General features: G+C 37.7%; 5 protein-coding genes across 6 annotated transcripts in view; all 5 read right to left on the bottom strand.

Annotated features, from left to right (window-relative positions):
• Window positions 1-17,502, bottom strand: part of anxa5a (annexin A5a) — an 18,009-nt gene extending 507 nt beyond the window's left edge. The window contains exons 1-11 of the mRNA XM_062426208.1: window positions 17,491-17,502; window positions 16,448-16,532; window positions 14,756-14,850; window positions 11,605-11,718; window positions 8,923-9,013; window positions 7,066-7,145; window positions 6,613-6,663; window positions 5,299-5,392; window positions 3,378-3,473; window positions 3,127-3,185; window positions 1,148-1,270 (exon numbers count right to left, since the gene is read on the bottom strand). Of these exons, the coding sequence (XP_062282192.1) occupies window positions 1,148-1,270; window positions 3,127-3,185; window positions 3,378-3,473; window positions 5,299-5,392; window positions 6,613-6,663; window positions 7,066-7,145; window positions 8,923-9,013; window positions 11,605-11,718; window positions 14,756-14,850; window positions 16,448-16,532; window positions 17,491-17,502 (900 nt within the window). The remainder of the gene's footprint in view (window positions 1-1,147; window positions 1,271-3,126; window positions 3,186-3,377; window positions 3,474-5,298; window positions 5,393-6,612; window positions 6,664-7,065; window positions 7,146-8,922; window positions 9,014-11,604; window positions 11,719-14,755; window positions 14,851-16,447; window positions 16,533-17,490) is intronic.
• Window positions 17,503-29,670: 12,168 nt separating this feature from the next.
• Window positions 29,671-33,249, bottom strand: ccna2 (cyclin A2). The gene is made up of 8 exons (XM_062425579.1): window positions 33,005-33,249; window positions 31,978-32,242; window positions 31,719-31,825; window positions 31,369-31,592; window positions 30,848-31,052; window positions 30,615-30,728; window positions 30,378-30,511; window positions 29,671-30,228 (listed from the first exon to the last, which is right to left on the bottom strand). The coding sequence occupies exons 1-8, from the start codon at window positions 33,245-33,247 to the stop codon at window positions 30,177-30,179; spliced, it is 1,344 nt and encodes a 447-aa protein (XP_062281563.1). The 5' UTR covers window positions 33,248-33,249; the 3' UTR covers window positions 29,671-30,176.
• Window positions 33,250-34,952: 1,703 nt separating this feature from the next.
• On the bottom strand, window positions 34,953-40,910 carry LOC133985755 (Bardet-Biedl syndrome 7 protein-like). The gene is made up of 19 exons (XM_062425453.1): window positions 40,875-40,910; window positions 40,362-40,427; window positions 40,169-40,231; window positions 39,893-40,068; window positions 39,573-39,759; window positions 39,393-39,477; window positions 39,012-39,116; window positions 38,733-38,863; window positions 38,403-38,487; window positions 38,038-38,140; window positions 37,757-37,943; window positions 37,556-37,630; window positions 36,821-36,886; window positions 36,465-36,604; window positions 35,986-36,150; window positions 35,651-35,760; window positions 35,451-35,554; window positions 35,190-35,313; window positions 34,953-35,086 (listed from the first exon to the last, which is right to left on the bottom strand). The coding sequence occupies exons 1-19, from the start codon at window positions 40,908-40,910 to the stop codon at window positions 34,953-34,955; spliced, it is 2,142 nt and encodes a 713-aa protein (XP_062281437.1).
• Window positions 40,911-42,001: 1,091 nt separating this feature from the next.
• Window positions 42,002-49,330, bottom strand: LOC133985753 (Bardet-Biedl syndrome 7 protein-like). Of its 2 annotated transcripts, none has more exons than XM_062425451.1 (19): window positions 48,874-49,330; window positions 48,671-48,736; window positions 48,475-48,537; window positions 47,753-47,928; window positions 47,428-47,614; window positions 47,263-47,335; window positions 46,935-47,042; window positions 46,551-46,681; window positions 45,280-45,364; window positions 44,922-45,024; window positions 44,624-44,816; window positions 44,454-44,528; window positions 44,293-44,361; window positions 44,024-44,163; window positions 43,531-43,695; window positions 43,195-43,304; window positions 42,969-43,072; window positions 42,708-42,831; window positions 42,002-42,532 (listed from the first exon to the last, which is right to left on the bottom strand). In XM_062425451.1, exons 1-19 carry the CDS (start codon window positions 48,907-48,909, stop codon window positions 42,399-42,401), a joined length of 2,142 nt encoding a protein of 713 aa, XP_062281435.1. In that variant the 5' UTR covers window positions 48,910-49,330; the 3' UTR covers window positions 42,002-42,398. The 2 variants fall into 2 exon arrangements, with proteins under 2 accessions (XP_062281435.1, XP_062281436.1); XM_062425452.1 differs by having other exon boundaries at window positions 44,293-44,358.
• A 680-nt stretch (window positions 49,331-50,010) lies between these two features.
• tmem33 (transmembrane protein 33) lies at window positions 50,011-56,947 on the bottom strand. Its single transcript, XM_062425572.1, has 8 exons — window positions 56,877-56,947; window positions 55,023-55,095; window positions 54,156-54,250; window positions 53,807-53,994; window positions 53,120-53,187; window positions 52,669-52,802; window positions 52,017-52,100; window positions 50,011-51,112 (listed from the first exon to the last, which is right to left on the bottom strand). Exons 2-8 carry the CDS (start codon window positions 55,068-55,070, stop codon window positions 50,983-50,985), a joined length of 747 nt encoding a protein of 248 aa, XP_062281556.1. The 5' UTR covers window positions 55,071-55,095; window positions 56,877-56,947; the 3' UTR covers window positions 50,011-50,982.
• Window positions 56,948-71,323: the final 14,376 nt, after the last annotated feature.

Genomic DNA, 71,323 nt, shown 5'->3' with positions numbered 1-71,323 from the left:
ACTGTAGTTAAGTACAATTTTATACTTTACTTGAATTTCTCAATCCTTCAATCAATCTTTATTTATATAGCGCCAAATCACAACAAAAGTCATCTCAAGGCACTTTACACATAGAGCAGGTCTAAACCATACTCTTTAGTTTAATTTAAAGAGACCCAACATTTCTACTTTAAACTTCTACTACACTACAATTGAAAGGGGAATATTTTACATTATACTCAAATACATTTATCTAACAGCTTGAGTTACATTTTAGATTAAAGTTTTAGATGACTTGGGAGAAGATTCTGATTTACGTTTCATCATTTATTATTAAACCAGTGGTTCCCAAACTTCACATAAAATCAGTGTGTAGCTGTATCTCTTTGTAATGTTTCAGATGTCTGTGACCTGTCAGCCACTCTAAATGTATTTTTAAAATAAATATAATCCAAAGAGTAAAGCGCCAAGATGTCACAAAAAAATGAGAGAAAAGTTCTGGAAAATTAATCAAAATTCAAAAACAAGTACCGTTACTTTTTAATACTTTACTTTTTTTAAAAGCCATGAGCTACAGTCTGCAGAGCTATCCCTCACTGTTTTGCAATTCAAATTAAGACATGACATTCATACATTAATGCAAAATCATCATAAAAAGAATATAAAAGTGATATGAAATGTGTCACTTGTATATTCAAATCTAATCTAAATCTAATAACTAAAAAACTTCCACTAAAGCTGCAAAAAATATAGTTTCATTTATATGTTTGATTTATTCATTTGAGAGTATTTATTTCTCATTAATCTATTCATCTATCCTTTTTATCTATTCATTATTGACCATTTGGGATTTCTACTGTAAGATTGCAATTTCCCTCCACTGTGGGAACATCTGGCCCCGGGAGAATGGAATAATTCACTTCAGCTTGGGTGAAAAGCAAAGATTTCGGTCTCATCTTGCTGTCTCTATTCCATCACTGCACTGACATCGATGGTGTATGAGCAGCATAACCATAGTAAAGCCAGCTGGTGCTTTACATGCAGCAGAGGACTAGATCATGAAGTGCATCACATCTTATAGCAATGTATTTGCAAAAGATAAAACTTTAATGTCATAAAAAAACAAATATACAGAAACACTGACAAGGTTGTTATATTGAGTATATACCTGGATGGTGGAGTAGAGAGAGACTTCATAGTTCTTTTTGAAGTTGACTCTTATGTCCAGCATGTCCTCTTCGCTCCTCGACACCATTATTCTCATCAGGGTGCCATCATCAGTTCCAGCGCGCTAAACACAAAACCTGGAGTTAATAAAACAAAACTGAAATTGTGTTTGTGCTTCCTTTTATTTATTTCAGGTGCTCCGGTTATATCTTTTTTTCTTCTTCAAATCCAGGGAGATAACCTATGAGATCACAATATTTCATATGGCATAGTGTGTAAGTAGCACAGGTGAAGAATTGAATTCCCTATCATGTAAATCAACCACTGGAAAAAATACTCAAATGATTCTTATACTTAAAGGGAACTTATTCATATTATTAATATTAACATGCTATTAATATGTTATTAACTATGTATCGTATATACTTTTGTGCCGATATATTTCAAGTGCAGGCTGTACAGATTTAGATTCTTGGAGGCATTATACTACCGCTGCAGATATCAGTTTCATTTCATTTCTGTAAAAGATGGAAGTCAGCAGACTCTTGAAGCTACCTCTTGTAAGTGAAAATGAGGTTTGCATCACTTTTTGGGTGGACTTTTCAAATCACTGTTCGCTTAAACAGCATTATAAGCCAACACTAACATGACTTTGTTGAAAGCTATTGCAGAGTTGATGTTCACTGTGATGGATTGCACAACTCTCAAGCGTCTGTTGATTGTCTGTCATCACAGAAATGAATGGAGATTAACGGCTGTGTTGGACAGTAAAGAAATATATAATTTACAAATATAAAACGCATCAGCATTGACTGCAAAATGGTGAGCTATGATGTGAAGTAGATGATTTGTAGTAAATGGGATAAAACATGCAAAACCACTTGTTGTGGTGGCTATAATTATTATATTAAAGTGAAAAGGGTTGCTCGTAGTGATGAACCCAAAGAAACTTATCACCCACTTCTGCAGTTTTCACTCAGCTCTCTGGAGCTTTACATCATCTCATTATTTGGGTTTTCTGTCCCTCAACTTTCAGTCTCTCTCTTCGTAGCATCTTATCATTGCAACTGGCAACTGTTTTTAGAGAAAAAGCTGTAAAAACCCACTTTTGTGCTAAAACCTCCTGTAAGTCCTGTATTGGCAGATACACACTTGTGCTTGCACACACACAGCAACCTTGTGTTGACATGACTCACTGGAACTGATAACACGGATGCCAAAACAGCACAGAAAAGTTTTGTTTTTTAGTTTCGCCTCTAGATATCAGGCCCTGTTTGCTTTGGTATAAGCTCTCCTATATCCAGATGCCTGACAAGCTTGATCATTTGATCAAATTAAGAAATCATTTAATTGTTTTCAGCTGCATCAGAAAGCTATTTTCAGATGTAAAACCCTGCCTAACACTACCTGCAGACACAGTTAACATCTACCTGGAGAACAGCGTGAAGTTATTATCAGCTAAAGAGACAAAGATATTTCCCTAAGGAGTTCTTAGATAACACAAACAGAGCTGAAGTCTGGCTTTCATTTGTCAGGAGGACAGAAACACAACTACAAATAATGCTTATGTTGCTCTGGTCTACTAGATGTTTAAATATTCAATATTTATCATTATATACACTTATATATACAAAGTATGTATAATAATTATACATTTATAATAATTGTATATTCAAAAATATTTATAATAATTATACATTTATAATAATTATATACAACAATTTGCTTTACCAATTCTGCAAGGTGGTAATAGTTTGAGTTTATATTAAAATAAATATATATATATAATAAATAATAAAATTGGTCATTGCAAGTTTAATACCTTCATGAGAGTGCAGGGCATCAGATAAATTGAACAAGTTCATTTCCTTTACTTTTAGATTTAATATCCAAGAGTGGGTGTATTTTTTTCTTCTTCTTTCTTGAAGGCATACATTGAAATATGAAGAACTACAGTCACTGGAGGACACTGATACCTACCCTCATGGATTTATACAGAGATTCAGCAAAAAAAGCTGGGACACTCCTGGCACATTTCACTATGGAGGAAAAAAACAAAACATGTTTGTCATGCTGATCTGACATCAGATTGGAATTGATTTTTGCTGTCAAGTGTAATCTTACGCTGTATTTCACTGTAATATGCATGTCAGGAAACCAACAGGCATCACTGTTCTTTGTCTTCTGCTTATGGTCAGTCAATTATTATCCTGATAGATTACAAGTCTTACCCACGGCGAGCAGTAAGTTCTCCAGATTCCCAGTGGTCTCTCCTTCAATGCTGTCCTCTATGTCCGAGCCTGAGAGCTTCTTGTAGGCATCAAACACTGACGAGAACAAAACACACACACAGCGACACTTTGATGTTCTCTTTGGAGACGAACAAACCCTCTTCAGTATTAAAATGTAAGCCATTAAACATACAGCTTTTTGTGAACCAAAGATTTATCTTTTTGAACTTTTAGTTTCCCCTTCGCTTTTTGCTTTAGTGCGCTGCTTTAACTGTGTTGTTGCAATTCAGTGCTTTGTTTTGTTTGTATTAACTGTATTGTACCCAATCCATTTTATGAGGAATGAAAGTGACATTGTTTTCTGTCCCCTCAGTTATGGAGCTTGCTGCTGAGTATCTCAGAATCAGTTTCATCAGTTTCAGCTGAGCTTTTTATGTGTTTAATTCTATATTTTATTTCTATTTCATGGTTTTGAATTTTGTTTGCTTTACTGTTTTATGATTTGATGTTTTATAATCTTAATTGCCTGCACTTTAATCAGAAATATCAATTTTGCTCTTTCTATATTTTACTTGATTTTATGGAAAGCACTTTTTAACATTGTTATGAAAAGTGCTGTATAAATAAAGTTAGTATTATTATTGATATTATTAATATTATTATGAATATTATTATGAATATTATTATCATTATTATTATTATTATTAAGCATGGATTCAACAAGCTAACACTGCAACCAACCTTCACCACTTCATGATCACACATATTTAGAAAAAAAAAAAGTATTATTTGGGGGTGAATTTTGCAAATAATCCTTCAAGTAGTAGTTTGGTTAATTGCTGTCACAACTTGGATGAGAGTACATGAATGTGTCTCCAACACAAGCCATGTATTATGAATGCATGCTGAGACAATGTGTAAATGTGACGTATTTCAGTGGCTTGACACAACATATCTTTGACAAGCTGTTGGTTTATATTCAGAGTAAGGCCATCAGAGTTTACCCAAATCACTGTCATGCCAGGGAAAGATGATATATATTCATAACTGCAAAGAGAGACTGTGCTCAAGCTTTCATCAAAACATTTTAGAGAAGAGGTGTGTGTGTGCGTGTGTGTAAGGTTGGTTCAACACGACGTCTGATGTTGACGCTGGAGACAACAGCTCATGTTCCTTCCTATACTGACAGTTAACATTAGTTGAATTCAGCTATAGTGATTAATTTCCCCCTAAAGTTAACTGAGTAGTTTTAGTTGCCTGAAAAAACCAACCCATAGCTATAGAAGAAGTAGATTTTGGAATGATGACTATCTAAACCATTAACTCATACGACTGGATTTCTGCTGCTATTACCTGTCCACTTTAATATTTTCAGTGAGTTGTGCACTCACTCGGGATCTGACTGACTTGCCAGCTTCAACAAGTTCTTGACATTTTCTTCTCTGAGTAATTTTTGCCCTCAGGACTGCAGCCGCTGTTTATCAGACCCCTTCTTTTTTGAACTCCACAAACTCTGGTGCTTGCTTTTTTTTCTTTTTTTTGTCCTCATGCTCTGAAGTTGTGAGTCAGTTGGTTTTGTGTTGTTTTAGCCTGTCCTGCGCACAGGTATTTGTGCATTTAGCCTCATGTATTGTGTGAAAATAGATCAATTGAAATTCAAGTGTGTATTCTTCCACCTGAGATGGGTGAACTATCTGTTAGCAACAAAGATACCTCGTTCAAATTTGTTTAAGTCTACCATTTTGCACACATTTAACATTTATTTGAGCAGTAACTGACCCTTTCAAAGTTTTTTGAATGACAGAGAGGTTAAAATAAAGTATAGCATAAAGTGGATGATAGTATATGTATCAGCAGGTTGGTCTTATAACCAATTCAGATCACAACATCCAAATCCTGCCAGGCACAAACTCACTCTCACCTTTTCTGAGATGCTCAGCGCTCCTGTTGCCAAGAATTGTGATGAATTTTTCCTCATCTGTGCCAAACTTTCCCTCTCCGGCAGCATACAAGTTCTTTAATAAGACACACACACACACACACACACACACACACACACACACATACACACATGCACATTGTAACTTTGTGTAGAAATGCCTGTTAGTGCCAAAACAGCAGAGAAAAGTTTATTTTTTTCAGTTTTGTCTTTGGTATTAGAGAGACATTCTGGATATTGGATCCTGCTGTGCTTATATCTGCTGGTTTGATCGCAGGTGTTTTTTTATGTGTTGTTATGAGAAACACTTAAAGTTTACTATTATTGGATCCCAATTCACAGCTCAATATCGATAATAAGGTCAGTTTATGAGAAACAAAATGTTCCCTGTTATTCCCAGAGGTTTAAATCTTATAATTCATTTATTATATTGACTATTCTTCAGCGAGCACTGTGATCCATTTAAAGCTTTCTTGGCCTTTAGCTTTACTGCATTTTGGACATTAACCTCACAAATATCACTCTATATCTTTAACATGTTGACATTTTGAGGAAAATAGTGAAATCAAATTCTCTGTTGCACAATCATTATCTATCTATATGATTTTTTAAAGCTGCTGTGCATTTTATGATAGATATTATAGGAGTCATTGTAAACAATGAAACAAAGCAGTTTTTAAGGATGCACAAGTTGTATTTTTGATTTTTAATCATCGGTTTACCACTTTACAGCTCCTAACAAGAAGGATGCAATATTTTTACAGGTTATAAGTTCAAATATTACCTCATCAGACTATATATAAATGGCTGATAGGCTTTTATTCTTTCAGTATCTCGAAGAATTACATCCACACTGGATGACTCCACACTTTATGATTTACGCCCAGTGCCAGTAGTCGGTGCCAGAAGTAAAGTACTAGATCACAGTTCGTACAAGACTGCTTTTATGTAGCGAGGTAGAAAATACTGGTGTGGAGGTCGGAGTGGAGGAAGTTCGCATAGCACGTTCACATCTCAGACTAGCAACATTTGCCATTTTAGCCATAAATTTCTTATCTAACTGTGTTTCATTGCTTAACCTGAACCATATCTTAACCCTTAGCCCATATCTTAAAAGAGCGGATACTGCAGAGAGAAAGATCTTTTGAAAACATTAGCATTGGGCATAAGAAAATATCCATATTGAATGTAATCCTTTACAGTAAAGAACAAGAAGGGATGAGTGGACAAACAGCAACATCTTCTTTGTGACATAGCAACAAGGATAGTTGATGAAAAAGGGTAAAAGCCTCTTACCTTGGCGTCTTTCTCAATCTTTTCCTCGTCTACTCCCTCCTCCCTGCTCCCCTTCACATCCAGATGAACGTTTAACCAGAAAGAAACACAGAACGGTAGAAAGAAAGGTGGACATGTGGACAAACAGAAAGCAAAAGTAGGTCAGGCTGGATGGAAACACGGTGAGCTCAGACCTGCTCAGGGCCTCTTTCTAACCAAGTACAATATTCCCTGAAGGTGATATTATCCACTGAGTATTTCACAATCATGAAGATTTTTAGTCTGTAAACCAAAACACATTAGAGAAATCAACTCTAGTGCAGAGGTGCTATCATCCCTTCTTCCCTTCCCCTCCCGTACCTGCCCAACCCCACACCTGAACCCCTCATGACTTTGTAATGGCATCACCAGAGGCTCTCATTATTAGGAAAAGAAACGTAAGTCTTTCCAGCAGCCCCCCTCACCCCCACCTACCTGCAGGAGGATCACTAGTAGTTTCTGATAGTGCCCTGAAGTGTCACTGCAGATATCTTTCTCCAGTTTGCTGCTGAACTCTGGAGGAAAGAGGAGAAGAGGGGCAGAAGATAGCTTACACTTCCCACAACAGTCACTAATGGTTGCAATCGACCCAAGTGGGTTGTCCCTTTTGTTTTGCAGGAAGACCTAGATTTGGTTATTGGGCTAACAGACAGTGTAGTCTTCTCTTTTTCCCAGATCAAATAAACTGGCCTCTTTGCCTTTGTCCCTGGGTGCATCTGTTGTCACATGTAATTTTCCATTGTGGTGTGTTGCAATTTAAGGTGCAAGGTTAGAAAAGAAATTGCTGCAGCACATTTTATTGGGCAGGTGTTAAGAGAGTGCTCATTACACCGATGACAAAAATGTTCCATTTTACAGTGGGAAAGGCTCCATATACTGTAAAATAGCACTGTTCACTGGGGAGAGAAGCCTTCTCAATCTTCTATGTACTGGTGAAAATACTATAGATGCTATAAAATGACATTTAGTTTTCAGTATTTACACTCGGTGTATCCTTAACCTATTTTTGTCTGCACTACTACTTATTTGCATTGGTAGAACAGTGGAAGCACATTTTCTCCATTATAATATTGTCCTTCCATTTATTGCACTCTTATTAGATAGTGAATAATGTAGCAGTGACAGGAAATGACAGGAAAGAGCGAAAGAGAGGAAAGCTATAAATCTGACTCATTGGCAGGATGTTGTAAAGTCTACATTTTAGATCCTTTGGACAGCAGGATATCTATTATATGAACTCTTTACGTTACTTGCAGTGTTAAAAGACAATATTTAGTCAAATCATACGATAACAAAGTCAATTTAACCACCACCAGTCTGCTAGTTAACTAGTTTAGATATGTTTAATCTGTGCGGACAGTCACTGGTGTCTTGGATTTGAATCACAGAAAAACTGTAAATTGAATGAAACCATTTAACTGTTTTGTTGGAGGCTTTCCCCTCAAGAAACTCCCCAAAACAGCGTCTGTTTACAGTCAAATGACAAAACCCTCCAGGAGTAATGTGACACTGTTCACGTTTCTACAGACAGTCAATAGTCTACGTCGGTTACTCTAAATGATGACCACCATCATTCCCCTAACTTTAACCAGGTGGTTATTATTGTAACTATAACAATAAAATCTGCTGATCTTAATAACGTACTTCTTTCAACCCAAATCTTGATCTTTTTCTTCTTGTTTTTGTGCCTAAGCCTAACCAAACCAGAACCATAATGGTGCTACATGTTACTGGATACATATATTGCAATATTTTTTATATTTTGTGAAGAAATCATGACGTGGGCTTTTTTGGAGCACACATGGGCTTAAATGGTGTCACAGTACCAATTAAGCCCATGCCAGACTTTTGACTTTTTTTCATAAAATATCAAATTATTTTATATTCATAAGTCTACGTGAACTAATGGATACATTTTCAAATGAGAGATAAATCTTGCTTTATAATAAATGATCTCCCTTATACATCATGTCAGTATCCATGAAATGAGTACACTTAACTTAACAGTTGAAAACATTGGTTAGAAAATTTGAAAAAGTAATCAAATGTAATAACTTACATTACTTTGATTAAATAATTGAAATAGTTACATTACTTCTTACATTTTAAACAGGGTAACTTGTAATCTGTAAACTATTACATTTCAAAAGTAACCCTCCTAACCCTGCTAATATTAAACTTCTTGGTCACATTTCATCTGCTCACAATAAACATCTGACCAACCAATAACAGTCGCAGTAAACATGTTTTTCAGTTTTGGCCTCTCACACATTCACAGCTGAGTTAAGTCACCTTTCTTGTACACTTTGACGATATCTTTAATCTGTTCGCCGGTCCTGGATGCCAGGATCTCAATCAGCACTTCGTCATCAGTCCCTGCACCCTGAGAAGCAAACGCAATATGTGGATCAACTCAATATGAGGCGACATGGCTTTGTGCTCTCATAGCAGTCTTATCTTTTCTCATGTTATTAAATCACATCTTTAGTTGCTAGAGAAAAAATATTAGTGATTAAAAAAGCTTAAAGCCAAAAAAATATATATTAAATGCAAATGGTTGAGGAAAAGAAGAAGTTCAATTTATGAGTACAGACGCAATTTAGGTCTGAATAGGCTTATTAAAAAAAAGTACTGTAGAGAATTACACTTGAGGTTCAGCTGTACCTTAAAGCCAGTTTTCTTTTCTGTGCTGTAATTAACATTTCAGGGAAAGCCCAGAAAAAGCCCTTGACATACCAAACAAATGGAACAGTAGGTGTGATTGAAATGTCGAGGCCAAGTCCTAAATGCTTTACCTTGACTTTGATTGAACATTTCATTCGTGCTGGCAATGCAAATGTAAATGTGGTTAAAGAATAATGAGAACAAAAAATGTTCCATTTCTAACTTATGAAAAGGATCCTGGAGTTTGATAAACTAATTATCCTCAGACTTCAAACTTTACGAACATTGATTGCAAGTATGTGATGCCTTAAAAAATTCAATGTTTAAGATACAAAAGAAATGAGCTGATACTGTCTAGCCTATAACACCAATAAAGTGCCATGATACCTGAGCTCAAGGGCAAATTGTTATAATGTGATGAGCAATCTTATGCATTTAGGCAATATTAGAGATGTAATAGATGAATATGAAAAAAGATCTTACTGGTCCCTTAATTTTATACTAATTTCCTGGAGTATTTTGCAGGTATGTAAATGTTCATTTTACAAAATGTTTGCAAAAGAAGTGGTGCAATTTGGTACAAATCATGAGAAAAATGGGAAAAAAAAGAAAAACATAATATCGAATGTCTATCAACAATTCCAGTAACACTTTATTTTATGTAGTTTCTTACTCATTTCAAGGGAATTTAGTAGCAGATACATAATTAAACATTTCTTTGAATGAGTTATTCAATTTGGCAGTATATGGGAAATTAAGGAGTTCTTTTTTATGTTTTTTGTAAGTTAAATCATTGTTAAGAGTATAATAATGAGAAGGTATGTACTATTTAAACCAGCTTAATGTCTTTTTGTGACCCACCCTTTCTTTAAAATGTCCTAAAAGCTAAGTGCTAAATTCCTACAAATTACTTTGAAAACTTCCAGGAAATTGGCATAAAGTTAAAGGACCTGTAAAATAAACCCCAAAGCTAATGATGAGCAGCTAGGCCTCTGACTTTCAATAAGTCTGAAGCAGATACAAGGAGACAAGTCCAATTTATAAAAATGACACAATGTGATATATGATTGTTATTATGGAGCACATGTATTGTACTGAGTGCTTAGGTTACACAATGTGGTTGCAGCAGGTTATCTCCCGTCTAAAATCTCAAACCTTAACAATCACAGTGGTTTAGATTTGTTTTGTTTAATAAGCATGGAATATGTTTCAGGATATTGTTGAACATGCAATGGGTTGTTTCCGTTTCAATCTTATAGTGCCAAACGTGTTTTCATGGTACCATATGTAGCTTTATTTCTGCTTAGGCAATTTTCTAAATTTGTTTGAGCACATCAAAAAAACTGCCAGGACAACCTTGAACATTCACACACCTGTGACAAAATCATTATTCATCTTTTGCCTTGCCTTTCTTTTAAATATTCAACTTCAACAAAAAGTCTTAGATATTTGTTCAGCAACCTTTTTAAGCAGCTGCTCAAATTCAAAATTACATTAATTGTTTTGACAGCTTGAAGGCAACAGAACTGACAAACCAAAAACGTGAGAAATGATCCACTCATAAAGAAATGTCTAACGTATTAGCGAACAATTACGTATTTACACATCCAGTCATTGAAAATGTTCTTATTCATTTGGTGTCCTGTTTTTGTCCAACTTACAAATATAATACCAGTATTCACTTTCCTGAGGGAAACATTTGGCTCTTTGTAGCACACAGAGAGCTCAGAGCCTGCTGCCAGGAGACTGAAGCCAAAGAAAAGAGCTAAAAAGAGATTCAAAACTTTTGCCAAGTTGCAGATTTGTCATAACTTATTGTTAACATAAAATATGTAGTGGAGCTTTAGATATCTTGTTTATGATTTAGCTTCAAACATGAGCAGAAAATGTTTCCTCTGTCTCATCAATTACAGGTTAAATAATAAATATCTTTATTATAAGTAAAGATCTGTTGCTCTGTTGAATGTTGCATGAGATGTTGCAATATCTGTGCAAAAAATAAATAAATAAACCTCACAAAAATTTAATAAAGAGTGTCTATACTGAGGATTTGTATTCATTTGCACATGTATAAGTGCTATAATGGGTTATTATGCGTATTTGAGGAAGCACACATGCACTTTTGGCATTTTTCTTACATAATTTGTGCCTGTGAGTTGTTATATATGTATATAATAATTCTTAGATTACACATTTATGTGTGTAAATAAATTGTGTATTTACTTTGCAAACTCAATGGCCTCAAATTGCCATTTGAGGAATAATTGAATATTAAAATTGAATTTAACCAAGTTGCATTTCATCGGTTACCTTGAGAGCCTTGTGTAGTTGGGAGGCATCGTATAAGACAGGCGGGGTCATCAAGGCCACAATCAGACTCTCAAACAACCCACCAAGCTCCGATTTCAGTGCACTGACCAAATCCTGTGAGCAAACGATGATTAATGATGAGAAGAACAACAATAGTAATTGTATTTGTATAGAATTTTACTTTGCATCATTAAAAATGTCACTTTAAAGAAACCAAACAAATGAACTATCAATAGTAATCAAGGGAAGACTGATGCCATAACCTTTAAAGTCATGAACCATCATGGATTTCAACAAAGTAACAATATCATAACAGAGTAGTGACAGGAAAAAAGGGTGAGTGTTCTCAGATATGTTAAAACAGATGAAATAAAGTTTGCTAGCTGTGCTTTTTTGGCAGGTTGTGTGAAACTGTAAATTATTACAAAATAAATGAGGCTGTAGTCCAGAGAAATATTACAGCTCGTAATATCACCCAACATGACATGTAGTTACATAAGAGTGACAGATGTCATCTAGTGGCCGTAAGAAATTATGATCAGAGCAGTGGCACAAATTAGATGACATCTATAAAAGTTGAGGAGGAGGGGTGGAAGGAGGAAGTACCCCAACCATGGACTTTGCAACAGGAGACCATTTCTTGTATCCAAATGCAAGTCGAAACAGTTTAAAAAAGAAAAAAATGAACTACGACTTTCCCCTAACCTTAACTTTGTGATCATTATTGTAGCCATGATGATGAAGGTTGCCTTACTTCAAGGAATTAGCAGTTTTAATCCACATCACATGTTTCTCTAACCCTAACAAAAAGGTCCTTTTAACCCAAACCATGATCTACTCCCCTAACCTAATCAGACTTAACCACGCAGCATTGTCACATCATAAAACATCATTATGGCTTAACGATGTCATAACAGTGTAACGGTGATGTCCTGCCATCCTTACCAGATTAGAAAATGCTCTGATGTGTCTCAAACGATGCATTTGGTTGTTTAATTCGGAGGTCTTGATAGAATAAATAATACATATTTTGGTTCCTCAGTTGAAGACATGAGGGCATAGGTAAGATTTCACTGTATTTTGACATTTTCAGAGGAATATTCACATATCACTGGGGATTGTATAATCTACTGTGCTTGGTCAGTACTCTTCAGTTCAAAGACACACTGAATACAAACAATGAGCTCTTAGGCAGCTGAAAACTTATAAAATCCTTTTTCTTGCATTATAATGCAAGTTCTAATTTAAAATTTTAAATATGTGAAATTCTTCAGATCAATGAAATCAAATACATAAAAGGTATTGTAGCGAGGCAGCTGGAGGTGTAAAAAGCACTCAAATCCTTGTAGAAATCCAACTATGTAATCCTACAACATCACAAACAAAAGTGCTCAATTATCCTCAATTATCTTTGGCTTTATTTGTAACTGGGTTAGTACTTTAGAGTAGATTTGACCGTCAGTGGTTTTGCATTACCTGAAGTTAGTTGAGAAGGTGAAACAAGTAAACTAAGAGATATCTCAGAGTGCAGCCGGACTGAGGAACATCCAGGTAATGTTGGTGAGAGTGGATGACACACAGTGAGTGACATGACCTGTAACCATCTGTTAGTGTGACATCTGTGCTGTAACATCAGACGTACATGAAAACAAACAGAGAAACAGGAGCACGCTCTCCTCACTGTTGCTCTGATGGATGAACGTTTTCATCTGAACTTTCAGGCTCCAGCTCTGGTGTTAGATGTTACTGTAAATGAGTACTTTAAGGGGCTGTCTCTTTTTGCAATAATACATTTACATTTTATTAGGTGTAATAAAAGCACACTGAAAAAGTGATAAAAGCAAATGGGCTCATTCTGTGGCACATTTTAATAAAAAATTATATTCAGCAGTGACTTTTCTGATGCTTTTTTTTTCTCTCAAACTGCCTCATATATTTATACTTCAGGCAGCAATTATATCTGCAAAAATGCTTTTAAATAACCTCCAAAGAATGCAAATTAACTTTGTGCTTTCATAGGTGGTCATGAAATAACCTGACAGTAAGTGCAAGGGAGCATAAAATGCCCGGGTCTTATAACCAACTGCTCAGCATATGGTCCATGGAGATTGTAAGAAATTGGTCTATATTCTTTTGCAATTCATTTTTCCCTTCATGACTGTTGGATGCTGGTGCAAAATGTGAACCTGTTCTCTACTACTTAATAATAGAACAACTTGATGTTTTAGATTTTGCTATTAAACCTTATTATGACAACAAGGTAAACCAACAACATCACAAACAAAAGTGCTGAAATCAGTTGAAGCACAGACATGTTATCAGCTAAATGTACCTCTGTTATCAAAATAGTACTCGTTATGCAGAAAAATGCCACCTATGACTGATATTTTATTACATATGACATTATTAGATTGTTAATACTTTAGCAGAAATGTGTTAGTAATCAAGCTGGAGCTGGTTTTAACAATTTTATATATAGTAAGGAAGTTTTGATTCCCAAATAAAGCTCATGCCCCCTCCAAAGCCACATTATTTTGTGGGCTTTTCTCTAATTTATATAACCAGGGTGCTCTAAAACCATTGATTTCTGACAACAAATTGTATTATTAATAAAAAAAGTGAAAAGTAACCACACAACTAAAGCTGTCAGATAAATGTACGTATATAAAAAATGTTTTTTCCCACTAAAAATGTAGTGGATTACCAGTAAAAAGTAGCATGAAATGGAAATACTCATGTAGAAGTACTGCAAAGTTGTGCTTAAGTACAGTACATGAGTAAATGTGATTTTCTACAATCCAACATTTGGGGCAGCAATCTGCCAACATGACATTATTGGCTTTATTTGTAACCGTGTTAGTGCTTTACAGTAGAATTGACAGTTAGTGGTTTTGCATTACCTGAATAAAGAAATAATGAGAGGTTAGCTGAGAAGGTGAAACAAATAAACTTTGATCTAAGTACACTTCAGCAGATGTCTCTCAGATATTTGTGAGTGCAGTCGGACTGAGGAACATCCAGGTAATGTTGGTGAGAGAGGGTAAGGGTTAGGGTTAGGGTCACACAGTGAGTGACATGACCTGTAACCATCTGTTAGTGTGACTGCCGGTTATCATCAGCTCTCTGTTCCATTCCCAGCAGCTCAACTTACCTTTCCATATGCCTTTTTGTACGCTGCTTTAATTTGCTGGCGTTGATCGTTGCTGCGTGCCGTCAGAAGCATCAAGATCACATCTTCATCAGTGCCTAGACCAGAAATCGAATAAGCATTAGATAACATATGGAAACTTAATGTGGGAGATTCAGTACAAACACATGCCATCACATTTTCATCGTGAAATGTGAGTATTAAGAGTAAAATATAGGTAGGTATAAACACATTGCAATACACCCCAAAATGAAGAGTGGACCCATTAACGCAGGAGATTAGGATCCAAAGGGATTGGCAAAGCTGATAATATAATAATCAATAACTCCTGAAAGTTATTAGAGTTATAGTTATAAGAATTATAGCAAGAAACCCCATGAACTCGGGTTATCACTGTTCTCCTCCCTTTTATATTCTCAAGTGCCCTTTTCTTTAATTTTCAAATGAATATCTTCTAATTACTTTTATTGTAAGAGTGTTAAACTTGACAGAAAGTTAGAGTAGGAGACAAAAGGCAAGGCAAATGTATTTAGCAACAAAGCAATTCAAGGTGCAAACAAGTAAAAACAATCATTAAAGAGCTAAGAGACTAGAAAAGAAGCTCAAATTAAATAGAAATGTATACTTATATGATTTAATAAAAGGCAGCGGTAAACAGAAAAATCTTCAGCTGTGATTTGAAATAATTGAGAGTCACAGCAGACTTGCAATTTTCTGAGAGTTTGTTCAATATATGTGGAGCATGCCTCTTCATGTTTAGTTTTGTCTCTAGGGATAGAAAGCAGACCTGTCCGAGATTACCTGATAGGTCTGGATGTAGCTGAAGATCAGAAATGTATTTTTGCCTTAAACCATTCAGTGCTTTATAAACCAAAAGTAGCATTTTAATTTGTCTTTAAAGTTTCTTCACTACGCCCATAATAATCACTAATCTTGATCCAAAAGCGTTTGTAGTCATTACTGAAGCAAAGTCACTTTTTTATACGGTGGGGACCAAAATATTATGATTTGACTATGAAAGTCACTTTTTTATTGCCAATATCAGAATATACCCCTGATAGCTTGTTAGCTTAATTTTCCTGTAGCGTCACCATTGTACCAATAAGCCATACAAAAAAATCACACATTTAAAAACATTTACGATTTTTTCTGAATCCACACTTCTGCTATCATATTATTAACCTGACAATTTTTACAGTTTCTGCTTTGGCTCCATACTAAATAGAAAGTGCTCATTACTGCAGTGTTTTTGCACTGCATTTGTTGAAATTAATTAGAGCTGTGACATGTCTGTGAATTTGTCATTATTTCAAACCTGTTGATACTCAGACTTTCTTCTAATGAGTCCAAACACCCTGGAGTGGCAAAGCTTTCCTGACAGCTGCATCATTACTGTTATGTTGAGGAGGTGTAATAATAGGCATCCAACTGCATGGTAAAAATAATCTTGATGACATTTTTTTAATACATTCTATTGCCAATACTAACTTTATTGACCATTATGACACATAAACACAACTAATGAACCTACTATAGCTTGAACATTGTAAGGGGAATATTTGAGTCTTTGAAAATATGTTCACCTTCACATACATATTAAATATTATATTGTAGATTCCAGTGGAAGAAAATACTGGATGAAAGCATTGACAGTGAACAGCTGTGGAGTCAAGCACTCATTTTAAGGGAACTGACCGATTCCTTTCATGGCTTTATGGAGGATTTCAGCATCATGTTTGGCATTGAAGTTGACGAAAGGTCTGACGCTGCCTCTGTATGCCTGTGGGAAGAGAGCAACACAAATAAACTCTTAATAAATATCCTTTCTTTGACTGGTTGAGGAAACAGCTGTAAATAATAATGAAACAAGTATATAAAGAAACACTCTGTCTCTATATAGTTTAAAACGTTATTTGTATATCACTTTCCGTACAAGTTCAAAGTGCTTTACAGATGACTGACAAGTTTATAATAAGCCAGAACAAATGTAGAACAATTTGAGACTAATGTACATAAGAAATTAAAAAAGAGATATGAAAGAAATATAATACAATACATGCAAGTATGCATGTATTTGCTGGAACAAGCAGAGGTTTCTCACTGACAATAACTATCTGTAACCAACAACAAACCTTCAATTAAATTTAACTTAAATTACTCTGTTACATTAGCCTATGTGAAAATTAATTCTCAGTTTCGATAATAAAAATGAAAGGTGAAATAGGTTGCTGTGCCTTTAAGAGATGCTAAAATATAGTCTAAATGCTGTTTATGGTAGGTCACTAAACACGTTTGATAAGTGTTGCTAAAATAGGAATTAAACAGTCATGCAACACTTTATGCTTTGGTGAAAGGTTTCAGTCGTCTCCATGGTAACCAGATGCTATCCTCCAGCCGTCTTGCTTAGTTACATTAGTGTTATATCAGCCTGACTGGAACTAATTAAACAAGGATGGTACACCTTATCTAAAGTTACAGACGAACAAAACGTTAATAAGGGAGTTCAGTGAAAACTACAGTCTCCATGGTGATGTCAGTATACCCAATCACATTGCTCCATAAAACGTGTCCGCAACATAACAAAATTCTCCAAGTGCAAAACATGAAAGTAAAGTGTCAAGCAACCCTTATTTCAGTTGAAAACTGTCATTCATGTCAAAAGTGTCAAGCGACCCACCATAAATCATTCTCAAATGGCATTTCAAGTGCCTCCAACTGAACACAGTGTCTCAGCTCACCCATAGGAACATTTTAAGATATTGAATATTGCTGCAAATGACTTTTGGGTGATAAAACTTTGTTACAGGCCATCAAACACCCACATAGGTTTTAACTCTGCGACAAGTACTTTAATTATAATCTAAATCAAGTCTGGCTGCTGCTTTGTTTTAAATCACACAGGCAATTCAAAAAATGCCAGTTCTCAGTTGTGAGAAAAGTGTCATTTGTAGAAAAAGCAATAAAACACCTGCCTTGGATCCAGCCTGGTTTCAAATTATGCGCAGGTGGGAGAAGAGAAAGAATATTGTCTCTCCCTTGTCCCAGACAAGGTTTATGTTTATGGTTTCTTCTGCTGGTCATCTGTTTTCACACAGACCGGCTTTCTCTGTGCGATGATGTATTCAAGAGAACAGGCTCTTCCTGCAATATGAGGACTTTTTCTCATATTGTCATATATCATTAATACATCACTGTCACAGACTTGATACTACTGGCATATACCGTGAAGCTGCATATCAATGTGACACCACAGTATCTCTTCAGGAACTAAAATAACTTTTTTTCCTACAATGAAATCAGTCAACTAATTTTAAACTTTAGGTTGTGAATCAGAATATATTTTTTCAGAAAGTTTTTCTCTTTCCTTCTGTTCATCTTCTACAAATACATCAGTGCTAGCTTGCAAATTATTAATACTTTTATTCACGCTATGTTGATCGTTCAACTACTTTGATCCAAACTGAAATATCTTCACAACTACTGGATGGATTGATATGAATTTGGTTACAGACATTCAAGGTATCCAGAGGATGAATCCACATAACTTTGGTGATAACCTGACTTTTCATCCTCCACCACCAGCAGGTCATAGATGACGTGAACAACACACCAACTAGAGAAAAAGCTGACAATTTGGTTCACATGTCTAAAAAAACATTTTGTGCGTACAGATATTGACTTTGGTGATCCTCTGGCGATTTGTCACTTTATCACAGGTGAACATTTTATTCTATCCAAATCTTGGTTTATGACCAAATGCCTTCAAAATGTATGAAATTCGTATCAGCCTCAACTGTCCTGTGTTTGGTGCAAATTAGCAAAAGTTAGCCAACACACTAAATAAGCTAAATATTAGCATGTTAATATTGTGATTGTGAAAATATTAGCATGATATTAGCATGTAGCTCAAGGCAGAGTATTTTTGACAATTGGACATTAAGAAAATAGAAACAACATCAACATGTTCTACATCAAAACAGTCAAATATCTTCATCTAATGTAAAGTCTCATTAATAAGTTCTGTTTCCATGATTCATATATGTAGATTGTTTTTCAAAACACCCCAATCAACAATATCAAAGTTGGCTTCAACTCGATGGCAGCTGGTTTATTTAAACTTCTTCTAAACTCTGATTTATTCTCACTTTTAACAATTAAAACAAGGAAACCTTATTGAGTGTAATGTGAGGTCAAAGACTTTACTGATGGCCTGTTTCCTACATGCAAGACTGTCCCACCACTTCTTTCTATCACAGGTAACTAGGGAAACAATTAACTGTTTTCATTATCAATTAATCTGCTGCTTATTTTCTTGATCAATTGATTCATCTTTTTGTCTATAAACTTTAAGAAAATAGTGCATAATGTTATAATTCCTGTTATATCCCATTATATTTTTCTGCGCATGTTGATGTCTTCAAATGTCTTATATGGTCTGATCAACAGTCCAAAATCCAATAGATATTCAGCTTATTATCATATATAAGACAGAAAAGACTCAAATCCTCACATTTGAGAAGATTGGCACTTTGGAAAATTGAAATTTGAAAATTACAACAACAAAAAAATTCTGTTACCAAAATAGTTCCCAATTAATTTGATGTTGATCAACAGGTGATCATCATCACCTTATTAAACATAATGGATCCAAAAGTAAAACTAGTCATTAAGGAAAAATGTGATTCTCTCAATAAGTAATTCAAGTGCTAAATATTCTAAAAATATCTCTAATAAGGCAGATGGAACAGAGTGAATGCGTCTTTTTAGTTATCAAAGTCAACACTAATCTCACAAACGTATTAACCTTTCAAAACGTGCAGCAGCAGCAGTGGCAGTGTGCTTCCATGTCAGCCAAAGTGCCATCAGGGAACACTGTCTCCCAACTGCCCTTCAATGAAATTGAAACCCCGTGGGGAAACAATAGACACTCATACGTGCAGTTTCCATACACGTGGTAATACAATATGGGACAAATGAGACCACCGTCATCATGACTTCACGCCTGAAATCAACTTATTCTCATCAGATAGTCTGATGTCTTTCAACAAGCTTGGAGAGAATAAAATCAAATCATGGATATCAAATGAAGCTGCTCGTTCTTTGCCAATGTGAGCACTGCACAAGTTGTACTAATGTTAAACTAATGAGTGTCTTCGCTGCTGGGACCTGGGAGTGCAAATTTCATTATTTTTATGTGAAAGCATATTTTTGAATGACAATAAACGAACCTTGAACCACTGAAATGGCTTTATGTGAATTAAAGATCATCAAGAAGTCGAAGTATCTGCACACCTCAGGCCTTTGCAATAAGTGTTAGCAAAAGATGGACACAATTGAGAATTTCACGAAATGAGACTTCAATTAAATGTATGTTTAAGGTTGCATGAAAACCTGAGGCAGGTGCTGACAGTTATTTGTGATATGTATTGTTTAGGAGTTATCATGCAGGCTTGAAGAGGCGCTGACCTTTCAAGAGTCAAGACACACTTCATCACACAAACATTAAAGGAGGATGCATTTGGTTCACAATTTTCAATTCAGGTGCCCAAATGCTTAATCAATCCACTTCATATTGACCATTAGAAATCTCTCCATACTGCACTTGTAAGTGATGAGGGCCAAAACCCACAGTCCTCCCTTTGTGCAAAGATGTAATTAAACATTTATCTGAAGCTAATATGAAGCTTCAGCCATCAAAGTGAGTCAAATCATGGAGATATCTTTCAACAAGGTTGAAAGAGGTGAGGTTGAACCCATGGGAAGACATTCTGGGGGTAAACTGAAAGAGGCTTATTTCGGTTAATCAAGACGTGCTGGTGGTGAGTCTGTCTGTTGGGAAAAGGGAGGCTCTGTTATGCTTATGGCTTCAGAGACAGAGGTGCCGATTATCACTTATTAAGTCTCAAATTACCACCACTGAAGTACTCATTCTGTGTATTTTAATTTCACTATATTTTATTTCATTTTTATTATTATTATTATCAGGTGGATGTTATTTTCCATCGTTTGTACATTTACATGTTTTTATGTTCATTGTATTTCTTTTTTCATGTGAAGAACTTGGTGCACATAATTTTCTTTTGCTGTAAAGCACTTTGAGCTGCTTCTGTATGAAATGCCATACAAATAAAGTTACTATAGATATTATTTTTATTACTATCATTGTTGTTAATATTGTTATTATTATTATTATTATTATTATATTTATTATTAACATTACAGTCTTTTAATGCCAATGTCACTCTTTTTGTTATTTCCACTGCAGCTCAACAGAGAAACACAAAGAGGGAATTTGATGCTAAATGTGGCAGATATTCACTTGATATTAATTCATCAGACTGCAGAAGCCTCATATAAGCTGCTGATAAACCTTTAAAAGCATTTTTGTACAAAATGAAAGTGTGGGCCGCATCACTTATACTGAAGGCATATTTAAAGGGGATCTTTTTATAGACAGTATGAACAGGAGGAATGATAACAGCAAGGAAAGCCTCTTTCAGGGTTAGTATGACTTGGAAAGTTGTGAATTCGAGCTTCCAGAAGTGGTTTCTCAAAGATGTGCCATTAATCATCTTTTAGGATATTTAATTTATTGTAAAGTAAAACAAATCAAAGTAACACTTACCATCTTTTTTTGCTGATAGAAGGGACAACTGTTCTAAACTGAAAGAAAGTGGGAGGAACAGATTAAACAACTGTGATTAGAAAAGACAGGCTTAGATGACTGGTTGAAGACATGTTATAGTCTAAAAAGTTACATCAAAGGTACTCACCGGCTGTGTTAGCTGAAACCAGTTTCTCTTTTTATCACAGGTGTGTTTGTCTTCTTTCTCCTCACAGGTGACCCGTGGCTCCAGAAGAGGATCTTTACTTTCTGTCCTTTAAAAGTGGCTCCTCTGAAGGCTGCAGTGTCACAGGGGAAAGCTGACAAGAGGCACTTCCTCATCCGCATGCAGTGTTATCTTTCACTTGCTGTCAGTCAAGCAGGAGCTCATGACCTCGTGCATTCAGCTGGCTTTAACTGACCTTCCAAAATAGTGACAAAGATTGAACGTTTATCCACATTAAGCGTCTTCGGGTCCGGGTGGTCGTCTATTTTCAAGAAGTTATCATCATTTTAAGCAGTGTTTTTCTTATAGTAAATAATGTTAATGAGAACATTATTTCAACACAGGTTAACAATCAATCGGTAATGTTTTAGATTAGATTTAACATCTTTTGCAAATAAAAACTCTGCATAGTATAGTCAAAGGAAGAACAGGAAGCATTCATTATACAGAAATCATCATTCACACAGCATAACCTTTTATGTTTTTGTAAACATTCAACATTCAATTTGTTTTTTAAATAAACATCCTTTTGCTGAAATGCTTTATTTAATATGCAAAAACAAATAAATGTATATGTATTTGGGCTTCATCAATGGGAGAAGTGTTCATAGAAACAGCAAAAATGCCATAAAAATACTTAGTTATAACTAAAAGCCCAGCATTGAAAATGTTAATCAAGTTGAAGTACGCGAGTATTATAAGCAAAATGTACTTAAAGTAACCAAAATTAAAAGTAGAAGAAAGAAGAAGAAAATTAAGCTATTATACAGTTGGATTCATATTTCAGACTTCTCTTTAATCTTTGATTACAGTTTTATCCTTTTGAGCCTTGAATGATTATTTATTTGAAACCATGGGAGAGGTTTATGCCTAGAGGGGAAATGAGTGAAGGAACCACCACAACACACTGATTTTACATAATGAGTCATGACACAGGGTTTTTTTTTCTTTCTTTTTTTGCATTTGCAAACCTACAAATCATCTGGAAGTCAAAGCAGTACCGCCTAAAAAACAAGACTTGACTGTATAACAGCAATGATAAATCAGTTCTGCTGTACGGCTCAGAAACCTGGTGAGTGGTTGAAGCTGAAATGAAAAAAGATCAATGCACAATGGATGCCTCTGAAAGATACGGTGCATCTTTTGGCCAGAACAGATCTCCAATGAGGACTTAGCTGTCGCAATGTGGTGCTCAAAATTGAATCAGCTCCAGTGACTCAGACATGTCCCCAGAATGGACCAGAACCGCATCCCTGAAGTATCCTTTAGATGGACTCCAGCTGGAAAGTGGAAACAAGGGAGGCCAAAAAAAACCAAGCGGAGAACTGTGACCTTGGAACTGAAAACGGCTAATCTGAGTTGGGGCGATACACAACATGCTGCACAGGATAGGACCAGATGAAAGCAGATACTTAAAGCCTTATGTTCCACAGGGAGCAAAGAGGATTAACTAAGTCTAAAGCCAAAACATGTGGGAACCACTGGTTTAATCTTTAATGATGTAGTGTAATTAATCAGACCATCATATTTTATTGAATGTAGATTTTTTTTATCTGAAAAGTAACGAGTACGTCAAGCTGTTACGCAAATGTAGTGGAGTAAAAAATACACTTATTTCCCTCTGAATTGTAGTAAAGTAGAGGTATTATTATAACATTTAAATACTGAGGAATAGTACAAGTTCTTCACAATTGTATCTATAAGTACAAAATATGAGTAAATGTACTTAGTTACTGTCCATCACTGAGGTTATGAATAAAATTAGTCCATAATTAGTTCAGCGTTGAGTTAGTCTGTAAAAGAGGGTGTCATTTTTTTACATAACAAATTGTTTTAAAATTAGACTTCATTAATTTCATTTTAATTAGGTAATGCTTCTCCTTTGCTCTCTATATGGTTCACTTTGAGATTCATGCGCTGCATTCTGACGAAACCATGTTTTCAAGCTTGTTTAATCTGACGTAATTGTGTGTTATGGTGAACAGGAGACAGACAGGAGATGTTTGATGCCTGATAGGAGCGAAGGAATCGACAGAGCGAAGCGCAAAGGTGCAGCTCCCATATCATCATTACTGTCCTTCTCAGCAAACCTTAATTAAAGTGAGCACTTGTGAGAAGATGAGAGTGTGAATACCATCTTGTGGGTTATCCAGTTACGGATGCTTGTCGGTTCATCTAACAGCCTCACAGACAATTTCCTTTCATCGCAAATAAACAAGCACACTCGCAGCTAATAAACTCATAGGATTAAGTGAAGATTTTTTCTGTCTTGTAGTTGAACAAGCTGAGCAGATTGTGTACTGCCTTGGATATTCAATTGAATGTCACAAATATCTCAAAAAGTGTCTACAAGATTAAGATTTTTATTGTGCTTCTCATTTGAAGTATTAAAATAATATGTGTACATTTGTGCAAAGTATTTGGTAATAAACCAAAATATTGGACAAATAAACATGGTTCTTGAGGAGGACATGAATGTGTACCAAATATCTTGACAATCCATCCAGTAGATTTCACTAAAACCTAAAAATGTCAACCCCATTTATTTATCTTCTGTAAACCACAAATCTATGTACAAAATTGCAATTCTTCCAATAGTTGTCAAGATAATTCAGTCTTGACCAAAGACCACTCAAGATTTGAAGACTTATTGCTTTGTTGTCTAATCTGTGGATGTTGATTAACAGCTGTGATTGACAGTTCGCTCACCTGCTGTTCTCACCGGGTCCAGGACTCATACTGAGTTGGACCTTCAGAGCTGCTTTTTAACAATACAGTAATTTTGCTGCAATGTTTGTCTTTCGGGAGTTGCACTAACAAGACCCATACGGGACGCTGTCATGCAAAATTTCACTAAGTTTAATGTTACTTGATTAGAATATCTGCCCTGTTAGCACAAATGGAAAAGATGGCACTGCTGTAACTCTGGGCTACGTCCATCTTTTATTTACAGTCTGTGGTTTGTACACTGAGTACTTTTGCAGTCCTTACAATTCCACCACAGTTTGGCAAATCCCATCTGCTGAGAAAGGTCATGATGAGAAGATGGGGGTTTAACGATGTGTGCTACTGGTTTTTATTGTGTCTTATTTTGGTCTGTGCTGTTACTCTGTGCTTTGGTAATTTATTGTGGTGCTGCAGTGTGGAGTCCATGACAAATTTCCTCATGGGAACAAACAGTACATCTTGATCTTGATTGAGTGATGTGATAGAAAGCTCAAGAAAAGCCACCGACTAGACCATGTAGTGAGATTGTTTATCACCGTTGCCAAGGTCAAGAATAAACTTTGAACCTCAATTTGGTTTCAATATGAAAAAAGCAGAACTATGATCAAGATTAAAGTTTCATAAGACAAGCCGGTAAGCCTGCAGAACTGCTTACTATTGCTTTCACTTCCCTCTATCATCCCCGAGTTGTCAGTTCCAAAACTAAATCACTGGGAGATTTTAATTCATGAGCCGAGCGCCATAGGACAGCCTGGTATATATAGCTGTGGACAGCTCAATTTGTCAGGAGCTGACTGACAAACAATAAGCTCTATCATCAATCAAAGGTCTCCCCCGCCACCACTGATCACCTCCGTTTGCCATCTTGTTCCGTGGCAGGTGTTATTGAATGCAGATGGCTCCCTTTCAACAAATATTAACTGACCTCATGGACCTTTTGAGAGCATGAAAATCACATCAATATCTGAGGCCATTTTATGAGATTGACTGAGAATATTTGACATTTTCAGTTAATTTTCTTGACATAAAGAACCAAGCATGTAGCTTGAAAATGACGACTTGGGTGTTTTCTAACTGATGTAACAACAAGGAACAATAGTGCAGGCCTATTGTGGCCATTTTGATTGAATGTCACATTCAGGTAGGAAACTCTACCTGCAAGATTAGCATTGCCTACTGTCACATAAAACTTCCCGTTAGCTACTTTAGACAAGGTTAGAGTTAGGATCAAGTATAAAACCTTAACATTTGATGCTTCAGACAATTGGATTAAACCTGTATTTTTTGTTAACATTACATGGTTATTTTCTGTCTTACTTAGAGTTAATATGATTGATACCCCTGTCATATCTGTGATTTATACCTGTATGGAGCTTGGATGTATTAAGAAAACTGGATACAATGCTGCTGCTCAGCCTTGCCCCCAGGTTTTCCTAGTGGTCACTCGTGGTATTGCAATAAAATCCCCTGCAGCCTAAAAAGTATTTCCCCCCTAGAACATGTTATATTCCTTTCATACAAAACCTGACTGTAAAAAAGACAAGTAGTAGACCTAGTTGTTTCGTTTTTAAACTTCTTATACCGCCAACTATTTGACAGACCGAGCAGAAGCAATCTTTTCATCTAACTCTAGTCAAGAAAGTAAGTAAGCATTTCCCAAAATGTTTAACTCCTTTGATATTAGGCTATTGTGGTGCATATTTCCATACAAATCTGAGAATTATCATACACCCACATACACGCAATAAACCGGGCTGCCCGGTCAGTTTGATACAGTGATTCATTCTTGAGCTCAGCTTAATTTATCTGTGGTGAATCGCAGATATGACAAATATTTGTTCCATTCGTGTGCCCCATCTTAATTTGAACACAGAGACTTGACACCAAAATCTACATATTTCACACAATAGGACTATGTTGAAGTTACTATGTCACTCACCATTACCCGCAAACTGAAAGCTAATTAGCAGCATTTTTCAGCTATGTATAGGGTAAAAGTACAGTTTCATATAGAGACACAATTAGCTTTGTTCAGATGACATGAATTATGTAAAATGAACATGTCACAAGGGGGAAAAAATCAACACATCCCAATCACACGTTACTGTGTTAACAGAAAGAAATAAGGAAAAAGTAATATGACAATGTTTTCATCATGAACACTTCCTTGTGTTTTAACAGCTACCATAATAGCTGTAAACCAATGATTTTTTCCCCATTGCTCAGGGGTATAGTTTACCTTGATATATCTTTTATTATCTCCAAGTAGACGTTTTGATCTCCTCGCTAAAAGTCTCAATCTCAAAAATGCAACCGAGGTTCACAATAATGAGTCTGACATTTTTTGTCATTCTCATTCTTCATCCTCATATCTCTCACCACATCTCGTACAGCCTGTCAATCATTTCATGTTTGGGTTCATTTATATTAAGGTTTTCTTTTTGTTATTTTTATTAGACCTGCACCTGTGTCGTATTGAGAGACATTATGGTACCGTCTTTATCTGAAGAAGATGATAGATGCCACCAGTGCCAGAGGAAAGCTTTCAGCTTGACAACAGCTCTCATTAATCTAAAGGTTTGTTGCTGAAGGGAGCAGACAAGCAAGCTGTTAAATTTGAAATAACCTGCTTGCAGACCTGTTGTGGAGAATTCAAAAAGAAAGTATTGATTTGAAACAGGGGAGAGGCAGTGAAGATTTCAGGCAAAAGCACTAAGAATTTGCGAGAGAACATTTTAAAGGGAATACTTTGACATTTTGGAAAATACACGTATTCACTGTCTTTCCAAGAGCTTCATGAGAGGAGTGACAGCACAAGGTGTTTATGAAGCTAGAGCAACCAACTAGTTAGCTTAGCTTAGCACAAGGCTAGCTGTTTCCACTCTTTATGCTAAGCTAAGCTAAACTTGCTCCAGCTTCATATACAAAGTGCAGATGCAGTGTGAGAGTGATGCTATTGATCTCATAAACCCTCAGTAAGAAAAACAAACATTATGCACATTTCCCAGATGTCAAACTATTCTTTTAACAGCAGCTACAAAAACAACAAAACATAAATGCCTACAAATGAATCGATTAAGTAGATTACATAAAAGGGAGGAGAAAAAAAGTCTTGTACACCTATTTTCAGTGTTTTGATTTATCCTAATGGTATTTCCCCCCGGTAGAAACACGCCCGTGTTTACGCCCTCGACTAATGTTAACAATACTGAGGCATCACAAGCACTCTGTTTGAACTAAGGGCATTTGTGTTATTGCCTTGCTGCAATTAACATACTCCCCTCAGGCCTAAGAGGCTATTGATTCCTCTCAGATTATTCAATCAAACACAGCCTGGCCACCTCTCACTAATGATTTAAGAAAGAAATATATGAAACACACAAAATCAAACTGAGTAAAATGCTCTTAAAGGTTCAACACATGCCTTTCCTATGCATGGTAACCACTGAGAAATATCTAACAGTGTGAAGCCCGTGTACTCTTGAGCAGTTGATATTAGCAGTTTGCCTCAAGGGTCTCATTTACTTTGTCCCTGACATGGACACATGAGTTGGGGGAAACAGCGCTCCTTATATATTTTTCATCAGTGGCATATTCTCAATATCCCTCCTGTTTAGTTCACCAATGAGATGAGAGAGGTGCAAATTGCTCTCCTGAATGCACTGCTTTAATCAGCGTGAATCAAGATGCAGATTTAATTTTGGCTTGTGCTTTTACTCAGCAATTAAGAGCTTGGCTGTGTAAATTCATCAGAGAGATGAAAAGAAATTGATGTTGCATAAGAAAAAAAAAAACCTGTTTTAATTACTAAGAACATTGATGACTCCCTCTTTCATGCTTGTCTGAGAAATATGCAGTAGCAAACATATGAAGATGGTAAAAGAATAGACAGTGGTTTCTATAAGAACATGAGCTTTTATTATATAATGAGGGAATGTAAGCACTTAAGTCCATAGCAAATCATTCTTTAAAGTCATTATCTTACATGAATCTGCAAAGGCACATTCACGCACTCCCACAAGCCTCAGTCCTGGCTGTGTATTGTCCCATTTTTCACAACACTCGCTGTAACCTCTTATCAACACATGGCTGTCTGAAGGAGCGGACAGGCTGCAGCGAGGATTTCGCCACCGAGTTGCTGAGCTGCCTCAGGAGCATCCAAAGAAGAAGCATCATCAGCATCAGGAGACCGAAGAACATTCCCAGGTACAAGCTCAGGTTCCAGCCCCAGCCCAGAGCCAGGGGCATCGAGGTGGATGCCACCAAAAATCTTCTGGGGGCAGGCATGGGGTCAGGCAACAACCTATCTTTCCCCACCTCTTCCAAGGTGCCTCTCTTGGATCTTCTCTAGGGTTAGAAAGATGCAAAGCAGGTATCCATCTGGTTTAATTATATTATAGAATTCACATTTACTTCCATGGTTTAATCCTTCAGCTGGTCAGAGGTGAGCGTTGTCAGCATTGAAGCAAACCTGTTGAGTCTGCATGGTGCAGCTCATTCTCTTGAGATGAAATAATGAAAATGTTTCTGCAGCTGAGCTGTGCTTCCCCTCTCCTCACACAAAGCCAGCCTTCCCATTTATCATGAAAAGGGGGCTGAGAGGGAGAGACGCTTTCAACGCCATTGGCTGCCTCTACTTCATTTTCTACAGAGAAAATCAAATCACTGATGAATGAGAAGTAGGAAATGTCAATCCTGTGTTATTTGTAGACAAGAGGGCAGTCTGTTTGCTATGCTGGTTTACATTTATCATCCATTTGAAATTAGATGTAATGAAGCTGTTTTTGGTTAAGTGGCTTTAACCAGTCATATCACCTGAGGCCAACAATGAACTGCCACGGTTTAAGATTCTCCCTCAAATTTAGTTTCTTGTTCAAGTTTCAGTACTTCACTCATGCTCAGTCACATTTTCTTCTGCCTTCTGTAAGGGTTAGCTGTTTCCATCAAAAAACCCCAAACACATTTACTGCTTTAATGTGTTTTACTGCTACCACACCCATGAGTTAAGCCTAAAAGCCTTTTACTCCATCAGTATTGCAATTTAGTGGTGTTATAACCAGAGTAAGAAATGTTATTCACAGACAAGGCACTACATTAAATCTAGATTGTTTTCTTTAATTAGCATAACTGGTCACCCTTGTAACTATTCCTACACAAATCAGGTGTACAGATGTTGACCACTGTCACTATTCTCACTTTTGTTAGGGTTCCTTTTCCTTATGCATCTGAACCATAGTCTATGATCTGAACCAACTTTCATTAGGACCAAAACTAGCCCTCTGCTGCCCCCTTGAGTCCAGTGTAAGCATAAAGACAGAAGTAAGATCTTTAAATGCGTTTATTTACAAGAGCCATATTTTACAGTGCAGAAGATTTCTGGAAAATCTGTTGAATTCCCAGAGATCAACGTAATGAGACAGCTGACTCCATGACAGAGAAAAACTTTAATCTGTATACCACAAGGCCAAATATTTGAAGTTTACACCTTTCAAAAAAAGGCAAACCAGCAAAAACTGCTGGGAGAAAACTCAATCCTTTAGTGTATTAAAAAAACACAAGTTTGAATGAAAGGTTTTCCTGGTTCAAGTACATTCACAGGTCTATGGAGGAGAGACACTGTAGATGAGAGCAGCATGTTTACAGTGTGGTGATAAAGACATCTGTCAGATTAAAAGTCAAACCATTAAAAACTGCCTGATTAACCAACTGCATCATTTAGAATACAAAAATATTTAAAAAAACTCTAAACATCTGCACTACTCCAAGAAGAGCAGGTTATGTTATTTGAAAAATGTGGTACATCATTTAAAAAAAAAATAATGACAGGGGGTACAAGTCTACACAAACAAGGGAAAGGAAGGAAGGAGTCAGTTCAGCTGCAGTTTCGATGGAGCTTCGATGAGGGAAACCTCATGGTACCTGCAAACAAAATAACCATGTTAAAACATTTGCCAGACAGCAGGTTAGTCAGTCATGTTCATCTAAAGCCACAAGGAAAATATAAACCTCTACAATCATGTCTTAAGACACAAGAAATGTGTTTTGGTAAAGTTTAACAGCCTTCTTACTTGGCACCCTTGTACTTCTCCTTGACAGACTGCTGGGCGTGTTGAGCAACGTTAAGGTAGGTTCGGTGTAGATCTTCAATGCATGGCATCAGATCCTCCAGGGAGTAACCAGTCATCTCTATCAAGGCCTTGGGCTGGAAAGAACACAATAGTTCATTTTCATTCAGGGGAATAATTAGTCCTTAAGTCTTGAACACCCTCAGAAAAACACTTCAAGTTTTTTCTGCTCAAACTTACCCATGAGGCACCAGTTACTGTATAGTTGGCCAGTGTGTAGGCTGCAGCAGCTGTGTGTGATGGCAGGTACTTCAAGAATGGATCTGAGTCAACCAGGCTGAGCTCCCCGAAGTACTGAGAACCCACAATTACATTACAATTCAAGAAATAGTGTTAAGTGCGAGCTTAGCTTTTACCACCACACTTTTCATATGCATCTAAATTGCTAAGAGCTTAGATGACTGCATGCTTACCATTGCCAAGCTCTCCACCTTTTTGTTAACAGACAGCTGGAGGAAGTACTGGGTGAGAAACTGGTGGATGGTTGGTGCTGCCAGATCAAAGGAGAGCACTTTAAGCACCAGATGCTCCATTCTTAACACTTGCTTCTTAGTGTAGGTGTCGTCTGTGATGTAGACAAACTCGGCCACCTCAGGGGGGTAGATTTCTTCAAATTTCCTGTATTTGGAAGTTTAAAATAGTGAGTAACTGCAGTAGAATCCTTTTCTAACATTTACTTTGGGTTCAGCAATCCATCATTTCATTATTCATTAGTGGCAAATTCTGTAGACAGAAACAAGTCTACATTGTGTTCATTTTTCAATTCAGTGAATAAGTTGCATAAAAAGTCTTGAACTAACTTGTTGAATATTTATGAAAAAGTCACAAGTTGTATGCTATAAAAGAATCTTAAGCTTTCATCTGGGTCTATTTTCATTTGGGTCAGATTTGGCCCACAGGCTTCCATTAGTCCACCACTGCATTAAATACTTACGAAGCCAACAGCATAGCAGCAGTCCCAACCAGCTGAAGCTTCCCCCTCAGGACAGACATTGAAGAGAGGAAGCGATCGATGTAGTTGACAGCAAGATAAAGTGTCTCATTCTGAAGCTTGTACTCCTCTCCAACCTCGACCAGCCAGTCCACCAAGATGGCCCTCATGCAGTTTGTGATGTCAGGTTGCTTCTTCATGTAGCCTGCTTTAGGTCTGCTTTTCACCTTTGGGAGGGGAACACTGCTATGTTAGTAGAAATCCTTTTACAGGAAGCAGTCACACTTTGGGTAGTTAACAGGTGACATAAGTGCCATTTTCTAGTTACGTCTTTATATCACTTAATGTCTCACCTCCATTTCCCTCAGGTACGTGTGGATTTCAGCAGCATATTCTGGGACTTCATTTACACTGACAAGCTTCTCTTCCCCCTCAATCACAGACATGTCCATGGGAGAGTCTGATCAAAGAAAAAACAAAACCTTTAATAAAGGAAAAATCTGTTTTGCAGTCTTGATGTCAGAAAAAAATTTAAAATCCTGGGGATATTTAACATCAAGTTTTAGAAATGACCATATCTGAACTTAAACACATCAAGTATTCACAACTTACCAAAACTGACATCCATTGCTGATGGGATATCAATAGTGGCCAGCGGCTGTCGAAGCCGTGCCATGGCATTGTCAATGGCCAGAGGAGAATCCTCTGAAATGGACTTCGATTTGACAGCGTTGACCACCGGCTGCCGCTGAGTTTTGGTGGTGGCGCCATCAGGCTCGTCCACATGGATCTGGAAAGCAGGCTGCTTGGAGGTTGGTTTCTCATTGCAGGTTTTGCCAAAGTCTTCATTTTTACAAGACAAAGGCTGTGATGAGTCCTAGAAACACAATGGAAGATCAGATCATCTCAGAGGGAAATTGTGTTTGTGTTAAGCAGAAAAATACAGATAACATTAACTGGTATAATAATGCAATATTGAATAAAAGGAGTTCAACATTCAAAAGGGTGTCAGTAATGTTACATGAACAGAGCAGGTGGCAAAATTGAAGGCAGATCAATTTAGCTCCAATACAAATTAGTGTGTATATTTGCAATTATAGAGATTAGGAGACAAATATACATTATGTTTAACATAAGACTGCAATAAGAGCTAAATGAGCACGCTTGTGGGGAAGAAAGAGGCGATTTATGGTGAATTTAATACATGTGGGATAGACAAATTTTAAAATTGCGCTTATTTTTCAAAACCTGCAACAATAGATAGAGAAATATTGGAAGTAATGTCGGTAGGGAGGGCGGGAGAAGCTCCTTTCAAATAAAAAAGCCTGAAACTCACAGGACAAGCTAGAGGCGTTGGTGTATTTAATAAATAAAGAGAAGGAGCTGATTAACTTATAAGAGTAAGAGCATGAACCATTGAACTGGTGGAGATATTAAAATGGCGGACTACTTGGGTAACAGATGTAGCTCTAGCTGGTGTGTCAAGATTACAAGTAACACCAAAAAAACAACATTAATGAAGGTTGAAACCTGGCTTTATCCCGGATATTAGACTAATGTGATAAATGTAGAGTATGTCCTCCGAAGAGCACAATGACAGAGCTACTTTTAGCTTCTTCCCTCCCTCCTGCACACCGACCTGTTTGCTGCCGCGCTGGGTTTGGGCTTTGCTCCTCTGGTTGTTCTGCAGGGCCCCCAACACGGTCCTGGTAGTGGCTGCAGCGGCTTGTTTCGGTGGCAAGTTTTCTAGGTTATCAGCACCAGTAGCACCACCAGCACCAACAGCTCTGGGTTTAATGGATCCTCTCAGTCTTGATAGCATGTTTTCTTGGTTGTGATAATCACTAGCCGCGCTTCCCTGTCCTCTGTTAGCTCCTGACATGTTTCCCCACTACAAATAACGTAACGATACTACACCTGGGGCTCTTGTAATGATATATTAAAAAAATATCGTATATGTATAAAACCGAGGCTTGTGAGAGCTAAGTTAAAACTAAGCTGTTGAGATGGCAACGACGCTAGAAAAAACTAAGAAAAGCAGACAAAAGTTGCACAACTAGCGCCAGGAAATATAGACAATCAGAAGATATGAATCTGCTTTAAGTCGCCATACTCATAAGCTTTTAGAAATAGCTTCCAACCTGCAAAGAAAGTGTCTAAAACCTCGGTGCATCTACACACACTAGAGACGACCAGCAGATGTGTATTGCTTTTCTCTCAGTTCAAGTAGCCCGCGAGGATTGAAACGAGCCAATCAGAGGGCGCGGAAGGCCGTGACGTGTTAGAAATACGGCAACCGAAAGAAGACAAAGTTCTCATGATTACAAATTCAAAACCGGCTTGACACTTTTTTGAATGTAAAAGTCACATAATGGGAACAAACAGCTGTAACAATGCAAACCTTCATCTGTGTTGTGTACAGTGGCGATTTTATACCATTTTAGGGGTGCTCAATTTGATCTCAGCACCCCTAAAAATAAATAAATTATAAAAATGTATTTTTTTCCTAAAAATTATTTTATACAACTTTAATTATTTTGCGAGCCTGTCTGTTAGAGATGGGACAAACACATATGCTACAGGTTCAAATGGTTTTATTTTAACAGGTCTAATGTAGAGTGTTGTCATGATTGTTAAAACCAAGGAAGATCGGAAGCAAAACTTTCCTTCCTTTCTTTTGGCAGATCAAGTGTTAAATATGGTGAGCAGAGTAAAATATTTGGGTCACATCACATCATCAGGGATGATCTGTGTGATGATGATGGTGTTGTGCAGTGTCCATTTTACAAAATGTATGCACAAGCAAGCAAAGCTCTTTTTAAAGCATAATGTACTCCACTCTCTATATAAAGCCCATCTATGGTGCAATTACAGCAAAGCAAAATGAAAAAGCTTCATGTTGCATACAATGATGCATTTAGATTTCTGCTTAGGCTTCAAATATGGACTAGTGCTAGTCACATGTTGTTTTTAACAATGTCCCCACCTATTATGCAGTGTTAAGGAAGTTAATGTACAGATTCATGGTTCGGTTAAATTACTTAAATTTCAGAGTTGTAGCTGCTTCAGGTGACACTAATTTGAACTACTTTATATATTATTTGATTGTTAAATCTTCAACGTAAACATGCATATTTTTATAAACTGATCATATTTTATAAATGACATTTTAATCCTACAAGTAGCAGCTGTCAAATAAATATAGTAAAGGACAATATGTTTCTGTGTAATGTGAAGTATAAGTATAGATTAATGGCAATAAGTAAAGCATTTAAGTAATTGTAAGATTTCACAAATTAGAAAGAAAACAAGTTTGGCAATTGCTTTATTAACCCAGTTCAGATTTTGTTGGTCTAGTAATCTAATAAATAAAGGCTTGGGCATGTTGTGTGGAAAACTGATTCGTCACATATGTTTCAAGGTATCATACAAGCCTTTTACTTTCTGCAGAATTTACAGATTAAGTAGCATCTAAACTTTCCATTAGCTTCCTCAAATGATGAATGATGATGATGAAATGGTTACAAATGTCATGACCAATACAAAAATATCCCAAATAAAGACAAAACTTTCTGAGCTACATCACATTATGCCTCATTGAAAAAATCTAACAGGGAATTCAAGTCATAATTATCCAAAATCCCCAGTAATGAGGACACCTTGGTTTTCACATTTCGGCCTTTGAACTGGAATTTGTCAATGAAGAGGTCTGTGATCATGCCTAAAGGAAGAAAACAATATGAATTACAACAAGCCAACAAGCTCTACTTCATGGATGAGAGTCAGTGAAAATAAAGATTGTTAAAAGTGACAAAATGCCACACCGTAAAGCCTCTCAAGGTGTGCCGAGTGTTTCTTGTACTCTTCAAGGAGAATAGTGGAATCATCCAAGATGCTGCGATACTCTGGGATGAGAAAGTCTGCGTTCCCCTCCTGAACCTGAAGCTCCTACAAATCACAGAGAAAGATGGAGGTAAGTTAGTGAATAATATAAGAATTTTCAAAATGCTTTCAACCAAAAATGGGTTAACTGAGATGGTAATGATTTAGTTTTTTCCTTTGTGACAATTCTCACCAACACTTACTTTAAGTGCATCAATAAGCTGAACTTTCTTAGCCAGCAACAACTGGTACTCTAGTTTTGGATGGATAATCTTAAGAGTTTGGCTCACAGAGTCATCATTGATATCTGAAAGATTGATACACAAACACAAATGCTAGAGGAGCAAGATTTAATTTACTAAAGATCATTCATGAATGATGGATACTAACACACTTAACCAACCGTGTAAAATGTTCAGGTTGATTCTCCGTTTGGTCGCTTCCTTTGAAAGAACATCACTCAGTATGGAAATGGTAGAGATGTTGTCGGATTTGAAGTGACCCTCCCCTTTGCTAAAATCACAAATCAAAAAAGGATGTTTGATTTCAAGTAGATTTCAACATGAATCCTCACTTTAAAAAAAAGTTAAAATGAACTGTCTAAATATTTAGTGTTAAACTTTTATAGCAGCATCATGCAGAAGATTAAATTTCATAAGCAGTAGTCAGTTGCCTGATAATCTCTTTCGTGGATTTATATGCAAATTTATATCTGTGCTGCTGTGTGCCCACATTTACCAGTAGGTGGCTTCAAGCTGCGTGCTGAGGAAAGTGTTGTGGAAATAGAAAGTGATGTTTGCTCCTGCTGGTGTTTTATCTGGCACCTCTGGCAAGCATAAACCCACCCAAGAGTGAATCTCTGCAAAACTGAACTGTCCCACCAGACTGAGCCTGTTCATGGGCCTGTGTGACAGATGGAGGGACAAAATCAGAGAGAGAAATACTCATTATTCTTCTAAATTCAGCCTGAATCCACCATTCTAGTATAAGTACCTTTTTATTTCACCTCATTCATTGTGAACAAATCTCAGATGATGTCAGCAATACAGATGTATGAAACCACATTACCAATTCAATAATCTGATATTATGCCTCAAAACCTTTACATTTGAGTTTTGTAAAACACAAGAATGACACTTAAAATATCATCAAGGTAGGATTACGATTACACTGTTTCAAACCTCAGTCTAAATCATTATAATTTAATGTATCCTCACCTTTCTTGGTCTATGCTGTGTGTCCGCTGGTGGAGAGACAGAGGTTTAATCTGGTATTGGCGAACCTTGCAGGTCCTGGGTTGCAGTCTGGGGGTAACATAAGCCTGCAGGGTGCCATACTGTCCTTCAATAGTCCTCACCTACAGCATTATGGAGCACACATTATTCTATGTAAAGCTTTGATGTAATGAGTTCAAGACAAAGCTGGCATCAGGACAACAAAGGAGAGCTCACTATAGTATTATGACTTTTTATATTATGACAGTTACTAATACACATTGCATTAAGTTAAAGGAATAACACTTAACCAAGTAAATGAAATGCCACAATATTCAGAGTTTTGATGCAACTGTTACCTTGATCTTAAGTCTGGTAGTGTAGGCCATACATCTGCAGGTCGCCAGGAGGAAGCTCCCATTCGGCTGCTGGAAAAAAGACCCTTGTTTACACCTGGCATTAACATGCATCCTGGGTCATGTGATCACAGGTGGACAGCGCTAAACTCAAGTGTAAACAACCTCCAAGATGCATTGTGATCCGATCACACAAACCACTTGCCGAGGTGGTCTGTGACGCAGCTGACCACGTATCTTTTGTAGTGTAAACGCTAAAGCATTGTGATACATCCTTGGCAAGGACGTAGGAGGAAAATACATCATCAACACAGGATGTGGTGATTGTTTTGGTAAACGGTTGAAAGAAAGAAGATGAGCACTGATCTACATGGTTGGACTAATCTGAGCAGTCAGAATAGCCCAAACATGTGCATTAGTTCTTAAAAAACACTTTGCTCTTAGGTTTTTAGCCCACAGTAAAAACAAATCTGGCACTCGTCTGACTGGCGTAATAACTGCAAGCAGGGCTGTTTGAGTGTCTCACGGAAATGATGTAAGCAGCAATGAAATCTGGACACAAGTGGTCAGCTCAAGATGCATAATAGAGACAAGTGTGAACACCAGTTTTTCTCAGCAGTCCACTTGTGATCAGATCACCTGAGATGTAAACAGGGCCTGCTATGAGTCAGTACAGCGTTGGACAGGTTGTGATTAAGTTAGTATTTATGTTCAGCGTCTACAGTTGACATAGCTCACCTCTGAGTCACATTCACTCAAACTGACAACGACAAAGTCCTTGTCCACGTCCAGCAACTCTATGGGAACGTCGCTCTGCGTAGGAGAAAATAATCTTTAACATTTATATCTGGGATTAAAACATGCTTCATCCAAGTCTTGCAGCACAAGTTGTACTGTCAGCAGAGGATGTAACCACAGGGATTTAGTGCTGAGTATAACCTGGAGCAGCAGGTTGTCGATGCCAGCCTGCACCTCCAGGGTGAGGCTGTAGGAGGCATCATCCTGGCAGAGGGTGAAGGTGTCATTAATGCTGAAGTTGGGCACAATAAAGATAGTGGGCTGAAAGGTCTGATAGTACAGTTGACGGCCCTGCAGGACTTGGGCTTGCAGCTGCTCTAACTCCACCCTGCATGGAAATAATAAGAACAGCTTTCTTTTGAAATCATACTTGAACCATTACTGCACCAGAATATGCTCCATAATGAGAACAAAACTGGTACCTGAGTGCTTCCACTTTGGACTGGGTCTCTTTACTTATCCTGACCTCGTCTCCGGGGCCGAGTTCACCCTTCTGGAGCTCAGTGGTCAAACCAGTCACCCATCCTGGAAGAGGTGATGACAGTAATGCAGAGGATGCTATAATGTCAAAATGTCAAATCTCTTTCTACTACTTCACTTTTTAATTGCAACTGTTGGATTTTAATAAAAGCATACCAGATGCCAGACAGTTAATGCGATAATCTTTGAGAATCAAATCAGATGAATGGAAAGTTTGAAAGGCAGGATAGACACTTTTTCTTCACTGAGGTAAATTACAAACACAGAACTCTGGGTGTATTATTTTGTGATATATAAATAATCTTACCTGTATAAGTGGCAGTCAAGACTTCATCATAGGACTCTTTACCCACGCAGCCACCCTGGATGGAGGTCACGCTCTCTGATAAAACCTTTAGCACAGAAAGGAAGGACACCATGTCTGTTGATGAGTAACTAAGTAAGCAAGTAAGTAAATAAGTAAGTAAAGTTTATTTAGTATAACACCTTTCACAGTGCAAAGTAACAAAGTTCTTCACAAGAGTAATTCTACATAATTCTTTGCATCAGCATTTAAAAACAACACAGTAAAATGCTAAATTAAACTTGGAGTGAGTAAAAAGTTCTGTTTTTGCAGTGCAAAGCAGGAACAACTCACATGCTCAAAGCGCAACGCTGGCTCACTTGAGTTGTCAAATCCATAAACCTCCACCGTCCCATCATCCCTGCCCACCAGGATGTCATTCACTCCGTCTCCAATAATGTCATATGTGTCAATGCAGAGAATTCCTGCATTATATATTTAGACCGGGTGTTGGACACACTAAACTGCTGAGGTGAGGGGAGGTAGCATCTTACAATAACTTTAACATTGTTTAACATTTAACTTTTGTATTAAAACTGATAATTAAACACTCTGGGTCCATAAATAACCTACCTCCTTTCTTTTTGTCATTGTCAATCTCCCATTTAGTTGCAGCTGAGCTCTCACCAATCTCAACCAATCCTATTTGTCCATCTGTAGTTCCATAAAGGATTTCCTCTCCTGTAGAAAAAAAATAGTCATAGTCTCATGTATTGTTCTGCAAGTAAAAATGTAAGTTTTGTTCGTGATTTGTGCTATCTTCTGTTATTTTTCATCAAGTTCAATGATAAATTTGATGTGTGCAAAAATAGTATGTTCCTGTAGATGAAAAAAAAATATTTTAAATGTTCTGACAGATATTTTATTAGGCATATGAGTGAAGAAATAGTTAACTGGTAAATTATGCTAGCTGACAGTAATGTGATGCAGAGAAAGAGCTGACAGCACAAACACTGGCTAACTCACCTCCATCTTTGTTGTACAGCTCCAAGACAGATGGAGGGCCAGGGACTTTAATGTCGTAGGCGAGCTCAGATCTCTACAGAAATTTTTAAAATACAGATAAACAATTGTGAATAACACACTTCATTTGATTTCTCTGGAACATTTAGAGTAAATATTAGCTTGGTCTACCTGCAGGACCCTGAGGACCCGATCTTGGCACGCCAGAACCGGGACGAAGCGAGTCAGATTCTCTGAGGACAAACATGTGATGTCATTGATTTTGTCTCCAGAGAGGTAGTAGTCTTGGTCCTTGCAGTCACAGTAGTGGTTGTAGATGTAACTCGCGCACACAAAAAGGTTGGCGCCTAAGACATGCCTGGAAAAGAGATCACAGAGTTTGACATGAGCCAGCATTGTAGTTCTCTATGGATTCACCTTTATCTGTACTATATGGTCATTAAAATATAAAATGTTCAGTTCTGATCAAAATGGGGAGAAGTGGTTCCTACATGGCATTAATGTCCCTGGCGAGGTTGACTTCAAAGGTGAGGAACTGTTTCCCTTTCTTGGTAAATCCTCGGATCCGAGAACCAGAACAGACAAAGATTTTCTCCTGTGGAGTTCCCGCAGCTCCTCCGAGGTCCAGTCTGGATATTTTCTGCCATGGAAGTGTTTTAAGCACGAGCTGCAACACAGACACAAGTTTCTTGATATTAGAAACATATTCTTGTACCACTGACTGTTCAACAGTGGACCAAACTTCTCAACCCAAACATGATACTCACCACTGCTTCACCCCTCTTCATCACAAAACATGTAACTATACCATCATGATCTGCAATAGCAACCTGAAACAAAGAGATTCCAGTCAAGTGTAATATCAAACAGCTATCTGATGAACTAAAAAACCCAAAAGTCAGTGTGATTCACCTTGATTAGTGTATCAATTCTGGTGTTTTTCTGACAGATTAATAATACCTTCTGTGTTGCCTTTTTTCCAAGTCTTGGGAGCAGCCTCATAGTTTTCTGGGATGTTGCACCAACCTGACAGAAAAGAGCAGAAGGAAAAACAATAATTATAACAAAACCTAACAGGGCTTCACTATTGGTTTATGCAAGGAGACCCCACCTTGGCACCTGAGAAAGCCCAATCAGGGGGTAGCAACCTTGCAGCAACCTCCCCCTATACAACCCAAGCACACTCACTGCTGATCTCCCTTTGCAATTCAACAACAAACAACTGGGGCCATATATGCTTGTGGTTAGAGGGCTACACATAAATTGGAGTTATAGTTACATTAATTATAAGCACCATAGCTATGTTTAAGTGCTCCATGCTCTTATGTGTAATGCCAGCTGGACTGTGGATGCTGCCCCTTGAATTGGGCGGTGAGTGCCAGGATCTTTCTCAGGTGTGGAGGTGGAGCCTGGTAGGATAAACCAATCGATTGCAGAGCACATAGAACCAGAGATTACATTTATAGTATTTACCTGGATGTAGTCAACTTGATTTAGATAGATCTCCATCTTGCAAATCTTCCAGGTAGGTTATCTGTCTATAAAAGTGCACTGTCGTCATTTAGCTACAATTTTTCTGGCTAGATTTTACATGAGTAAACAATGTTTGAAGAAGAGGGGGGAAAAAATACTTTAAAAAAATCTACACAGCGAAATAAAACCACACCAAACAAACTAATGTCAGTGTATATTACAAAAAACCCTCCTTAATTAGGCTCATAAAGTTACTACAACACTGGAGGGATAATATCGTAGTGACCGTTGCCAGTAGCAATGTTCTATCTAGCCCGTAACTAGCCATGACGTCACTGGAGGATAATCAATGGGGATATTAATGGTTGACAAATTTCACATGACTGTAAACCATGCCTGATCTTTTTGTACATGCAAATTTCAATAAAGTTTTGAAAAATTAATGGTTGACTAATTTAAATTTTAATGAAAGAAAAAGTCACGAAAATGCAATTATATCTGTTCTCAGGATTTTTTAAATAATATTTTAATTTTAGGAAAGCAAAGAAGTGCTTACAATCCAATATTTAATTTAAGTTTAGTTAAAAAATATATTTATTTACTGATCAGTATTTATTCTCTGGTTTATATTGGTGTGTTTTAATTATTATGCCGTTTTTTGCATTAAAAAAATAGAGCTATTGAAAATTCAGTGTTGTAGCTGATTCAGATTAAGCTCATTGTATACCACTTTATATACTATTGGATTGTTAATGTATAGTATAAACATGCACATTTTATACAGTATTTTCAAAGCAGACACCCATCCTGAGTTTTTTTCATACAATATGTTTCTGTGTAATGTAAAATACATGTACAGAGTACAAGTATATGAGTAAGTGAAGCATTCAAGTAATTGTAAGACAACACAAATATTAGAAAGAAAACACGTCTGGTAATTGATTTAATTACCCAGTCCAGTTTTTGTGTGTGTAATATTCTAATAAATAAAGGCTTGAGCATGTTGTATGGAAAATTGAGCATTTGTCACATATGTTTCATGGTATCATACAAGCCCTATACTTTCTGCAGAACTTCCCATTCAAGTAGCATCTAAACTTTCCATCAGCCTCCTTAAATGATGAATCTTATAATGGTTACAAATAAGAATAAGATCTCATTTTAATTTAAAAAAAGCTTGTGCACTACATAAACAGGAACTGTTCTATAGTAGTTATAATATAAAAAACATATGTTCAATGTGCTTTTAAACTGTGACATTTCAAACCTCAACAAAAGCTCAGACACTAATAATAACAAGGGATCATCCTGACATCACTGTAGTGGTTTATTAATCACTACACTCGTTTTTAAATGCTATTCACAAACATGATACATATTTAAATATAGTAAACCATGGATAGGATCAACAGTATCTAAATTACATTATGACAGTGACACTGCTAACCACCATAAAATAAAACTATTGTATTTACAATACAAAAATATCCCACATAAAGACAAAACTCTCTGAGCTACATCACATTATGCCTCACTGAAAAAATCTAACAGGGAATTCAAATCATAATTATCCAAAATCTCCAGTAATGAGGACACCTTGGTTTTCACATTCTGGCCTTTGAACTTGAATTTGTCGATGAAGAGGTCTGTGATCATGCCTACAGGGGGAAAAAAAAGAATTAGGTCTTCATAAGCTATCATATTCTGCAAATTTTAGAAATTCTTAAATACATTTTCCACAGTGCTCATTTTCCAAAATACAAGTGGAAGCTTACTGAGTCAGTCAGTTAAGTCAGTGAGAATAATGGCTAAAGGGACTGTTTAATACCACACCGTAAAGCCTCTCAAGGTGCGCTGGCTGCTTCTTGTACTCATCCATGAGATTAGTGGACTCATCCAAGATGCTGCGATACTCTGGGATGAGAAAGTCTGCATTCCCCTCGTGAACCTGAAGCTCCTACAAATCAGAGAAAGGTGGAGGCAAGCATGAGTTCTTTCAAACAAAGATGGGTATAAGGACAGACAGTATATCAAGAGAATGATTGTTTGTATAAGTACGTTTTTTTCTGTGTGACATATCTAACCAACACTTACTTTAAGTGCATCAATAAGCTGAACTTTCTTAGCCAGCAACAACTGGCACTCCAGTTTTGGATGGATCATCTTAAGAGTGTGGCTCACAGAGTCATCATTGATATCTGGAAGATTGATAAACAAACAAAAAGGCCAGTGGAGCAAGATTTAATTTACTGCTTTATTTAATTTACTTTATTTTATTTACAGCAGGCATTAAAATTGAATAAAAACAGATTTAACCTACCGTATGAAATGTTCAGGTTGATTTTCCGTTTGGTAGCTTCCTTTGAAAGAACATCACTTAGTATGGAAATGGTAGATATGTTGTCGGACTTGAAGTGACCCTCCCCTTTGCTAAAATTACAAATCAAAACTGGATGTTTAATTTCAAGTAGATTTCAACATGAATCCTCACTAAAAAAAAAAAATTAAGATAAACTGTGTAAATATTTAGAGTTAAACTTTTCTAGCAGCATCATGCAGAAGATACAATTTCATAAGCAGTAGTCAGCTGCCTGATAATCTCAGTCATGGACTTGTATGCAAAATTATATCTGTGCTGCTGTGTGCCCACATTTACCAGTAGGTGGCTTCAAGCTGCGTGCCAAGGAAAGTGTTGTGGAAATAGAAAGTGATGTTCTCCCCTGCTGGTGTTTTATCTGGCACCTCTGGCAAGCAGAAAACCACCCAAGAGTGAATCTCTGCAAAACTGAACTGTCCCACCAGACTGAGTCTGTTCATGGGCCTGTGTGACAGACAGAGAAACAAAATCAGAGAGACAAATACTCATTATTCCTTTAAATTCAGCCTGAATCCACCATTTCAGTAGTATGATTACCTTTTAATTTCACCTCATTCATTGTGAACAAATCTGAGATGTTGGCAGCAATACTGAAACCATATTACCAATTCAGTAGGATTGACATTAATCAGATTTTATGCCTAAAAACTATAAAAACCTTTACATTTGAGATTTGTAAAACACAAGAATAACACTTAAAATATCATCAAGGTATGATTACATTATCATTTCAAATTTCAGTCTAAATTACTAAAGTTAAATGTATCCTCACCTTTCTTGGTCTATGCTGTGTGACCGCTGGTGAAGAGACAGAGGTTTAATCTGGTACTGGCGGACCTGGCAGGTTTTGGGTTGCAGTCTGGGGGTAACGTAAGCCTGCAGGGTGCCATACTGTCCCTCAATGGACCTCACCTACAAAATGATGGAGGACAAACATTAATCTAGGTAATGCTTTGTTGTAATGAGTTCAAGATAAAGCTGGAATCAGAGAAGCTATAATCTCACAAAGGAAGACCCACTATAGTATTATGCAAGTGTTACCTTTAGTTCAAGTCTGGTAGTGTTGGCCTGACATCTGTATGTGGCCAGGAGGAAATTCCCATTAGGCTGCTTGAAAAATGTCAGTAAGAGTCAGTAGAGCATTAGACAGGTTGTGATTAAGTTACTATTTATGTTCTGCATCTAGAGTTGACACAGCTCACCTCTGAGTCACATTCACTGAAACTGACAACGGCGGAGTTCTTATCCACATCCAGCAGGTCAATGGGGACGTCGCTCTGCATAGGAGAAAATGATCTTTAACATTTATATCTGGGATTAAAAACATACTTCACTCAAGTCTTGCAGCACAAGTTGTACTGTCTGAATATACCTGGAGCAGCAGGTTATCGATGGCGGTCTGCACCTCCAGGGTGAGGCTGTAGCTGGCATCATCCTGGCAGAGGGTGAACTTGTCATTAATGCTGAAGACAGGCACAGCAGAGACAGCTGTACTGGACTGAGAGGTCTGCTGGTACTGTTCACGGCCCTGCAGGACTTTGGCCTGCAGCTGCTCCAACTCTGCCCTGCAAGGAAATAATGTTCAAGCCTGAAGAACAGCTTTCTTTGGAAATCATTCTTGAACAATTTCTGCACCAGAATATGCTCCATAATGAGAACACAACTAGTACCTGAGTGCTTCCACTTTGGACTGGGTCTCTTTGCTCATCCTGAGCTCATCTCCAGGACCTGCTTCAGACTTCTGGGGCTCAGTGGTCAAACCAGTCACCCATCCTGGAAGAGGTGATGACAGTAATGCAGACTATACATGTCAAATCTCCTTCTACTGTTTCACTTTTTAATTGCAACTGTTGTGTTTTAAGAAAAGCATAGCAGATATCAGACAGTTAATGCGATAATCTTTGAGAGTTAAATCAGAAAGATAAATGGGACGTTTGAAAGGCAGGACAGCCACTTTTTCTTCAATGAGGGAAAATTACAGACAAAGAACTCTGGGTGTATTGTTTGATGAAATATGAATAATCTTACCTGTATAAGTGGCAGTCAAGACTTCATCATAAGACTCTTTCCCCACACAGCCACCCTGGATGGAGGTCACGCTCTCTGATAATACCTGTGGCAGAGGAAGAAAGGACACCATGTCTGTCAATGAGTAAGGAAGTAAGTAAACCAGTGAAGTTTAATTAGTACAGCACCTTTCATACAGGTTACAAAGTGCTTCACTGGGGTAATGGCTGACAGTTTCTAAGAAAAGTACAACAAGTAAGCAGGGGTTAAATTGAGATTTGTTATGTGGGGCAGTGGTTTCAGGGTTACCATAGGTGTGCATAGACTACAAAATCTGATTGATATCATTTAACCAACCAAAACAAGGTGAGATAACGCTCTACTCTGAACACTAAAACACTAGTCAGACTCATAATAGATAATGTTGGCAGGGTGAAAAACTAGGTGAAATATTCAAATTAATTTCTATTCCAGCAGTGAGTTCTCACTTTCTGCTCCTACACTACTGCTCTCTCCTCTCCAAGCTCCTCTGCTCCTCTCTCATCACCTGCCCTGTTCTGCTCAACTCAATAGAGATTTCACAACGTGCCAGCTTGCTTGATTTATTAAACCTTCACAGCTGGCTTAATGCAACAGTTAATTAACAAAGATTGGAGGAAACCTGCTGCAAACTATTGTGCATTCAAATTATAGTATCATTTTCTAAAGTCAAAACATTTTTAAGTAGAATATCAGACATTCTGTTATTAACCTTTCAGTTTCTGACCTGTGTTTCTCCCTACCTTGCTATCCACCTGCCATTCTGCCATCTGTGCTGTCTGCACAGTGACTGAAGTTGCTGATCTGCTGGGTAGCTTTTAAGGAAAATCACTGACAGAAACCCAGTAAAAGTTCTGATATTTGCAAGTTCGTACGTGACCTCATTTAGGCCTGTGTTCACTTCAGCTAGAAAGAAAGGGTTGTTTTTATTAAGGCAGAGAAAAGAGTAAAAATATATAAATTGTTGTAGATGTGTGAAGTTTCGCGTCACCTGATGACTTAGAAGAGCATACACCTATGTGCTGGGGCTGAACCCCAGACAGCACCGCCCCAATTTAACCTCTGCAAGTAATGAACACTTGACTTGACGGCAGATTTATTTGTATGGCACAAATGAAGGGATGTTGGTCAGAGTAACACAGACATACGGGTTTGGCTTTCAGCATACAATATAAGCAACATCTAAAACAATTTCAGGATATGATTATGAAAAGTTCCGTTTTGATGAGCAATGCAAAGCAGGAACAACTCACATGCTCAAAGCGTAACGTGGGCTCACTCGAGCTGTCGAATCCATAAACCTCCACCGTCCCATCATCCCTGCCCACCAGGATGTCATTCACTCCGTCTCCAGTAATATCGTACGTGTCAATGCAGAGAATTCCTGATAGGAGACAGAAAAGTGGAACTGTGCTGTTGGTCACAATTATATATTTAGACTGGGTGTTGGACACATTAAACTGATGAGTAGAGGGGATGTAGTGTCTTACAGTAACTTTAACATTACCAAAAAATAAAGACGATTAATTGTCCACTGGTGTATCCACTTCTTGAACTTAATTTTCGATGCTGTGGAAAATGGTTGGTATTGATGTAACAGATTTGTATTAAGCACTTTGGGTCCATAAATAACCTACCTCCTTTCTTTTTGTCATTGTCAATCTCCCATTTAGTCGCAGCTGAGCTCTCACCAATCTCAACCAATCCTATTTTTCCATCTGTGGTTCCATAAAGGATTTCCTCTCCTGTCGAAAAAAAATATCATTAGTCATACTCTCATGTAGTAAATGTATGTTTTGTATGCAAAAATAAAGTGTCTTCCAAAGAATTAACAACATTATATGTTCTAAGAGATATTTTATTTTGCATATGAGTGAAGAAATAGTAAACTGGTAAATGTTACAGTTTAGCTGACCGTAATGTGATGCAGAGGCAGAGAAAACAGCACAAACAGCACAAACTCACCTCCATTTTTGTTGTACAGCTCCAAGACAGATGGAGGGCCAGGGACTTCAATGTCGTAGGCAAGCTCAGATCCCTACAGAATTAGAAAAAGAGATAATTTGGAATAACAAGCTTCATTCGATTTGTCTGGAACCATTCATATGAATAAATATTAGCTCGGTCTACCTGCAGGACCCTGAGGACCCGATCTTGGCACGCCAGGACCGGGACGAGGCGAGTCAGATTCTCTGAGGACAAACATGTGATGTCATTGATTTTGTCTCCAGAGAGGTAGTAGTCTTGGTCCTTGCAGTCACAGTAGTGGTTGTAGATGTAACTTGCGCACACAAAAAGGTCGGCGCCTATGACATGCCTGGAAAAGAGATCACAGAATTTGAAATGAGCCAGCGTTGTAGTTCTCTATGGATTCATCTTTACCTGTACTATATGCTCATTAAAATATAAAATGTTCAGTCCAGTTTTGATCAAAATAAAGAAGAGTGGTTCATACATGGCATTAATGTTCTCGGTGAGGTTGGCTTCAAAGGTGAGGAACTGTTTCCCTTTCTTGGTAAAACCTCGGACCTGAGAACCAGAACAGACAAAGATCTTCTCCTGTGGAGTTCCCGCAACTCCTCCGAGGTCCAGTCTAGATATTTTCTGCCCTGGAAGTGTTTTAAACACGGGCTGCAACACAAAGACAAGTTTCATGATATTAGTAACATATTTGTGAACCATTGGCTGTTCAATAAGGAACCAAACGCACCAGCTCATGATATTTGAACTGATGTATATTCTTACATGTGACGGGGGAGGCTAATTTGGGTTGTGGATGCACTGACATTTAAAATGCTCTGTATGCACTTTGCCAAGTGTTGAGGGAGGATGAGTGTGCAGGGGTCGTCCTATGGATTACGGCAACATGTTTGGAACTGTATTTAATGTTTTAGCTGCTGTTGTATTGATTATCTATTGTCTTGTTGTTGTTACAGTGTTGTTATGCGTCAACTCATCTATGTTTTCTTACCCTTCCTGATGAGTACTGTGCTTGTGTCTATCTACCCACCCTGCCCTACCTGTTTGTATGTACTATGTCTGTCTACCCTTTTTTAATGTTTGTAGTTCCTGTGTCTGACTATCATCTTTTTCTTTGAGATTAATGTCAATTGTACATGGTCCCTGACAAATAAAAAAATAATTGATGAAATATTTCAACCCAGACAAGATTCTCACCACTGCTTCACCCTTCTTCATCCCAAAACATATAACTACACCATCATGATCCGCGATAGCAACCTGAAACAAAGAGATACCAGTCAAGCGTAATGTAAAACTGCTATCTGATGAACAAAACAACCCCTAAAACTAAGTACGTTACACATTTTAATAAATTTAGATTAGTGTGTAAACTCAGGACAGGTTAATATACCTTCTGGGTTGCCTTTTTTCCAAGTGTTGGGAGTAGCTTCATAGTTTTCTGGGATGTTACTCCAACCTGAGAGGAAAGAGCAGAAGGAAAAACAATAATTATAACAAAACCTGACAGAGTTACATAAGAAGAAATACCATGATTGCACATTATATAGTGCCCAAGTAAAGCCCAGTAAATCAGACACTGGATTTAGTATTTACCTGGATGTAGTCAACTCGATTTAGATGAAGCTCCATCTTCTTTCTCCACTGGATGTTTTATCTTAAGAGGAAAAAGTAAGGCAGGTTATCAGTCTATGAAACTGTACCGATAAGAAGTTGTCAGTCCACTGCAGACAGTCGTCATTCACAGCTCGTTGGCAGGATGTACACCAGAATGAGAAAACGATGTCAATGTGAAAGAGAGACTTGGATTATCTAAAGCAAGGAGATTAGCTCGGCGTGCTACCTTTAGCTAGCAAGCTAATTGGCTAACACGATTTATTCGGACGCCAGCTGGAAAAAAAATCTTTTTAAAAAATCTACTGAGCGAAATAAAAACACACCAAGCGCCCGCCTGTTAGTGCGTGTTACCAAAAAACTCCTTGTTAAATACGAACATTAGGCTCAAACACTTAATTCAACACTTGACAGACCCCCGATGTAAACGCTGCGACCGTTGCCAGTAGCAACGTTGCAGCCAGTAACAAGCGGTGTTGCCATTGGAGGAAGACTGAATGACGGGAATTGAAGCTGCGTCCTGATTGGTTGATTTGCCTAACTAAAGACTACACATAATAGCTTTAAAGATGTGTAAAGATTAAAATTAAACCTGTTGTTGTAAAGATTATTAAATTAGTATTTTAATTTTGGAAAAGCAATAAAATGTATTGATGCCTAATTCCGCCAACGTGATGAAAAAAAAGTCATAATGAGGATCTTTTTTTTTCATCACATTGGTAGAAATGGGCTTTGATAAAAATGTATATAATCTAAATAACATTTACAGCTCAATTCATTAAAAGATCAATTTGATTACAGATTAGACCTTATTTATTCTTTAAGGCTTTTCCATTATTATTTTGCTTTTACATACATAGCTTTCTATGATGCTATATGTTCTAATCATGCTATATGTTCTAATTAATCTAATGCTGCAGCCTCACTTTTATATGATGGTTAAACATAAAACTCTTGTAAAAGAAATGGTTCAATAAATAAATAGGAAAAACACATCTTGGCATTAAGTGTTTTAGAGTACTAGTATTTAGAGTATTTTAGAGTGAAGATACTTGGATTTATCAGTTAAGATTTAATGACAGTAAACTTACACAAAAAAATTATTAGCACCAAACCATATTACTCTTCTTTAATATTTTATTGGTTAAACTAAGAGATCATATTATTTTCATCTTAAAAATGTGGTTTGACTGTACGCAAATAAACACATTTAACATGGCAGAAAGAAATCAGAGCATGCAAGAAAACTACAGTAGCAACAAAAGAGTGATTAAAGCTAATTCAAAACCGTTATTAAACTGAGAAACAAGATCAGAATGCATTTGAAAGCAGTGCACTTTTCACTTCCTGCAACATGCATTGTGCAATTATATGGCAGCAAAATGTCTGATACTTTATAATATTCTATAATATACAGCAGAAGTTTTGTTTCTCAATTCAACACCCGTTTTGACATCATACCAACAAAGATTTAGCATGTTTTTTGAGTTGATGGCATTAATAGAATACATTTAAAGTTAGGCATTTTAGACAAATCAGAGCATTGGGTGCTTTGCACATTAAAAAAAGAAACTAGACTAAATATAAACTTCACACAAATCCCGTCCTCCATCCCGACCAAGCACAACATGATCATTAAAAATTAAGAAAAGTTTTAATTCTGTATAAGCATTTTCATTTAAGTTACTAATCTCTGAATGTTAATGTTTCATCATAGAATAAGCAATTTTCATGAATAAATAAGGACATAAAAAGGAAAGAACAATAACAGCTGATACATACAGAAGACAGCTGATGTCTGCTGTGCTCCATTCAGTGAACGTAACAAAGTGAGGGGTGTCCACTGTTTCAATGAGGTCACATTAAGAAGATGGGAAAAAAATCACTGTGAGACTTCAGTGCATTACTGGCTGGTCTTCAGCTGTACTCGAACGTACAGAGAAGCTGGAGCACAGACTATTAACGTTGACATTCAAACAGTTCCTTCTGTTGATGGCATTGTCTGTTCCCCATCAAAGTTTAAGTCACATCCTAAGTGGTGGTAAAAAAATAAAAAAAACATAAAGAAAACAAAACTTTTATGTGGTGTGATCAGACCCCCGTGGGAGCGAGGCGGCTGATGAATGCGATACTGCTGAGGCACATCTTCCTGAAGAAGGCAGGGCAGGCGGGCTTCATGATGAAGTGCTCCAGAAGAATTCGCAGCTCTGTAAACAGGGTGCTGAGGGTAAAGGAAAAAAAGTTTAATTCTCAACTCTGACAGCCCCGTGAAGTCAAATTTCACAGCAACATTTGAAGAGAAATATCTTTTATACTGAGTAAACCTGCATCAGGTTTGTCTCTTTCAACAAACTTTTTTTTTTGAAAGTTTGGTTTAATGAGTTTAACTGCAGTTGATAGAGAAAGCTAAGGAAACTCCTCCTCCTCTGACTTAAAACTGATTTATTTAGACTTCTACAGAGTACTTTGTGTTGGTTTCAGTTTTAGTCAATCTTTGGACAGACTTGTAATGATCTTTCCACTCCGTTGTACTTTCTCTGTCTCCAGTCTTTTGTCATGCACATGTGTACTTTTAAATAGAATAAAAAGCCCGGTTAGATGTATACATGGCAGAGAAATTAATATTCTCCTTGTGAAATCTAGTTCAGTAAACCAGGTTTACTCAAGTAATTAACTTGACTATATTAATTTGAAAGCTAAGAAATCAGTTTACTGGAGAAAGCTGAATGTAACTGATTACTTTAGGGCATATAAATACAGTTGTGGCTCAGGAGGTAGAGCGGTCGTCCAACAATTGGAAGATTGGCGGTTCAATTCCTGGCTCCTCCAGTCCGCATGTCGCTGTGTCCTTGGTCAAGATACTTAACCCCAAATTGCAAGTTGGCACAGCAACGGTGTGTGAATGTGTATGAATGGTTAGTTTCCCTCTGATGAGCAGGTTGGCACCCTGTGTGGTAGCCCCTGTCATCAGTGTATGAATGTGTGTGAATGGGCGAATGAGACAGTGTAAAAGCGCTTTGAGTGGTCAAAAAGACTAGAAAAGCGCTATACAAGTACAGTCCACTTACCATTTTCCATACCTTTCCTATCTAAAATTCATGATGACACTATATTAAACAACTTACCGGCAGTATGGGTTTCTTCTGGATGTGTAGCGGAGAGTGAGGAATCGATAATAAATGAAAGGCAGCAGCAAGCTTCCCTGGCCACTGTTGACAAGATATGAACAACAAGGATAAGTGATTAAAAAGGGACTTCACAACTGTAAACAATGCTTTAAATATTAATCTACACTGGGATACATACATAGATAAACAGAACACATATGCAGTAATGTAATCCATTACAGCACAAGATTTATTTTGTTACTAAATTTATACTTAATAAGTCCTTCTCCCAAGGTGTATCCTATTTAACTGAAATGTCCATTCACAGTGTATTCGCAGCAGAGTCTTACAACTTTAACTGAAGGTGAACACAGAAATACACATTTTGATTGGAGGGGGACTCAGAGATTTAAGCACTTGGATTTTGGTATATCTATTGAACAATTCGACCCCTCTGTCTTCCATTATAATGTCAGACACGGCATGCATTTGATTACAGGTAAAAACAGGTGTGGTTTGTTGCTCATAAGCTGCTCAAATATTTGGCACTGTAGGACAGATAAAACAGCAGCTGCATAAGAAGAAACAAGTCTAAAATGACACAAAGATTAGTGGATAATATAATAATATTCCAGTGGAACATTTTAGTAAATATGAGAAGTATCAGAACCTGAAGAGCATGAAAGCAGTGGCGGGCATCAAGAATATCTCGTTGCAGGCGATGAACTTGAGAATATTCTGCTGGTTAGATGTAAGTTTGTCCAGCAGGTTTCTGATGAACATGAGGCTTTCGGGGCCCACGGACTGCAAAATAGAAAAAGATTTAATATGTTAAAGTTTGCAGTGAGGCTTTACATGAGCTACAGATACATCACTTTGTCACAAAGAGAAGTAAACTTTGAGGAAATCACATAATCAATCAGCAGCTTTTACTAGATTTTAAGGATGTATTGGGGTCTCTGAGCAATGACTGTTTGACTGAGTAGATAATTAAAAGAGCATTTAGCTGGTGGTAATACCCCACATGAGTGATAAACAAAGTTCCTCAAACAGCCTTCTGTTGTACATCATTAATAAACAGCAATACAAGTCACAGCATGAGACTGTCACCACGTACTTACATCAAGGACTTTTTTTGTGTAGGTGGTTGCATGAAGCAATGAGAAGAGAAAGACTGGGAAGATGCTCACTGGAGACAAATGTTAAGGATCACCATAAAAATACACAGTAAGCCTTTAAACATTATGTTAATATAGGCAACTGCTACTGCAGGGCTGCATAATTGTAAATGATGAAACATGATTATATCTGTTAATAAATAAAATAATGTTAATTGGTGACATAAATATTTCTATATGTTGATGTGATACTAATCAGAGTCTTTGAGTATATGCAGAGTGCATCCTAATTTCAGTAAAAGATTAGATTAACATCCTTATTAACATGAGGGGAAAGCAAAAAGCAAAACAAATTTAAGTAACAAATCAGCCTGATTAGTTAGCGAGGAAAAAAGTATGAAATGTAAAAAGTTTGCTCAAAAGTGAATCACTCACAATTGAAGAAGATTTTGCTTTAAAAAATAAACTTAAACAATGTATTTAAACCTAAAACTAAATGACTTTAACCATGAGATACTAGCAGGAAATCTTTACGATGACATTATCAATGGAGTGAAAACCTCAAACAAACTTCCTGTCTCTTGAAAATGATCTCTGAATGATTTCACAATTTTAACCAAAGAGATGGAGTTAGTTTAACAACACAATCCATTCATCTCTTTTTTTGTGCATTTGAAGGTGAAAGGATACTTGTGATGGGATAAGAGTTGACCAGGATGAGTGAGTAAAGCAGGTAATGGCAGCTATCCTCCTGAAGCGCCTGGGCAAGGAAAGCTCTGCTCAGCTGGAAGCGGGGAAGCCTCTGGTGCAAGCGAAGGGCACTGGTGAGAGCGTTTGCTAACAAAGCCCGCTGGTAGAAGTTTGCTGCTGCATAAGGTCTGAAATAAACAAGCAGTGACAAATATGCTGATATCTCTGCAGGGTGGGAGGAAAAAAAAAAACACACACACACACACACGAGAATGACGGCAGTGTGCTGTTGTCACTCTTTAATCTAATCAACATTTACAAAATATACAAATTCACAGCGTGTACTCACCCCAAGACTGGAAGAATAAACATTACGGAGCAGTAGACGGTGAAGAGTCGTGATAGCCACATTGCCGTTTCCAGCTTGTTACTCATTAAAAATTGCTGTGGAAGAATAAATAAAATACAGTCAGGAATTTGAGGCACATAAAAGTTTGAATGATACAGGATGCTAGATAATGAACCTCCTCCATCATTTATGATACTGTATAACAGGGTGAAGGATGTCTAGTCAAGTGCTGGGTCACCTCTATTAGCAGGTATGCTGTGTTTTCGCATTTTTTGGGCATGTGAAATGACAGGACTGGTCTTCAGTTTCCTTATAAATTTGGGAAACAGATTTACTGAAAGGTTCAGACTTTCACTCTGGTTCTCTCGACGGTCAGCACAAATCAAACTGGAAAAACAACCTAATTCAATCTACTTGTTAATTTTGACAACCCGCTCATCAAACGTCAGCTGATAAGATGAAACCGAACCTCATGTTGCTTCAGCTGACATCGTCCTTCATATTTCAAACAGGCTCTACATCACTGACTTGTTCAGATACACAGTTAAAGGGAGGAAGCAAGATATAAAAATGTACCACTGTCTCAGAAATTTAAAAATATTTGTTAAAAACTAAGCTTACACTAGTGCATAGTCCTAAATCTACAACTTTTAAACTCAAATCCATCGTTAGGGATCTTTTTCTTTGACTTAAACAAAGAGGTGAACAGTTTCACTCAGAAGATAATACAAAGCTGTTTTCACAGGCTGATTAGTGGTACATAAGTCAAGTATATTCATGCGTTTTAAATCGGTGGAGTAACCCTTTCAAAAGGTGTGATGAAATAATGACATTATGTAACCCTGTGGGTCAAAACAGCCAACTTACCACAGGCCCTAGTTGTTGAGGAGGGCTTTGTTGGTTGGTGTCTGCCATGTTTGCGTGTGTGTTGGTCGCTCTGCTGGAGAAACAAAACAACAGAAAAACAAAATAAAAGTCACATTATGAAGAAATATTGTCTTGTAATAATGTGCCCTCAGGAGTCAAAGCTGCTGTAACATAACTAACTAATCTGGGTCAGATTCTCACGGGAGTCTCACCTGGTAAGATTTTACCCGTAGTGTAACTGATTGAAGAGCTGCAACAATTAATCTATTTCTAATTAAAAACTAATTAATTTTCAACTATTTTTTTAATTTTTATTTTATTCTAGCAAAGAAAGAGGATAACATTACCTAGTTCTCACCTCTCTGTCCTCAAATTGAGTGTCTTTAGATTTTGGACTGTTTGTCAAAAATAAGCAGTAACATGAAGATGTCACCTTAACCATACTTTTACCGTATTTAACGACATCCCTAACAGATTAGTATTAAATGAGTTACTGACACCAGATATGACAACTACGGTTTTAAAGATTAACTTAAAGTAGGGGTTCGAGTCTGTCTAAAACAACAGTCGGGTGCCAAAATGAATATTGAAACAGGTTTTTCTTGCTGTAATCATTCCTTCGCTTAATACTGGCAATTAGAAGATCCTTTCATAATGCATATACAATGTAAGTGATAAGGGACAACATATACAAGCATCATTCTGTGCAAAGACTGTATTTAAAAGTTTATCTGAAGCTTTAGTCGTCCAAATGAGTCAAATCAGGTAAATATCTTTCAACATTACAGTCTTTTTTAGAGTCAAAATTCATCTTTTTGTTATTTCACTTCATTAGCAGCTCAATAGGGAAACACAAAGAGGGAGTTTGATGCTAAAAAGACTGTAAATGGGGATGATATCCACTGTTAGATATTACTAACTCGGACTGCTGAAGCCTCATAAGCTTCAGAGCAATTTTAAAATATATTTTTGCACAAAATAACTGTATGGACACATTGTGGATTTTGGCCTCCATCACTTCCACTGAATCCACACGTGAAGGGGGGTCTTTAAATAACCAGTGTGACCATGAGAAATTACTACTGCTCGCCCGGACATGTGACTGTTGTCTTGATACATACTTGAAAAATTATGAACCTGTCCTTTTCACTTTCACTCTCTTCATGTTCATCATTTGCTCTTTCAGCAGAGTGGAAGGTGCATCATTTAGCCACATTAGCTTAGCTTAGCACACCAGCGCTAGTAACAGTGAATCATGACTAACGTTATTTCCAATAATATAAGAGGAATAAGACGCAAGTAGGAAAAGCTGGCCTGTTGCTATTAAAAATCAATGTGGAAGAAGTCAAATCCAAAACGTGTGTAACGTCATAGACTTTGCCAGTGTTTCATTAATGCTAACGTGATGCCGGCTAATGTTAGCAGCAGGTGTTACGTTGAAATCTGCTCTCTTGTCATTATGTGTCCCCCCGTTCTCTATAACCTCAACCAGTCTTCTTCCGAGTTGCTTAACTTTAACCCAAGCTTACTTTAAACCCAAACCAGCTAACCATAATCATAACCTAACTCAAAACTGCAAATCTGATGCTTTGAGAAACCCAATTTTAACAGGAGGGGAACATTATTTGAAGGGGGTACGAACTTCGACATAACACCGGTACGCTAGGTCTAGAATGTTCTGTTACCATCGTTACTAGCATGTGAGCAGCGGTTAGCTACGTAGCCTTTCATTCATTACCCTGGTAACGCTCACTAACGTCAGCGGCTCCAGCAGGTAAAACAAGCCCGCAGATAGCAAAGGAGGCTTCATTTCTAATATAAATATATGTTGCAGTAATTAAGGATGTAGCTTACCAGTGTTATAACGCCGTACTGTTCCACGGAGTGCTTCGTTCACGGTGACAGGTCACCACACTGAAGTAAAGTGATCAGCTGACCTTCTTCGGCGAAAATGGGGAAATGTGTTAACTATCGCGATACTTCAGGATCACAGACTGCATCACATGTAACACTGACCTCTAGTGGACAAAGAGATACATGCAACAAGACCAGCTCATTAGCCTGCTTTATAATCCAGTTCTGCCAACAACAAAAAAGAAAGAAAGAAAGACAAATAAACAGAGTTGGACAGCACTTGCTCCATTATTTAATAATAACTGTATTTGTATAGCACCTTTCATACATTAAATGAAGCTCAAAGTGCTTTACAACAACAACAAAATTATGTACACCAAGTGCTTCACATTAAAAGGAAAATAAAAGGAGCATTAGAGCAATGTTTTAAAAAGAACAGAAAAGAAAGAGGAAAGAAATTAAAACATTAATGGAATATAAGATGGAATATAAGGATACAAAAAGAAAGATTCAGACCTTCACTCTGGTTCTCTCAACAGTCAGCACAAAACAAACTAGAAAACAACATAACTCAATCTACTTGTTAATTTTACCAGCCGCTCATCAAAAGTCAGCTGATAAGTGAAATTGAACCTCACGAAAACCACGCTGCTTCAGCTGACATCGTCAATTAAGGCAGCCTTCATATTTGAAACAGGCTCTACATCACTGACATGTTCAGATACACTGTTTGAGAGGAGAAGAAGAAACATCTTAGCATGTACAAGTATCTCAAAAATATAAAAATCAATCAATCACATCACATCAATTTTGAGGTGCCTCTACTTCACTTGAGTATATGCGACTTTATACTTCCACTCCACATCATTTTCATACTCATCAAACCATTCACTGACCCCTCATCTTCATCCTGGAAGAGTCCACTCCCCTCACGATAGAAATGTTTCATCGATATGAAGACAGTGATTGAGTTGCAGTGACTCTTCCCTTTAAGGAGACAAGTGGATCCAAACTATGCCAGCAAAATGCCCTTTAAACAGTAAATCAGAGCCCCCCTCACTGTAGGGGTCAAGCATTCAGGCCTGTACTGTTCTCTTGTTTTATGTCGCACATGGACTTGCCCACTTGTCAAGAATATGGTGACTCATCTGACCATATCACTGTTTTTCCACATCAGTGTAGACCACTTCCCATGGTTTTTGGACCACTGAACTGGCAAATGTGCATTCATCTTGAGGGTCTTATGCACTGCAACCCTACTGTAATGTCCCTTTCTATGTAATTGTTGACAGTCTGAGGAAGAGTTGCTTCTCTGTTTTTCCTTATAGCACTAATGCACGAGCATCACGGTCATCAAATGTGCTTTTCTTTTTCTTTTTTTTTCTTTTTTACAAGTTTCCAGCAATGTTTAGTTCTAAACAAGAAGTCTTTTACATATATCTAAATGTAGATATCAATTTAGTCACTGTGCTTACTGAAACACCAACCAGTTTACCAGTCTTTGTGACAGAAGCTGCTGCCATCTGAGCCCCAACGATTAAGTCACTTAAATCTTTTCCTCTTGTCATTTAATGCAAAATCAGAATCAACTGGGCCTGCTCAGCATTTTATACATGCCTGACTCAGCAGGTAAATCCTGCAAGATCAGCTAATGACCAGCTAAACTGGATTTTACAGCAGGGTCATTATGTTTTTCTACATATTTATTCAGGTTTTTCCTTCAATTTGTGATCCGTGGTACAACTCACAGTAACAGGATGACCTGTAGACATTTTATGTTGTTGTCCATTTATTGTTTATATAACATGTATGTATATTGTTCTGTACTTAATATCCATTATTTATGTTTACTTTTTTTATTCTGATAAAGATGACATTGTAGATATTTGGTCATCTAATTTAGTTTAGTTAATTCTATATTTTAAAAATAGTCTCATTGATATCAATATCTTATTTTTTCAAAAGAGATACATGCAAACAACCATATACAGTATAAAAGATAACCACAGTTCAAATAAAGTTGTTAAAGATTATTTCCATGTTAAAGTTACAAGTGACTTCCAGAGGACCTGAGTCACCTTAGTTACTTCAAAACTCTAATATATAAGATTTACTTAATTATTTCATAACAGTGACGTTCCTGTCTGTGAAAAAATTAAGTAGACTTTACTCAAGTAGTTTAAATAAATATTATTTATGCTTCAATATAATTGAGGAACATTGACTTAATATTTCCACGGATGTTAAATTTAGAATTAAGTACATTATACTTGAAACTGGAGTACACAGTAAAAGTTACTTAGTTAATGTTAGTGCAAATTGTTACGAGGATTTTATTAAGTAAATCCTACAAGTTGTTTTACTGAGTGTAAGCTGTATAAACAAACGCAGAAGTTATTAAACTGAATATATTCTGTGCATAAGGAGAAGTCAGAAGAAAAAAAGGAAGCACAGTGCGCATGCGCCAAGGTCAACGCCCACATTAATAAAGCAGCAACAGACTCTCTGACAACTGTTTTAGTTTACCACTGTTTACAAACTATATTCTTATTTAAGACTATGAGGCTTTCTCTTATTCAAAGAATCGAGTAAAAATAGAAGAATTATCAAATATCTGCATCTTCCTTTTGCTCTATTTAAAGTACGGTATTTGTATACCACAAGAGGGCGCACTCGACCAGACTGTGGGACTGCTGCAGGTTGGCCTATAGCCTGTGTTGGATAATTATTTTAGCTTTAAGTGCACCTTATTTGGTCCCAACATGTTTTAAAATCATACATCTGACTGCTACAGTAGCGCGTACATCCGAAGATTATTGGCAAGAGTGTCGCAGGGTGATGTGTTTGCTGCAGATGCCATTTGAAAATATAGGCAGTGTAAGCACTGTAGAATCTAATTATTTCTTTGCAAAACCTAATTAGGCATTAAAAAAGGTTAACGCCAGCGCCTGAAACGTTTTTGTTTAATAATCCCATTACTGACGGCTCATCATGTATAAAATGGTGCAGGAGGACACTAAGTTTCCACTTGTTAAAGGGAATCTCTGAGAAATAGTCGCAGATTTTTTGACACTATGTGCGATTGGAAAATTGGGGCTTGTAGCCTAATTAAACTGCGGAGACTCAGCACACAGCACACACAGAGTAAGTAAGGCTGCAGCGTCCTGTCGTGCATGCATTTTTATGTTTAACTCATCATTCTGCCTGCATGCTAAAAAAAGAAGAAAAAAGAAAAGAAAAGCCGCAAACATCTGTATTTTCTGCTTTTTGCAATGTCGCATAATTTGTTGGGCATGATAAAACTCACCAAACTGAAGCGTACAGTGAAAACAGACCTTGATGATTTTTTTTTTAAGCGTCAGCTCCTCTCGGACCATTACTAGTCACTAGAGAGCTGAAGGTGAGAATTTAAATGCGACAACAGGTTTTTTTTTTGTGCCTCCGTTTTTAATTTTGCCAAGCTGAGCACGAACTGTGTGGATCCTTTGATATCTTTTCAGAAAGAAATACAAACCGAACTAGATACAGATCGTTTTGCAGAAATATTATAGTATTGTTAGTTAATACTGATGCAAGAAAAAAGGTCTCCTGTATTGCTGATAGATACCAGAGCTGCACAAAACATTAATGCAGGATTATTAAAGGAACATTACTAATAGTTCAATGCTTTTTCTGCCAGTTAAACCTCGTTTTGTCGTCTGAAAATGAACATACAAATGATTTCTTTACTATAAATATTCAAAATGAGTGTCTACTATAAAATGATACATCAGTGTTTATTATTTTATCCAAAAAATTGAACCCTGTGAGAGAAATCCACTCGTTTTTAGAGCAATTTCGACATTTTCTTCTCTTCATCGGCTCCGTTTTCCAGCAGACAGCTCATATAGGAAGACTGTATTTAAATAATGAAGAACACAATCTACATTAACACCTTTAATTATTGTTTTTAAATAATATCTTGAAAAAAATAAGTTAAATCAAAATCAGATATGATATTACATTATATTAAGCTGAAAATATCTGCAAACCTTATAATAATGAGCTATTATTATTATTAGGCTATTATTATACGGTATTATTATTGAAATATTGAGGATTGGCTGCAAAAATACTGCTTCTGCCGTAACAATTAATGGTAATAATGATCTTTTTTCTTTGATTTAAACCATCTTTTCTCCCCACATTCTTACATCCTTTCAACAAAAAACGCTCTCAATCTCTCTTTATTCCGCCTTTAATCTTCTGCTTGAGCAGTTTTCAAGTAAAAAAACAAAACAAAAAACACAATATATAAAGAAAAGAAAGAAAGCGAGTGACAGACCAAAGTGAAAAGGCTTCTCAAAGAAATAAACCTTCGTGTAATCTCAGTCCCGGACTCTGTTCAGCCAAAACAAACATGGTGTAGAAGGGGATGAAAATCGGGACAAGCGGGGAGAAAGAGTCGTTTTTGATGGGGAGGAAAAGAAGGACACGGTGATTTTCCCTCAAACTGGTTAAAGAAACAATAAAGCGAGTTATCAACAGGCGTCTCTTGCCTTTTATCTCTTTGTTGTGTGATGTGAGAAGGCGTTTCACATGTAGAAGAAGTCACCAGGAATAGTTGATGATGGGTTAAGATGTAAGGAAATGCCTGTGAATGAAGTCTGTGCTCATACTTTCACCAGTAATTGCTTTGTGAGTCTTTAAAAAAAACAACAAAAAAAAGCAAAAAGAAAAGATGTGAATGCTTTCAGTTGATGCTCCGCAAAACAAGCTGATATACGAATAGAGTTTATCCTTGCAAAAAGAGTTTAAAGTCATTGAAATATGAAGACATATATTTTATTATATATATTTATATTTTCTGCAGAGTGGAGATGAGGCTCTGATTTTTTTTCCGGAATCTGTTTTTGTGTTGTTTTTAAATTGCAGCTCATTAATCGGGTTGTTTACTGCAGTGCCATGTTAAAAGCAACTGTTTCAAATATTCTGTTGTATGTTCATGCTTTGTTTCAAGAGAGGGAAAAAAGTAGGACTATGCTATTAAGACGAGGAGCAAAACAAACATGCTCCATTTGTTTCTTTTTTCTTTTAGCATGCAACATTTTGTCCTATTATACAGTTCAGTTAAAACCTTCATCATGCTGCTGTCTTTAAGCTCAATTATCAAAATGTGACAAGACTCTGAGTATTTGGACATATTTTAAGAAACTGACTACTGATCTACCTTAATTTCAAGAGACATTTTTATCTTATTTTAGCTTTTGTTTTCTTTCATGATAAGGACAGGATTGGATGCTGTTCTGGGTCAGTTTTCCTTTCTCAAATATGGCTGCTATATGCACATAGAGACCTGACTCCAGCAGGCTGCTGGCCTCTCAGCTTTTACCTTGCATGCAGGTCATACATTTTAGAGAGAAGAGTCTGATCTGCTTCGCGCACCTCTATTTCTTTATCAGGGTCTCCACTGTGTGCCTCGTATTTACATCTTTTTAAATATATTTTTAGTAACTATAAGATCTGAGAACACAAAAAAAATGTTTTAATTTATCTAAAAAAATATTTAAAGTTAATGTCCTTCTGCCTGATTTAGGATGAATTATTTGTATTTTATCCTTGGTGAAAGAAACAGTACAATCTATTTTTTTTATTAATGACTGGAGAGAATCTGATGGCCACAGCGAGCCCTGAGCCAAAAGCTATTGACACAGAAAGCAAAGCGGATCCAGCAGAAAGCTGACTTTTCCCTTTTTTAAGGAGTAAAGCCATGTTTGTTTCTGGGTTGAATGGGGGCTTATAATGGAACTGATGGCATCAGGATTGTCACCACAAATGGTCTGGGCGTTTTGCAAGGCTGTTTGACAGAGCCTATTATGTCATTGGTCACGTCCCTCCACTCCTTGCTTGCTTGGACTTGAATGGGAGTGAATTAATCAAATGGTTTGAGAGACATCAGCCTACTTAATGCATTTTGTGTCAAGGTCTACAGTGATCCAAGACCCCCAGACTCCCTTTACCTGCACTGTTGTTTTATCTGACTATATCTACAGTATATATGGGCTGTGACAATGAAAACATATTTATTATTACATACTTATCAGGACTTTTAATGAGGCTCTCTAAAATAAACTGAATGTGACCTTTTATTCAGTGGATTTAAAGATAATATCTCCTCAATGATCTTTTAACATTCCTACAGGCAAAAGTGACTTTACTCTATATTGATTAGAGATTTCCATACTTGGGTATCACCTGTATGAATAGTTTTATTCTTACATCCTTATATAATTAACATTAACAGGCCCTGTATTGCAGTTTTTCATGGGGTAGGGGTGTTAGGACATCTGGAAACATCAGAGAAAAGTCTGTATCTTTTATATGAGGAGTAGCAGCAAGATGTCACTATAAAAGTTGCTATTTTAAGCCTGCAATTAACTAATATGATTAAATCAAAGAATGGATGAATTTCTAGAACAGGGCAGAAGTTTTCAGACCAATAAGAGCCAATTAAATTAAATTAATGTTTCTATTCTATGGTGTATTTTGAGTCTGAGGATTTAGTATTGGATTGTTAAATGACTATCACTGTGGGAAATAAGCTGACACCTATAATTAGATGTCATTCATAATTTGGATAATTTGAGTGGAAATTCACCATTAAGGACCTCTGGAGATTAGCAGACCCCACTAAGACAACAAGCAGAAACGCTTATAAAAGGGAATCTACAGGCTTAATAAATGAAATATTGATATAATAATAATAAAAAAAATCAAAACAAAGCCACCATCATATCTATTCTTTTTCAAGGGGGGAAATGGTCCAATTGGTCCAAAGTCAAGCGCTGTAACGTTATTGCTTTATCAAACACAATCAAAATGTGAATTAATCAAAGCACTCTGCGTTAAAGCGCGTATGCATGAGCATTGTTTGGCTGTAATGGATGGCTTTAAAATTTGACGTTATTATTTCCCGTCATTTCTGGAAACAAATTGAACATTTATTGCATATATATTAAAAATTATACAGTCGTCGAGAGAGGCTGATGTCTCTTTTATTGAGGCGCACCGAGAGGTGAGGTCTCACCGGATCAATTTCCCTGTCTTGTTACTCCCGCAAGAGGATGTTTGGAAAATGCCTGCAACGCTAAATTGATTCAGAAACGAATTCATAACTTGGGGGGTTTAAGCAATTTCGTGGAGACCAGTTTTTATCCTCTATCTTTTCTTTTTGTTGCGTGTTTTTGATTGCTTTAAGCATCCAACTAAAGTTTGTAGGCATGGAAACCGCTTTATTCTTTCTTCTGCGGCCGTTAGCCCACGTTAGCCTATTTTTCATCCCAAAAAAAAAAATGTATTTAATACACTGGGTTTTGGGTGGCTTCACAAACATAGCCATTAAGCAGTCACAATGCTTTTATTGTGCACTTGATCTCAAAATAGAGCCTGGTCTGACTGCAGGGTCCAGACGAACCTATGGAAAAGGCCTTGTCTTTGTCTGCCTGTAAGGAGATGAATGGCCCGTGTCAACCGGATGATTAGTTTGCACTATTAAATTGTCAAAAAGGAAGGATTTTTCCCTAATAGTGCCTTTTCGCGAAGAATTATGGAATTCAGAGTTGTTTGCGACTGCCGGGGAACTTGCAGGGCTTCGCAGGGGCGAGGGCGAAGGTCAGACAGAGTTCTCAGCAGTGCGTCCAGTGTGGCACAGCAGACATGCGGAGACAAACGTCGGTCTATTTCCTGCAGGATGGGAATATTCATCTCTACATCGTACAATATGATGGATAACCACGCTGTGACACTGTGATCCAACAAGCTGAGGTCAGTTTACCCTCCAGTAGCCTACATCCATGAAGATGGCCTGATGATTCAAACGCGTAAAATCCGTGCGTAAATGCGCAGCGAGACTACAATGCCCCCTTTATTTCATCGATATGGAAAAGTCAGACTAAACACATACAGCAGGGCATCAAATGACCATCAGACAGTTTACTTTTTGTTGACAAACTTTGATAGGATTTCAAAAAAACTTCACTTGCTGCATTGGTGCATACTTGCAAACGCCTTACGAGAGCTCTCTCCAGCTCTCTCTCCACACACATGAGCTGTCTTTCTGCATGTCACGGCTGCCCTGCTCCATTTCAGGAACCCCCTTCCCATTCTGCTCAACCTCTATTCTAGTGCCAACGTTTTGTGTTAAATGTTAACAACTTGGCCCGATCCATTTAATCGCCAACAACAAATTTGTGTTGACTCTAACACTCGCCTCCATTGTGCCCATTATGCGCCTGCCCTCACTTGGAGATTTATGTATTTTTGATATTAAATTCCTTCTGTCATCAAGACTGCTCTCTTGTTGACTTTTCTTGACCTTTCGACCCCGTTCCCCAAACTTTCCCATATTTAACGCGGGACCCGCAGCCCACCCCTTTCTTCTCCTCCCTTTACTTCTTCTGCTCTACCACAGCTGAATGCTCTGTGTCTCCTTTTGTTGGCATGTGCTGTTTGCACTGTTCTTGAACTTCAGTGTGCTGCCCTGTCCCCATCCTGTACTTTGAACCCTGCGGAACCATCCTCCTAGAAAATAATGCTCCATTGTTCTCGATGCGCAAACTCCCTCAAACTTCTCTTATTAATACTGGCGACCAGATGAAGGCACAATTACGGTCTGGACACCATCATTTGGCTGATTTGATTAATTATTTGGTAAACTAACACTGGTTCTCAATGTCCCTGAGATCTGGCTGTCAAATCAACACCACACAATCTTTCCAGGATTTCAGTCAGTCTGAAAACTGCTTTCATCTGCAGAATGACGGATGTCCATATCTTGGCATATATGACGTGCGTGTAGCCTTTACAAGCCTCCCTCTGGCTGCCCAGCTTGCTAATTAGTTAAACAAACGTTCATACTAATGATCCCACTGGCCTGGCGAGCTCTGGGGTTTTTGTTCGCCGACTTTGCCCTCTCTTCTCCTGCTGGAAACTTGGCCCCACTGACCCGAGCTATCATGGCGCTGTGGAGACGGCTGGACCGCCCTGTCCGGAGTCCAACCCCCCAGAGGCCAAAGGGCAGCGTCCAAGGCCCGGGAATGCCACCACCAGCTGCTAGCGGTGACACCATTTACAAAAGGGGCTTGGTGAGCAATCCTTCTCTGGGTTGTCATGTTGTGACAGTGTCGGCCTGACATTTATTTACTCTCTCATAGGACCCCAAAAAACTGACCCTTTGGTTTTCAGCAATAAGCCACCCAGTTCAGGTTGCTTCCAGCGCCTTTTAGCTCCTGTTACTGTAAATCAAACTGGGCTCTATTTCCTAAAATGTTTATAACTAATTGTCTCACTAATACATACTTTGCTAATACTATTGGGTTGCCAAATTGTGAAAACAGACTTTGTGGCTTATTGGAAAGTGAAGAATCTGATCATTTATTAAATAATTGCCAATAAAGCCATTAGTTAAAACTTAAACTCCCTACAGGGGGATCTTTTTGGTACCCAAAACTGTTATAAAGCTCCAGGCAGATATGTGTTTTGTGTTGCCTATAAATGTTGGTAACCCATTAAAATGTTTATGGGGTTCTACCTGTCTAATTATCCATCAATAAGAAATGTTAATAAGTCACTAAAACAGGGTTTAAATCATCAAGTCTTCATTTGTAAACGTTATTCATCTGCAGCCCATAATATTTTCTTAATAATGCTTATAAAGGATCTATAAAAACAATGGGATGTGCTTTATTAACTATGAATAAAACAACATAATCCCAAAGGATAGACAATGTACCTATAACAGTAATAATGAGTCATATCTTCAACAGGCTGATTAATAAAAGTCATGATAATCAGTTATATTGAAATAAAAACCATAATACAATATTATTCTTCCAACAATAAACACAATGATGCAGGTAAACTGTTTGTGGATTTATTTTACACTGTGACCAAGTCCTGTTTCTCCCTAAAATCAAACGTTGTTCTTTCTCCGCAGCGCGCCGTGCGGTTAACACTGGCCCCATTACACGTTGTCATTTGTGGCTCATGGTGTTATTTGGACAATGTTTGGCCATTTACCCGGCCTGTGTCTGCGTGCTCCAAGGAGGTCTCGACAGAAATTGATACTAATTGCGGGGACTGTACACTGCTGGCTGGTGGAGCGCCTGCAGGCAGTTGGAGGACCTGCTTGTCACTGCCTAATTGACAAGGGCTTGTCTGTCCTGGGAGCAGCTGGTCCTAAGCACTGGCGCACAATCGCATCTTGACACGGCCTCCACTCGCCTGAAGGAGTTTTGAGGGAAAACGCCGTTAAAGGGAGATTTATTGAATCTCCCCTTTGGGTGACGCTGTATTAAGTACGCAATATAGGCTTAGGCTTATTTCCGAAGGGTGCAAAAGGGAGCAGCTCTCCTGGTATTAATAACAGAAGGAGCCAATTAGGGCCAGACAGGTGACATTTCTTGTGACATTATGAATCACTGCAAACAAGACAAGGCCGGGTAAATAAAAGCAATGTGCAGCGCTGGCCCTGAAATCAGTTTTAAGGAATAGTTATTTTACTTTTCGCAGCTACATGACACACAATGAGCCTATATGCGCAAATCGGATGAATACAGGGGTGTGTGTGTGTGTGTGTGTGTGTGTGTGTGTGTGTGTGTGTGTGTGTGTGTGTGTGTGTGTGTGTGTGTGTGTGTGTGTGTTGCACCAGCTATTCAGCCGACTCGCAGGCTTGAACACAAATAACATCAACCCTCACAGTAAAATAATCTATTCATTATACTGGCCCGTTTCTATTAGCCCATGCCTTTATAGCTGAATGCATCAAGAGGAAAAAAAGCCAAGCAAGTATTGTTTTCGCCTGCAAGTGGAAAAGGTTTTCCTCCACTTTCCCACTGCCTGTAAAGAAATGCTGCTTTTCTGGCCCTTTTGAACTGAAAATCGTGATTTTTTCCCCTGGTGTTTTCCGGACGCGCTCCTTTCTTTCTGAGGAACAATGACAACACTGGAGCACCCCGCCGGTGCGCCACAGTTGGGGATCCCCCGGATTGTTTTGGACATCTTTGGATTTCATCAATCAAAATGACTGCAGTTTTCCATAAAAATGCTGAATTTGGTTGTGGAACCGAGCGGGCAAGGTAGAAAATACGAAGCTGTCCTTCTTGATGATAAATGGCCATCCTTTGATTGAGCAAATAGAGAAATACGTGCCACAGTACTGAGAAACAGGCGAAGATTGTTAAAGAGAGCACTACTGGTTTTTGCGTCAGATCATGAAATGAATCACCAGGAAACATTATAAATCCAGCTCCTATTTCCCCAAACTAGGACTAAGAGACAGCATAAAAAGAGCATAAAACCTGACTGGGCATGTCTATAATAATGGTTGTTTAATGGCTTTGCTTATATTGTTTTCTGGGACACTTTAGTTCTTGATTTAAACACATATGAACAGTAACAGCAACTAGAGGACAAAACCACTGACATTCACTGGTGCGAGATGTCATTCCAGTAATAGCAGCCTTTCTTACCAGGTTATAGGGTGTAACAAACCAGATTAGGATCCATAAACATATATAGGAGTCTTTTGCCTGCAGCTGATCCAGTATCCCTGCATGTCCTTCCAATAAAAGCCTGTCAACATGGAAATACCGCATCCCATTGACTAACACAGATCTAAACCCAATTATCCAGCAATGGGATCCCGCAGCATGCTTGTTGGACGAGACCTGGAATGAAATGGGGAGAATTGAAAAGAAAAAAACAAAACTTTTAATTTCCTGAAAAAGCAATTATGAATTAATGACTATGCAGACGCCTTTCAAGACGTCCTCTCTAAATGCCCTTAATGCTGCGGCTAATTATCCAATATTGACATTTTGTCCCGCCTCAGGTCAGCGGGTCAACAATTGGAGATTAATGGCACCGGAAGAAGGTTATAGGACAAGGAACCCAGAGGAAAAGCCATTGTTAGATTGCTATAATACATTATACTGTGTCGTATTGTGCTTTAAAAAAATGTATCATACATTTAGTAGTATAAGCCTCATATTGTTCTTGTAATAGCCAGTACTCACTTTTTTTTTAACCTTAATGTACTTTATAGCTTTTAAAATACTATCCAATATCCTATCATTATAGCACTTATACTGTGTAGTATTCAAATACGCATGTAGGCCTATAGGTTTATTGTATTGTAAAATGTTTTTTTAAAGATTTATTATAGGACAGTTTGTTCCCTTCTCCTTTCTCAAACATATAGCAGAGTTGACTGGCTTGTCGGGCTTGAAGAATTGTTTAATTTCAGGGCCCCGGCGTTTCCTGAGGTGAGGTCTGCATTGGCTGCTAATAGAGATCTAATTGATGGGCCGAGTCCCGTTTCCGTGCTCTCTCCCTTTATTGCGCCCCGGCGTCTGCTGTAAAATAGGTCTGTAATCAGATTCCGCCTATTCCTCCTGGAGCAGGATGAGAGCTCAGGACTGCAGAGAGAGGGAGAGAGAGAGAGTGAGTGAGATGGGGCAAAAAAAAGAACGAAAGAAAGAAAGAAAGAAAAGGGGGTGGGGGGGGGGGGGGGGGGGGGGGGGGGGGAATCGTTATTAAAAAAGTTAAGCCTGTTGTGGCTTGATGAAAAAGTGGATAGTGAGCTTTACAATACAAATTCTGCCCTTTAAAATGACTCTACTTCCTATGGAAACTGGTAGTGAGGCTGCAGCACTCATTAGAAAGTTTACAGTCACCACATCAGGTTTTATCTGTCATGCACTATAATATTCCTCTTTTCCTTTGGGGAATTTTGCTGCAATATTTGTATACTGGAACCCAGCTTCTAAAATTCAGACTTATAAGATTAATATAGATCTTTCATACAAGGCTTTGTTATTGCTGCCAAACTGCCTATAATCATTTTTATTATTATTTTAACGTGGTTATGTGTGCTTTCTTGACTCAGACTCTCACTTTTTGATCCAATCAAATGCCACACAGACTGGTTTTGGTTAATATCAGCAGTGTTGTCATGCACCCAGAAGATAGAGGGGGGTGTCAATCAAATCAGACTCAAGACTGGCAGCAACAGAAACAGTGATTCTCTATTTTTCTCCTCTCTGCTTCTCTCTTTCCATCTCCTATAGAGCTTCCTGGAAAGCTGTGATTGGCCGTCTGTTTGGGCAGTGATAGCAGCCCTGGAGCCGAGGATGATTGATGATGGTGAGGGCAAGGCCGAGCGCTGGCAGCATAAAGCCCCATAGACGCCTCAATAAAGAGCCTGGCTAGTGGAGAGCCTGGGCCCCGCTCAATAGGGCCCCTCCGCCTCCGAGGACCCACGGCTGGAGGAGTGCATGGAGAGAGGGAGAGAGACAGAGAGGAGGCGAGGGAGAGGAAGAGAGGGAGAAGGAGAGGTGCTCTGTTGTTGGATAATCCGTTTAGCTATCGAGCCAGCAGCCGTCTGAGGCTGGATAAGTGCAGCGACGGATGTGTGTGGGGTGAAAATAGCAGGGGTTGGCTGGTGGAGTGCTGGAGGGGGCTGGAGGGGGTGCAGGGACGAAGGATATGGAGAGAGAGAGACAGAGAGAGACAGAGAGAGAGAGAGAGAGAGAGAGAGAGAGAGAGAGAGAGACAGACAGAAAGGGGGAGAGATGGATCATCCAGTCTCAGGATACATAATGGGAAAAAAGGGAAGCGGATGAACCAAACTGGAAATGAGATCTGCAGGCTGCTTTTCACACACGCTAGAAATCAGCACAAACCAAAAAAAAGAAAAAGAAAAGAAAAAAAAAGTTGACAGTTGACCACTAGAAAGCCATTAGTGGCTCCTCTTTGCTTGAGCTGAGTTACTCAACCTCACTGGTGCAACTCTGGTGGCCATCAGCCAGCCTACAGATGCATAACTGTGGTGACCTTTGCTTCAGCAGATCAATGAGACCCTGCTAGGTTGGATGCCATCGGTGCTGCGTCCACTGCTGTGGCCCCAGACCGCATGCAGCCCTGTTGTAACCCCCAGCGCACAGCAGCTCTGAAAAGCACAATTAGGCAACAATCTGCTCCTACCAAGCCAGCTTTCAGTGACTCCAGCATGGCTACACGATGTCCTGCAGACCCTCCTGGCTGGAGTTGGCAGGATGGAGGTCGGAGAGAGTGGTGACGGCCTTGATGATCATCTTTACCCTGCAGAGTCCACAGACATCAAAGGAGAAAAACATACCTTCTTAACCACGTTCGATTGGTTTCAGACCCTGCATATGTTGCACTTACATTTGATTTTCTAGGTGTTGAGCTGATTTAAACTGTTTTACAATGAGAGAACATCAGAATAAGATGAAATTAAAGTTCTCAAAAGCAGTAAAAGTCTGAAAAGTTGTGTATTTTGTTGCTTGTTTTGCATTTTCTTTCTCAACAATCCCACGCCTCATTCAGTCGTGTTAGTCTGCATTGTAAAGTTATAAAATGTGTATTTTCTTCTGTAATTTCAACAG

This window comes from Scomber scombrus, chromosome 9, assembly GCF_963691925.1.
Source record: "Scomber scombrus chromosome 9, fScoSco1.1, whole genome shotgun sequence".
In the NCBI taxonomy this organism is placed as follows: Eukaryota; Metazoa; Chordata; class Actinopteri; order Scombriformes; family Scombridae; genus Scomber; species Scomber scombrus.
Note: the sequence above shows the minus strand (reverse complement) of the source record. Positions and strands in the feature narration are given on the sequence as shown.

Bases quoted from the DNA above. Each gene is read 5' to 3' on its own strand.
- ccna2 (XM_062425579.1), bottom strand. From the start codon at position 33,247: ATGTCAGGAGCTAACAGAGGACAGGGAAGCGCGGCTAGTGATTATCAC. The intron at 32,243-33,004 runs GTCGGTGTGCAG...TTGTGTTTCTAG, and splicing joins CCCAGCGCGGCAGCAAACAG to GACTCATCACAGCCTTTGTC. The intron at 30,229-30,377 runs GTAAGAAGGCTG...TTTTGTTTGCAG, and splicing joins GAGAAGTACAAGGGTGCCAA to GTACCATGAGGTTTCCCTCA.
- LOC133985755 (XM_062425453.1), bottom strand. From the start codon at position 40,910: ATGGAGATCTATCTAAATCAAGTTGACTACATCCAG. The intron at 36,151-36,464 runs GTGAGGATACAT...TCTGTCACACAG, and splicing joins CACAGCATAGACCAAGAAAG to GCCCATGAACAGGCTCAGTC. The intron at 35,314-35,450 runs GTAAGTGTTGGT...TGTGATTTGTAG, and splicing joins AGCTTATTGATGCACTTAAA to GAGCTTCAGGTTCAGGAGGG.
- LOC133985753 (XM_062425451.1), bottom strand. From the start codon at position 48,909: ATGGAGCTTCATCTAAATCGAGTTGACTACATCCAG. The intron at 45,025-45,279 runs GTAAGATTATTC...CACCTCTTCCAG, and splicing joins CTTGACTGCCACTTATACAG to GATGGGTGACTGGTTTGACC. The intron at 44,362-44,453 runs GTGAGCTGTGTC...ACATTTTTCAAG, and splicing joins TCAGTGAATGTGACTCAGAG to CAGCCTAATGGGAATTTCCT.
- tmem33 (XM_062425572.1), bottom strand. From the start codon at position 55,070: ATGGCAGACACCAACCAACAAAGCCCTCCTCAACAACTAGGGCCTGTG. The intron at 53,995-54,155 runs GTGAGTACACGC...TGTTTATTTCAG, and splicing joins TTTATTCTTCCAGTCTTGGG to ACCTTATGCAGCAGCAAACT. The intron at 52,803-53,119 runs GTAAGTACGTGG...TCTATTTTGCAG, and splicing joins ACACAAAAAAAGTCCTTGAT to TCCGTGGGCCCCGAAAGCCT.